Source organism: Mustela erminea, chromosome X, assembly GCF_009829155.1.
Source record: "Mustela erminea isolate mMusErm1 chromosome X, mMusErm1.Pri, whole genome shotgun sequence".
Classification (NCBI taxonomy): domain Eukaryota; kingdom Metazoa; phylum Chordata; class Mammalia; order Carnivora; family Mustelidae; genus Mustela; species Mustela erminea.
In genome coordinates, this window is record NC_045635.1 from 62,955,280 (window position 1) to 63,027,368 (window position 72,089).

A 72,089-nucleotide genomic window follows, 5' to 3' on the forward strand; every position below is an offset into this window, starting at 1 on the left:
CGCAATTCATTCTTAGAAATGGAACTGCAGTGTACTACGACATAATCATTTCTTTAAAATTTTCATGTACTATTTAATGTAGCCTCGTATAACCCACTACTAATTTATATTTCTATGAGACATGTCAGTACATGCATTTTTTCCTTCTGCATTCTCCTACCACGGATATTATAATACTTTTATATTCTAGGGTCATAAGCTGACAACCAGAGTTTTACTGTTATTGACAGTTTCAGCTGCTTTAGACATTGTATGATGTTTATTCGAACCTTAATTTTTTTCAAGCAAAGTAGAAAATTCAATTACTCTAAATTTCTCTACCTTATGGTAAGCACTTGTATTACTTTCCTATTGCTTCTGTAACAAATTATCACAAGCTTGCTAGTATTATTATTTTATAATTCTGGAGGTCAGAAGTCCAAAATTAGCCTCACTGGACAAAAGTCAAAGTCTCAACAAGGCTAATTCTATCTCAAGTCTCTGGGGGGGAATATCCATTTCCTTGCATTTTTCAGTTTCTAGAGGCTGTTTGTATATCTTGGCTCATGAACTTTTCCTCACATCACTTCAGTCTCTTGCTTCCTTTGTCACAACCCCTACCACTAATTCTGATCCTCCTGCCACCCTCCTATAAAGACTATTGTGATTACATTGGGTCCATCTGGATAATCCAGGATAATCTCTAATCTCCCTATCTCGGCATCCTTAATCCAATCATATCTGAAAAGTCCCTTTTGCCATGTAAAGTAACTAATTCATTAGTTTCAGAGATCATGACATGGACATATTTGAGAGACTATTATTTTGTCTACCACATCACCATGCATAATTTTTAAAAATATGTTTCCAATTTTTGTACATAAAGATAATATTGACCAAATTATTTCAGAGCTCTCATTTTATAGTTAACAATATGTATCGAATATCATTTGTTATTCTTTAATAGTCTTCTACTCCATCATTCCCAAATATTTTATACTGTTCCATTGAAAGAGGGACCCTAATTCTACTAACAATTAAAACTAAAGTATATGCTGTGAGAATTTAAGTTGACTTCAACTTTTACCTATTAAAATAAATGCTATGTTCTGGTCAAGATGTGGAATTACACCTCTCTTTTCCCTTTGTTTCCCAAGTCCCATTGAAATGACACTAAAGATTTATAAAAGAAGTAAATTATAAGGGCACTGAATCATAAAAGGCAGCACAGATTCAGGTAAATCTCTCTTTTTTAAAAGATTTTATTTATTCATTTGACAGAGAGACAGATCACAAGTAGGCAGAGAGACAGGCAGAGAGAAAGAGGGAAGCAGGCTTCCTGCTGAGGAGAGAGCCGGATGCAGGACTTGATCCCAGGACCCTAAGATCATGACCTGAGCCGAAGGCAGAGGCTTTAACCCATTGAGCCACCCAGGTGCCCCATATTTGGGTAAATATCTTAAAGACATATGTATAGGAGAAGATTTCCATGGAGCAGGAGGTATTCTTTTCAGAGGAGACTCAAAGAGCCTCAAAGCTCAAAAAGACATTGTGTCTGTGCTTGAAGGACTGCAGTGGAACAGCTGCACCAGACTACATGTAACTTCGTCCTTTCTCTCCAAGCTGAAGAAACTGGCAGCAGAGATAGCCTGAGAGTGTCTTAGAAGGTAATGCCTACTAAAAATCAGCACACAGACATGAGTTATAAAGCACATGTGAAAACTCACCACTGGGACGCCTGGGTGGCTCAGTCATTAAGCATCTGCCTTCAGCTCAGGTCATGATCTCAGGATCCTGGGATTGAGTCCCACATCAGGCTTCCTGCTCAGCGGGGAGCTTGCTTCTTCCTCTGCCTGCTGCTCCCCCTGCTTGTGCTCTCGCTCTCTCTCTCTGGCAAATAAATAAAATTCTAAAAAAAAACTTAAAGGAAAAAGAAAACTCACCACCATTAGATACTGAGTAGACCCAATAGATGGCAGAATTAAGGGAAAAAATGGGCAAATATTTAGAATTTTAAAATAAAACTGATTAAAATGTTTAAAGAGATGAAAAAGGGACTGGAATCCATAAAAAAAGAAGAGCATCCTTATTTTGAAAAAAGTAACAAGTTTCTTTTTGAAAAAGTAAAAGTTTCTTTTTGAAAAAGAAACAATTAGAAATTCTAGAAACAAAAAAGTTACACATTGGGATAAAACCTTAATAGATAAGTTATATAGTTGTACAGACTCACAGCTGAACAGAAAATTAGAACATAGATAAGGTGGCCACATTTGATTCATCTCTGTTCCCCAGAGTCTACTATAACAAGGCCAGCATATAGCAGGTGTTCATCAATTGCTTGTTAAACCAAACTGGGCAGGGACGCCTGGTGGCTCAGTCAGTTAAGCCTCTGCCTTCGGGTCAGGTCATGATCTCAGTGTCCTGGGATCAAGCCCCGCATCGGGCTCCCAGCTTGATGCAGAGTCTGCTTCTCCCTTTCACTCTGTCCCCCTTCCCCCTGCCACACTTGTGTGCTCTTTCTCTCTCTCTCTCTCTTTCTCTCTCTCTCTCATAAATAAAATCTTTAAAAATATAAATACAAATAAACTAAACTGGGCAAGTGGCCTTTTAATAAGCCTGAGTTCCAAGGGCTCCTTCAGTGTAGATGAGTCTCAAAGGCCAGGACAGCTTTCGGTTTGGGCTGAACTGGGTCTGACTCCTTGTGGGTAGGTTTGTCAGTGAGGGCCATACAAACAAGAGGCTTGAGTGCTGCCATTGATCTCAAGGGCCAGTTTGTTCCTTGTCATAGCTGGTCTTTTACTTCTGTTCATTCAACATGTATGACTACTGTCCTTCCCTGTTAGGAACTATGAATATATCTATGCCATACTTGTGTGAGGAGACATGATATAAAGGGTTAGCAGTTGTGCCAAAGCTCCCTCTCCTTACTTCTTCCATCCTAGGCCTTGCAGTCCTCCCATCCCCTAATCCAGAGAAAGGAGAGCAGTCCTGTGTGCAAGTAGTTCTCCATAGCTGGATCTCCCTCACTGTCTGGAATAATGAACATCTTCTAGAACAGCAGTCCTCTTTGCCAAAACCAAACCACACTGAGGCCATCTCAAAGCATCCTGTTGCCACCACTCTCAGTGGCAGAGAAGTTTATCTGAGCTGTGGTCCAAGCAGGTTAAGCCTTGAGAACAGAGGGCAGCTTCAGAAACAATGACCACTCTTGTGTTTTCCCTTTCACCATGCTACTTCTCTTAAAGTATTTTGAGAAAAGTGGAGGTTCAGAGGACAGAGATCCTACCCTGGCCAGCCCATGCCAAACCAAGTGCTCTAAGGAGAAAGGCAGTTTGAAATTAAGCCACTCAGAAAGAAATTTTTTTAAAAAACAACACAATTTACAATCTCACCACAAAAGAATATAAGATAGCTAAGAGGGGAAAGATCTGTACTCTGAAAACTATAAAACACTGATGAAATGAATTAAAGATGAACAAACGAATGGAAAGATATTCTATGCTCACAGGTTGGAAGAATTAACATTGTTATAATGTCCACATTACCCAAAGCAATCTACAGATTCAATGCAATCCTATCAAAATACCAACAGCATTTTCACATAATATATGCTTTCATTATGTGAAATAATATATATTTTGTCAAATATATATTATTTCATGTAATAATCCTAAAATTTGTATGGGACCACAGAATATATACTATTTCACATAATAATTCTAAAATTTGTAGGGGGCCACAGAAGACCCTAAATAGCCAAAGTAATGCCAAGAAAGAAAAAAGTGGAGGTATCACAATTCTAAATTACAAGGTATACAAAGCTGTAGTAATCAAAACAGTATGGTACTAACACAAAAACAGGCTATATAGGTCAATAGAATAAAGGACAGAATAGAGAACCCAGAAATAAACCCATGATTATATGGTCGATTAATCTATGACAAAGGAGGCAAGAATATCAAATGGGGAGAAGACAGTCTCTTCAATGAATGATGCTAGGAACACTGGATAGCTACATGTAAAAGAATGAAACTGGACCACTTTCTAACACCATACAGAAAAATAATCTCAAAATGAATTTAAGACCTAAACATGAGACCTGAAACCATAAAAATCCTAGAAGAGAGCACAGGCAGTAATTTCTCTGACATTGGCCATAGAAACATTTTTCTAGATATATCTCCTAAGGCAAGGGAAACAAAAGCATAAATAAATTATTGGGACTACATCAAAATAAAAAAAAAAAGTTTACAGTGAAGGAAACCATCAACTAAACAAAAGCAACCTACTGAATGGGAGAAGATACTTGCAATGATTTATCCAATAAGGGGTTACTATCCAAAATATATGAAGAACTTATTAGCTCAACACAAACAGTCCAATTAAAAAGTGGGCAGAAGGGTGCCTGGGTGGCTCAGTGGGTTAAAGTCTCTGCTCAGGACATGATCCCAGGGTCCTGAGATCCATCCCCACATAGGGCTTTCTGCTCCGCAGGGAGCCTGCTTCCCCCTCCCCGCTCCCACGCCTGCCTCTTTGCCTACTTAAGCTCTCCGTTTGTCAAATAAATAAATAAATCTTTAAGAAAAAGTGGGCAGAGAAACTGAATAGGCAATTTTCCATAGAAGACAGATGACCAACAGACACTTGAAAAGATGTTCAATATCACTCATCATCAGGGAGATGTGAATCAAAATCACGATTACTTATCACCTTACAACAGTAAGAATGGCTAAAATCAAAGCGACAAGAAATAACAAGTGTCAGCGAGGATGCGGAGAAAAAGGAACCCTTGTGCACTGTTGGTAGAAATGTAAATTAGCATAACTGCTGTGGAAAACAATATGTAGTTTTGTCCAAAAAACCCCAGAAATAATGTATGATCTAATGATTTCACTACTGGGTATCTACCCAAAGAAAACAACACTAATTTGAAAAGACATATGCACTCCTATATTTATTGCAGCATTGTTTACAACAGCCAAGATATGGAAACAACCTAAGTGCACATCATTAGATGAAGGTGTAAAAAATATATGTATAATGAAATATTACACCACCATTAAAAGGAAGATATTGTGCCATTTAAGACAACATGGATGGACCTAGAGGGTATTATGCTAACTGAAATAAGTCATACTGAAAAAGGCAGATACTACTCACAAGTGGAATCTCAAAAAAATGAATAGACAAAAAGCAGAATCACATCTATAAATACAGAAAAGAAACTGATGGTTGCTAGAGGGGAAAGAGTGAGGGGTTGGACAAATTGGATGAAGAAGTTACAAGCCTGCAGTTATGGAATGAGTAAGTCATGGGAGTAAAAGGCACAACCTAAGGAATACAGTCAATATTGCAATAGGGATGTAACATGACTGATGGTAGCTGCACTTGTGGAGAACATAGTATAATGTATAAACTTGTCAAATCACTAAGTTGTATACCTGAAACTAGTGTAACATTACCATATCAAATACTCAAATAAAAATAAGAAATAAAATAAGAAATAAGGCTGCTCAGACATTAGGATTGAGTTCCCAACTCCCTCCCTAACCCAGCCTTTTTTTTTTTTAAGACTTTATTTATTTGAGAAATAGAGAGCAGAGAAAGGGAGCACAAGCACAGGGAGCAGCAAGGGAGAGGGAGAAGAAGGCTTCTTCCAGGATCATGACCTGAGGTGAAGGCAGACATTTAACCAACTGAGCCACCCAGGCACCCCTAACCCTGCCCTTTTATCAGAGAAGTAATCCTCACCGGGACTCCCTCCGTGGTATGTAAAGCAGGGGATTCCTAATAGTCACTGAAACCTGTTTAAAGAGATCACACAGAAGCCCCTAGAAAAGTGTCTTGTGGGTGGGTGTTTGCAAAGAATATGTTATTAGTGCAGCTAAACATTATAATTTATAACTACCTGGGGCTAACATTCACCTGAAATAATTGTTTAAAAAACCCAAATACTAGTATTTCTAAGAAATCTGTTTTCATTTGAACTCCACTACCAAGGTGTTGACAAGTAGTCTTAAAAGCAGTGTAAAGAATCGACATATCACTAGACTAAGGTACAACTGGCCTGGGTTATAGTTCTGACATCATCAAATAGTAAGTGTGTGACCCTGGGCTTCTCTATCAATTTCTTGAAAATAGTTTTAAGTAACTTGCCCAAGGTCACACACAGCCAGGAAGTGAGAGAGCCAGCATTGTCCAGATTCAGAGTTCATAATCATTCTGATATACCACCCCCTCCTTATCATATGCTTAGTGTATTCGTATGAGGCCTAGAACAGAAATGTCCGAGAGAGCTAAGGCCCACTCTGATAATTCTTTTCCAGCTTTCTTTACAACTAACTTCAAACCCTGTCTGCAGAGAATTCCTTACGACATTGCCAGGTACTCACTGAGGGGGAAAAGAAACTAGAGTGAGAAATCTCACTGTCTGGAAATCCCCACTAGAAAGGAAGGAGGAGACTGTGGGGTCCTTGTCTGAACTTAAAGGGTACTTACGGGCTGGTCTAGATTGCTGGTATCAGAGGGTCTAGGGGCAGCAATCCTACAGCTGAGAGAATTACCTTGACGTCCACATGCCAGTCCAGCTCAGCTTTTCCTTGAATTATAATGTTCATTTTGATGGCTTCAGTGTATATATGGAAACTGATGGAAAGAAGGCATGAAAAGTCTTCCCTAACCACCCATCTTCTCCAGAAGAGGACACTCCTGGGCCTCAGCCACTGAAGGTGAATATGTTCTCGTCATTTTTTTTTCCAGGAAGGATCAAAGGATAATCTGAATGATATAGTATATATAGGATTATGAGCCCATATCTAACCAACACCAATTCTGCAAGCCCTAACTTGGCCAAAAGTTCAATACTTGTGATATTGATGGCCCAAAGAGTCTGCAAATGAACTCAAGACTATACCACTTTCCAAATTAATTCACACAGATAAAAAGGATACTTGGTTCAGTGTTTAAAGGCTTAACAGTGATTATACATTGAATTAATTCATGCAGCATCATTTATAAGTCTTGTTTACCAGACACCCACTTCCATCACCATTTATCCTAGGGGATGCTAATTCTAATTTTGTCTGTGTAAAAAAGAGAGTACCCAGACCTCTAATGGCCTTCAGAGGAATGGCTATAGCCAAAGAGAGACTACAACCTTTCCCTCACCATAGGCATGTGCTCCATTCAAGTCTCAGCTTTGTCACTCCTGGAAAACTACAAGTGGCGTCTTTGACCCAGGGGCTTTTTCCCACTTCTGTTTTTGCTTCCCGGGCTCCCCTTGGCAAAACATGAGCTCTGTCAGGTCATTGTTCTTTCAGGATTACAAAACACATTTCCAACATTTCTAGGGGCCCAGAAATGCTGATGTTTGAGTTTCTCTGGGTGGGAGATAAGAAGCAGATAAGGCTGGAAGCTTGCAGGAAGAGGGCAAATTGGGGAAGACTCATAGGACAGAGTAGGGACATTAAAAGAAAATGCACTTTCTACACCTAGACAGCTCTGATGGAGCCTGAGTGATAGAACAAGTTAAGAGCCTGGAAAATTTCAGCCTCACTTTCATCCTCCTCCAGATGGCTGTTGTCTTGCCCCTTCCATCATGTCATGCAGCCCTTCCTTATATTTCTTGAGAATCAATAAATTTGAGTGAAGACATAGCACAAGGTGGAGGGGGCCTATGGTGTAATGTACTGGAAAGAGTGTGAACCATAGCCAAAGGCAGCCCTAGACTCCAGTCCCAGCATTCATCAACTGCCTATGTGACCTTGGGCATATTATTTAAACCTGTTTCATACACTGTCAAATGAGGCTATAAAAATGCTTCTTGGAGAACTGGTGGAGAGATTAGAGGTGAAGAACCCAGCACAGTACCTAGTACAAATTTAGTGCCAAAGAAGTTGGCAGCTTTACGCTATTGTAGGTCTGGATGCTATACCTTCCTCTTGGCAGGTGTCTCTGTATAGGTACTCCCAGATCCCTGGATCCTGACGTTCTCAAGGATCCAGAAACTGCACCATCCAAAAAACCAGAGCAAGGAAAACTTGATTATGTTAATCCACCTCCGCCTCTCTCCTATCCTACAAGCATGTACAGATTAAGGGTTCAAGGAGACTAAAGAAAGAGAGGCTCTCAGCACGTAGGCAGGATCCTACTCAGATACTCTCCTACCTCACAACTCCACCCCCATCCCATTTTCCAGAACCCCTTTAGCTCTAGCTCTCTAGCTACGCATTTTCTCATTACTGAAAATCCTGCCCTTAGTGTTCAGTTTTTCCCGGAATGCTATGATAGGGGAGATCACTGAGACAAGGTGGGGGTTGTATCTCCCGGGCAACCGCGGAGTGCGCATGCGCAGTGGCTTTCTCAAGCAGGCAGTTGTAATTTGACTTCTGCAGGCAGCGGGATTTGGGACCAAAACTGTTCACCTCCCTTCTTCTCGTCCCCTCCCCCGGCAAAACGGTTGTGTCATTCTCTTCCCGAGGCTGACGAAAATGTGAGGAGAGTCTTCTTTCCTATGTTAGGAGGTGGCAGTTTGGGGGTAGCCCTTAGTGATTAAATGGATTAAAGGACAGAAAACTTATGGTTACTAGGGGGTGAGGAAACATAAAACCTATGTCACTGATAGGCACTCTCCCCCCTGTATCATCGGTGACTTTCCATATAACATCCACTCCTGAGCCAGGCCTCCTTTATAGAGATTGCTATTTGCAGGCTTTCTAGGGAAAGCTTAGGGAGAGCCCTGAGCAGGGTTAGAAGCTGCGTGAAGGATCAGGATGAAGATAGCCAAAGTGCTCACCTTAACAGCTTAGGTGCAGAAATAGACTGCACTGGCAAAGGATGCTCAGCAGAGCTCCAGGTGGATTGTTCGATTTGACCCAATATCCAAGACCAGCTGCCTTCAGGAGAACCACTGTTGATTCCTAAGACCCACTCTCGAGAATATGTGTCTTCCTTATCTCTGCCACAGGCTTCCCTCTCCCACTTCCCCCTTTAACTGAACATTGTCTTTGTGAATCCCACAAAAGGTGTTTTACATACTGATCCTGACTTCACAAACAATATCTCCCTCCCCCACTCCAACCTTAGGTCCTGGAATAGAAGTAACTAAAAGACAACTTGTCCTCAGCCCTCCATACCACCTCATTATCCCCTATCACCACCTCGTCCAATCCCCCACTAATCCTTTGCGTGATACCTCCTCCCCCTCCCCTACCCCTTCTTGTGCCCCATTGCCTTCTCCACTGTCCCCTCCCAGCACCTACCATTTAGCTGGAAGTTACTCCTGTGGCCTCTCCTAGCACTCTAAGCTTATCCTTATTATACATATTGTCACAGCAATAAAACAATTACTGGTTTACTTCCATGGCCCCTCCCCCTTAAGGCCAGGAGGTTCAGCAGGGTCTTCTTCATCTTTATATTCTAAGCACAGAGCATGGCAGGTGCTTAATAAATATTTGTTGAATAAAAGATTGCTTAAGCATAGGGTCTAATTCATTATAATTTTATTTTTCACTACATTTTGGAACAGCAAAGCAAATACAGGTAAATGCCAGCTTTTTTTTTTTTCCTTACACAAGAAAAGACACAAAGAAGGCATCCACAGATAAGTGATTTTGTGTTTGTTTTTTTTTGTGTGTTGTTACTATTGTTACTTAACTTTTGCACCACACCATTTTACTAAGTATTTCAAACAGTTAAAGAACAACTTTATATTCTCCACATCATAGAAAGATGTAAATATTACCAATACATTTTACACAACTATCTGAGCTTTTACATTAAAATAAGACAGGAATGGTAAATGAGCAATTTTATTTATAAACATTGATCATGAACCTAATTCAAGGGTACATTATAAGGAAGGAAGGAAGTACCATTAGGAATAGGACACAATAGCAAGCACAATGTGTACTTTCCACCCCAGCCCCGACTGACTTCTGATTTGGGGCCCCAGTGCCCATTTTCCCAGGGCCTCTTTAACTGATGCCACACAACTAAAGTGATACATTTCCCCAGATTTCACATGGAGCCAAAAAAGAACATGGCAGTTGCCTCAGATCTGGCTCTGGCTTCCTCATCTTCAACAGCCTCCCTATATTGCTCTGGCCAGTCCTGTGGTTGCTTTCTGTAGAGCCTGGCCATATACTCCAAGGCTTTCATTTTGGTGGTTTCAAGGTGAGCACGAGGACCCCACAGAAGCTCATATTCAACTGGATTAGAGTAGGACAGTGGCCTGCATTCCAAGTAGCGCTGTCTCATAAGCTTGCAGGTGATGGCATGCTTTCTTCCTACATCCACACCAAATCTTCGAAGCATGTTCCAGATGTTGGCCTCTTTGACACGGTTGCCCATCAGGAAAATCAAACCCAAAATTGGCATCACATATTCTTGAGGGGGTCTCCCCAGGCTGTCTAACATCATTTGCTCTTCTTCTGATTCCGGTTGCTGGACAAGGAGGTATATGTGCTCACTGGTATCAACCTCAATCAGAGAGAACCCATAGAACAGATCAAGGATTAGAGTAGCTCGACTGAGGATATTTGGGAACACTTCCTCAAATTCTTTGCCAGTGTGAGCCAGTAGCTCATCCTGATGTATAGGCAGCAACTCCTCAGTGACATTAATGGCCAACTGGACCAAATCATTGGCCTTATCATTCATAGTGTCCTCTGACCAGAATTCCAAGCCAGCAGCCTGTCTTCTTTCTTTGGCTTTGTCAGCTTCTAGGGCCTTGTTATATTCTTCAGGCCAGCTCCAGGGCTCTTCATCATGGGCCTCTGCCACAAACTTCAGGGCTTCCATCTTTGTGATTTCCCTGTGGGCTCTAGAGCCCCACAAGAACTCAAATTCAAGGGGATTAGTGCCATACACTGGCCAGTACTCCAAGAACCGCATGCGCACAAAGTCAGTAATGAGCAGGTTCCTTGTGTTCCCAAAAAGGTTGTTGATCCTCTGGGGATCACCCAACAAATCAACCTTTAACAGCAGGTCCCAAATGGATGCTTCTCTTGCCCGGTTACCATTCAGGAGGATGTGGCCTAGGACCAAGGCCAGGAGACCTGCCTTTGGCACATCCAGGGATTCTGCTATCCGATCAGTGGTCTGGAAACCCCGTTTGCTGATTAGGTTGTAAATGTCAGCCTGGGGATCAAGAACCCTCAGGTTCAACCCAAAGACCTGATCCAGGTGAGCTGAGGCTCGTCTGAGGATCTCAGGGAACTGATCTGAGTATTCTCTGAGGAACTCCAGCATCTCTGCCTGCTGGATAGAACCTTCGGTTTGGCTTTTCATTCGCATGAAATTCACCAAAGCAATCGACCTGTCTTCCAGAGGGTCGTGGACCCTGAGCGCCCCCAAACGTTGGGACTGCTCTTCGATTAGGACCTCGAGGTCGTTCGGGTCCTGCGCAGCCTGGGAAGCGCTGGCACCCTGAGGGCTGATTGGCGTATGAGAGCCCTGGAGAGCCTGGGGAACTAGCATGGAGGTCGGGGCCCCGGAGGCGTTACTAGCCTGCATCTCACCCTGGCAGTCGCTGTAATCTGCAGCGGTCTCTGCGCTGCCGCGGCGCGCATTCTGGCTTACCAGAGACATGGTTCCAGGAGCCAGGAGCAGGAACGGGGAAGTCAGCAATCTGTCAGAGAGAGGATGGTAGGAATGCTGGAGCCTCGGCCCAAGTCCTAAGCGGGAGACCCAGGATCGGGAGTGAGAGCTGGTGAGAGGAGTGATCTTTCCATACAAACAGCAAGGAGCGATGACCGCGACCTTCTCAGTGCTTAGCTTTGCCGCAGCCTACGCAGGCGCAGTCTGCTTCTGCGGCATGGTGGCCACGCCCCGCTTCCAGCCCCTCCCTCCCCCTCCTGCAGCGCACTACCTCTGCCAGCAAGGCTAGGCTGAAATGGTTACTGTTGAATTCAAACTTGTTAGGGCAGAGAATTCAAGAAAGGGGGTGAGGCACCTGGGTGGTTCAGTGGGTTAAGCCTCTATCTTCAGCTTAGGTCATGATCCTAAAGTCTTGGGATCGAGCCCCGGGTCGGGCTCTCTGCTCAGCAGGGAGCCTGCTTCCCTTCCTCTCTCTCTCTGCCTACTTGTGATCTCTGTCAAATAAGTAAATAAAATATTTAAAAAATACATATTTTAAAAAAAGGAAAGGGGGCAAAAAACGGAGGTAAAGCAAAATGAACAAGGGATGGGAGATGTTCAGTGACCTTTAATTGGTAGTTTTTGTGTGAAGTATAAAGTACCACGTTAAGAGACGGTAGAAGAGTCAAAGAGGAAGAGGAGGATGCTAACAATGAGAATTATTTTATGGATCCATTAATTTATCCACACACTCAACATACATTTCTTAAGTATATACTTCATGCCGGGCACAGTGCTGCGGGCACATCAGAGGACAAACATATGATTATCTTTTTCTGTGTGGAGTTTACATTCTGGGGTAGGTTCAAACGATGATAATAGTGGTGATGATAAAACGATGATAAAAATGGTGATAATAATGAGAGCTAACCATTATGAAACATTTACTATGTACCAGGCAGTTTCTGGTACTTCCACTTGCCCCATATTAAAACACCTAATGCTAGCTATGAGGTAGCTACTCTTAATGGTCCTCATTTTACAGATGAGAAAACTGAGTCAGAGAAATGAATTTACTGTTCAAAATCAGGCAGCAACAAAAGGAAGAGAACAGAATTTGAACCCAAGTCTGTCAATTTCAAGCATAAATACTTTCTCTGACACCATCTGCCATTCAAAGTTTGTTTAACCCTATTCATTTAAAATGACTCATATAAAGTAGATGGAAATAGTTGCTCTAATGTAGGGTCAATTAACATATGGTATAAACACAGAAGGAGCAAGCAAGTAATTACAGCTTAGTTTGAGATATCTTGGAATGGGGCACATGCCTCAAGGAGGAATTGAGCTCTAAGTGATGGCTAGGATAGAAAGGATCCATAAGGGAATTCTAGGCTGAAGGATCACCATCAGAAAAGACCCAGAGTTGTGAAAGTACAAATAAATTTTCATTACAGATGGTTAGCCAAAGTAGCTAGAGCCAAAGTCTCCTAGGATGGGTGGGAAATGAGGATGCAGATGGTGAGTCAGGAATAATTGGATTTCCTGCTTTCTAATTTAGCAGTGTAACAGAATTGGTTGGGGCCCCACAGGGTGGGAATGGCGGCACCAGAACAGGGCCTGGTTATTTAGAGGTTAGTCATGGGTTTGAGGAAGCATAATCCAAGCACTTTGACCAGGAAGAGTGTCAGCTGCTTTATTTTCAGGGAGTGCTATCAAAATAATTGGGCTAAATCCTAGCTCTCAACCATCAAGTTATGTGGTTAAATGTTGGGAAAGGAGAAAAAAATTACATAAGGTTGCCATCTGCAGCCACAATTGAAATCCTTCCTTAAATTCTTGATGGTAATAAATACTGTTACATTTAGTTACCCTGTGCTCAGGAATTTCTTCAGAAAACACTACTTTCACATGTGGAGGCCACTTACCTCGGACGTTTTCTACATGTCAGATGCTTTCTTACGGTAGCAGAGCAGGCAGTTCAAGACCATGGATTTTGCCAAACTGGGCTATATAAAACAATGTTTAGACAAATGAATATGTATGTTTTACAAGATAGAAGTGTGTGGTTTGTGTACTGATTATATCTTAGGAGAATATTGTGGAAAGCAGCACCAATTTGGAGCTGCAAAAAAAAGTGTAACTGAGATCAGATCTGATAGGAACCCCCAATCTGGTCTTTCCATTCCCCCAGGAGAGCACCAGGTTCTTTGTCTAGACAGGTGCTGCCAAGGTATAGATTCAGAGAGGATTTTTATTCTCCAGTCACAAAAGAAAACATATATGTTTTCCTGAAACCCAACTCACATTTTGTTATGGGTTAAAACTTTTTTTAAAAGATTTTATTTATTTATTTGACAGACAGAGTTCACAAGTAGGCAATTTGACAGACAGAGATCACAAGTAGGCAAAGAGGCAGGCAGAGAGAGAGAAGCAGGCTCCCCGCTGAGCAGAGATCCCGAGCAGAGATCCCGATGCGGGGCTCGATTCCAAGACCCTGAGCCCATGACTTGAGCCGAAGGAAGAGGTTTTAACCCACTGAGCCACCCAGGCACACCTGAGTTAAAACTTCTAATAACCTTCCATCTATTAATAAAAAAACCACATTGAATGGTAGCATTTTACCTCTGAAATAATATCTTAATCCAATTTCACAGATTTCCAGTCCTTCACAAATTGGTCCCTATTTGAATTTCCATCTTCATTTTTTTCTCCCAGCGCTTCCATTCATGAAATCTACTCCCAAATCACATTAAGCTATATTCTTGGTCTCAGACATTTATATTCTACTGGTCTCTGATGTAATTCTAGTTTTTGCTAAATGAAAAATTAAGGAGTTGTGACTGTGAATGTGACATATGGTATATTTTACATTATAAGCATGAATGAAAAAGATGGAACCATATTCGCTATTCTGGACTTCTAGCAATATATTCTGACCTCCTTTCTGCAATTTAAAAACATGAATATCTTAAATTCCACATGTGAGTGAAATCATAGGGTATTTGTCTTTTTTTCTGACTTACATTGTTTAGTATTTTACTTTCTAACTTCATGCATATTATTGCAAATGGCAAGATTTCATTCTTTTTATGATTTAATTTTATGTGTATTTTATATGTATACATATACATATACATATATATACACATACACACACACATATATACATATACATACACACACACGACATCTTTATCCATTCATCTGTCGATAGAAGCTTGGAATGCTTCAATAATTTGGCTATTGTAAATAATGTTGCAATAAACACAGGTGGTCATATATCCTTTTGAATTAGTTTTTTTTTTTTTTTTTTTTTTTTTTTGCATTCATTGGGTAAATACCCAGTAGTGTAATTGCTGGATCATAGGGTAGTTCTATTTTTAACTTTTTGAGGAAACTCCAAACTGTTTTCTTTTTCTTTTTTTTCTTTTCTTCAAAATTTTTTATTGCAGTATCTTTCTTCTTTAGCACCTTTGGTTTTTGTTTTGTTTTGTAATTTTATTTTTTTTCAGTGTTCCAAGATTCATTGTTTATGCACCACACCCAGTGCTCCATGCAATACGTGCCCTCCTTAATACCCCCCACTGGGCTCACCTAACTCTCCACCCTCCTCCCCTCCCAAACCCTCAGTTTGTTTCTCAGAGTCCACAGTCTCTCATGGATCCTCTCCCCGTCCGATTTCCCCCAACTCACTTCTGCTTTCCTTCTGTTTTCTACAGTGGATGTACCAGTTTGTATTCCCACCAACAGTGCACAAGTTCCTTTTTCTCCACATCCTCGGCAACATTTGTTGTTTCTTGTGTTTATTTTTATTTTAATTCCAGTTAGTTAACCATAGAGTGTTATATCAGAATCAGATATGCAATGAAGTGATTCCACAATTCCATACATCACCTGGTGCTCATTACAAGTGCACTCCTTAAACCCCATTACCTATTTAATCCATTCCCCCACCCTTCACCCTCTGGTAAGCATCAGTTTGTTCTCTATAAAAGAGTCTGTTTCTTCATTTGTCTGTCTCTTGTTTTTCCACTTTCATCATCTGTTTTGTTTCTCAAGTTCCACATATGAGCGAAATCATATGGTATTTCTTTTTCTCTGACTGACTTATTTTCCTTAGTATAATACTCTCTAGCTCCATTCACATCCTTGCAAATGGCAGTATTTCATTCCTTTTTATAGCTGAATAATATTCAGTTATTGTAATTTGGTTACTGTAAATTTGGCTATTGTAAATAATGTTGCTATTTGGTTATTGTAAATAGCAATTTGGTTATTGTAAATAATGCTGCTATATGTATCCCTTTGAATTAGTGTTCTTGTATTCTTCAGATACATACCTAATAATGCTATTGCTATATCACGGCGTAGTTCTACTTTTAGCTCTTTAAGGAACCTCCATACAGTTTTCCACAGTGCCTGCGCCAGTTTGCATTCCCACTAACAGTGCGTGAGTGCTCCTTTTTCTCCATATCTTTGCCAACACCTGTTGTTTCTTGAGATTTTAATTTTAGCCATTCTGACAGGTGTGATATGATATCTCACTGTAGTTTTGATTTGCATTTCCCTGATGGTGAGTGATGATGAACATCTTTTCATGTGTCTGTTGACCATCTGTATGTCTGGAGAAAAGTATGTTCATGTCTTTTGCTCATTTTTAATTGGATTATTTATTTTTGGGGTGTTCAGTTATACAAGTTCTTTATAGATTTAGGATACTAACCCTTTATCAGATATGTCATTTGCAAATATCTTCTCCTATTCAGTAGTTGTCTTTTAGTTTTATTGATTGTTTTTCCTTTGTCGTAGGGAAGCTTTTTGTTTTGCTGCAGTCCCAATAGCTTATTTCTGTTTTTATTTCTCCTGCCTCAAGAGACATATTGAGAAAATTGTTGCTATGTCCAATGTTAGAGAAATACTGCCTGTGCTGTCTTCTACAATTTTTATGGCTTCAGGTCTCACCTTTAGGTCTTTAATCCCTTTTGAATTTATTTTTGTGTATGGTATAAGAAAGTGATCCAGTTTCTTATTTTTTTCATGTAGCTATTTAGTTTTACAACACCATTTATTGAAGAGACTGTGTTTTTCCCATTGCATATTCTTGCCTCTTTTGTCAAAGATTAAGTGGCCATATAATCATGGGTTTGTTTCAGGGTTTTGTATTCTGTTCTACTGTTCTGTGTGTCTATTTTTGTGCAAGTACCATATTGTCTTGATTATCTTGGTAGGATAACTTGAAATCTGGAATTGTGATACCTCCAGATTTGTTTTTCTTTTTCAAGATTGTTTTGGCTATTCTTGATCTTTTGTGGTTTCATACAAATTTTAGGATACTTTGTTCTAGTTTTGGAAAAATGATGCTGGTATTTTGGTAGGGATTGAATTAAATCTGTAAATTGATTTGGGTAGTATGGGTATTTTAACAGTATTTTCCTTCTAACCCATGAACAGGAAATATCTTTCGGGGGAGGCATAGAATATCTCTCCATTTGTTTGTGTCATCTCAGTTCCTCTCATCAATGTTTTGTAGTTTTCAGAGTACAGCTATTTCAGCACCTTAAGTTTATTCCTAGGTATTTTATTATTTTTGCTGTAACTATAAATGGAATTGCTTTTTTATTTCTCTCTCTGTTTTTTCATTATTAGTGTATAGAAACGAGTGGATTTCTGTGCTTTGATTTTATGTCTTGTGACTTTACTGAATTCATTTATTACTTTTTCAGTATTTGGTGGGGTCTGTAGGACTTCTATATAGAGAATCATGTCATGTGCCAATAGTAAAAGTTTCAGTTCTTCTTTACCAATGTGAATGCATTTATTCCTTCTACTTGTCTGATTGCTGTGGCTAGGACTTCTGGTATTATGTTGAATAAAAGTGGTGAAGAGTGGACATCCTTGTCTTGTCCCTTACCTTAGAAAAAACGCTCTGTTTTTTCCCTACTGAGTATGATGTTTCCTGTGTGTTTGTCATATATGACCTTTAGTATGTTGATGTATATTCCCTGTAAACCTACTTTGGTGAGGCTTTTTTTAAATCATGAATGAATGCTGTATTTTGTCAAATTCTTTTTCTGGACCTATTGAGAAGAGCATATGATTTTTATACTTTGTTTTGTTAATGTGGTGTATCATGTTGATTGATTTGTAAATATTGACTCATCCTTAATCCTGGGAATAAACTCCACCTGATCATGGTGAATGATCTTTTAATGTATTGTTGTATATGGTTTGATAATATTTTATTGATGATTATTGCATCAGGGTTACTGACCTGTCACTTTCTTTTTATGTGATGTCATTTTCTGGCCTTCATAGAAGGGTAATGCTGAACTAGCAAAATGTATTTGGAAGCATCTCTCCTTCTAATTTTTAGAATAGTTTAATGATAATAGGTATTATCTCTTCTTTAAATGTCCAGTAAAATGCACTTGTGAATCCATGTGGTCCCAGACTTTCATTTTTTGGTAGTTTTTTTCATTACTAACTCAATTTTCATTTCTTGTGATATGTCTGTTCATATTTTCTATTTCTTCTTAGTGCAGTTTTGAAAGATTGTATGTTTCTAGGAATTTATCTACTTCTTATAAGTTATCCAGTTTATTGGCATATAATTACTCATAGTATTCTCTTATATTCCTTTGTACTTCTGTGATGTCGTTTGTTACTTCTCCTCCCTTATTTTTTATTTTATTTATTTTGATCCTTTCTCTTTTTTGTCTTGATATATTTGAATAAGTGTTTGTCTATTTTTTTTTCCTTTTCAAAGAACCAGCTCATGGTTTAATTTTTTTAAGTCTTAATATCATTTATTTCTGCTCTGATCTTTATTATTTTCTTTCTTCTACTAACCTCCAGCTTTGTTTGCCCTTCTTTTTCTGGTAAAGGTAGATTGTTTATTTGAGGTTTTTCTTTTTTTGTTTTTATGGTAGCCCTGTTTCATTATGCAATTCCCTCTTACAACTGCTTTTGCTGTGTACCAGAGATTTTGGACCATTGTGTTTTATTTTCGTCTCCATGTATTTTTTAAATTCTAATTTTTATTTTAAATTTTTTAATTTAATTTAATTTAAATTTTTAAATTAAAATTTTTTAAACTAAAAATTAAATTTTTAAGTTTTAAAATTAATTTAAAAATTAAATTTTTAGTCTCCATGTGTTTGTGGGGTTTATTTTCCCTGTGATTTTTTTCTACTTTTATACCATTGTGGTTGACAAAGCTCCATGGTATTATTTCAGTTTTCTTAAATTTTTTGAAGCTTCTTTTATGACCTATTATGTGATCTATTCTGGAGAATGGGTGTGCTTGGGTGGCTCATTTGGTTAGGCATCTGACTCTTGGTTTTGGCTCAGGTCCTAATCTCACAGTGATGAGATCAAGCCCCATATCAGGCTCTGCACTCAGTGCAGTCTTCCTCTCCCTAACCCTCCCACCTGTATTCCAGCCCCTGCTTATGTTCTTTTTCTCTCTCTCAAATAAATAAATAAATAAATAATTTAAAAAGTATTCTAGAGAATGTTTCATGTGCACTTGTAAAGACTGTATGTTCTGTAATTTTTGGATGGAATATTCTGTATATATCCATTATGTGCATCTAGTATAAGATATCATTCAAAGACATAGATTCCGTATTGATTTTGTCTGGCTGACTTACCTGTTGATGTAAGTGTAGTGTTAAAATCCTATACTGTCATTGTGTTACCATTAATTTCTCTCTTTATGTCCATTAACATTTGTTTTATGTATTTAGGTGCTCCAATGTTGGGTGCCTAGATATTTACAAATGTTATATCCTGTTATTGTATTGATACTTTTATCACTATGAAATGTCCTTCTTTGTCTCTAGTTAGTCTTTTTTTAAAGCTGAATTTTTTTATATAAGTATTGCTACCCTGACTTTTTTTTTTCACTTCTATTTCATGGTTAATTTTTCCATCCCATCACTTTCAGTCTGTATGTAGGTCTTAGGTGAGTCTTTTGTAGTCAATGTATAGATGGGTCTTGTTCTTTTATCCATCCCACCACTCTGTATCTTTTGATTGGAACATTGAGGACATTTACATTTAAAATAATTATTACTAGGTATGTACTTATTGCCATTAAAAATTTGTTTTCAGGTTGTTTTTCTAGTTCTTCTTATTTCCTTTTTTCTTCTCTTGTTTATCTGTGTTTGATGAGTATCTACGGTGTTTTGTCTGCCATTCTTTCTCTTTTTCATATGTATCCATTATAGGTTTTAGGCTTGTGGTTATCATGAGTTTTTTGTATAATATCCTAAATAAATAGCAATCTTTAGTAATTTGATAGCCATTTAAGTTCAAACACAAAAATCTTCCTTTTTATTTTTCCCTTTCTATAACTTTCATACTCCATTCTGCAAGAATATGTTGTCATATTTTACATCTTTTCATTCATATTTTTCTTATGTCTAATTATGACATTTCTTTTCCACTTAAAGAAGTCATGTTAACATTTCTTGTAAAGATGGTTCAGTGGTGATAAACTTCTTTATCTTGTGTTTATCTTGGAAACTTGTTATCCCTCCTTCAAATCTGAATTATAACCTTGCTAGGTAGAGTATTCTTGGTTCCAGCATTTTTTCCTTTCAGCACTTTGAATATATCATGCCAATCCATCTGGTTTGCAAAGTTTCTGCTGAAAAATCAGCTGACAAGCCTTATAGAGTTTTCCTTTTCGATATCTTTTTGTATCTTTCTTGCTTCTTTTAAGATTCTTTATTTTTTATTCTATGTAGAAAACACAAAGGATTCTACCAAAAATTAATAGAACTAATACATGAATTCAGAAAGTTGCAGGATATAAAATCAATATGCAGAAATCTGTTGTATTTCTATACACCAATAATGAAGTAGCAGAAAAAGAAATCAAGGCATTGATCCCATTTGCAACTGTACCAAAAACAATAAGATACCTAGTAATACACTTACCTGAAGAGGAGAAAGATCAGTATGCTGAAAACTATAGAACATTTATGAAAGAAAATGAAAAGGACACAAGGAAATGGAAAAGCCTTTAGCTCAGGTCATGATCCCAGTGTCCTGGGATGAGCCCTGCACTGGGCTTCCTGCTCAGTGGGGAAGCCTGCTTCTCCCTCTCCCTCTGTTTGCCATTCCCCTACTTGTGCTCACTCCCTCTCTCTCTGTCAAATAATTGAATAAAATTTTTAAAAAATAAAATAAACTGCAGTTTTTTTCCTGTAACTTAGGGAAGGCAAGCCTGGCAGTCTCTCTGTGCTATCCCTCCTTACTACAGTTTACAGCATTGGGATGGTGTTCTTGTTATCATGTTTCCTTCTCTCCTGCTGCTTTTTATGTGGTTACTTTATCATTTGTTGTCCAGAGGCTGTTCAATCAGCCTTCCGTTTTTCAGAATATATTCCATATGTAGGTGTAGATTTGATGTGTATATGGAGGAGGTGAGTTCAGGGTCTTCTTACATTGTCATCTTAAATCTCTCTTGTATCAGTTTGTGCTTAAACATAAATGTGCTTTTAGCTCGAAAATATATTCAATTATTGAAAGATATTTATACTGACATATTTTAATTATAACTAACCAAGGAATTTAAATTCTTTTTTATTTTGTCATTTTTATATTAAGTGTTTAAAATGAAATCTATCATGACTGTTTTAACTTAATTAAAATTTGGAAATTTGTGGGCAAACCTAGATATTTTTATTGTTTTTTTTAATTTTATAAGATGAAGATTAATAAGATTATTAACTTTCTTACTGAAAATTAATTTTTGGAAATTCAATGGTACTTTAGTCATAAAAGACATAAAGGATTTTATTATTCTGAGTTTGAAGTTTAATTTGGGAAAAATAAAATGAAGAAAAACTTCATGGAATGAATAAGTAATAAGAATAAAATGTACAGTGTAGGGAATATAGTCAATGGCATTGTAATAGCATTGTATGTTAACATTTGTAACTATGCTTTGTAAGCATTTTCTTAAATAGGTATTCATAACCATTATTTTGTATGTTTTTTATATTTCTCTGCAATTATTATACCTAGTATGATTAAGCAATTATATTAATTATTAACTATAACTATAATTGAAGTAACCAACTTTTTCTTTATTTAGATAAAAGAGAAAACCAGGGAGCCAAAACCCCAAAACTATTTATTTTTTCCATGAGCACTATTTCATATCATTTTAACAACTCTGAGGAAGCAAAAACAAACATACACATATAATGATCCAGAAACATTTGCAAATTTTGTCCTACTGATTTTAAGAAATAAGATTATATTAAAATTCTGTTTCATAACCAATGTTTTCTATATTTATTTTTTAGGAACAATACAGGCATTCAAAGATTACTTATTATTTAACTTAGGGATACAGTCTTAAAGTTAGTTAAAATTTGAAAACTACAATTTAGTTAATACATTAAATATAATTTGAAGCATTTTAGGAATTTCATAAAATTAATTCCTTGTAAAGCTATCCTTTATATCAAAAGTCTAGAGTGAATATCATTCTCAATGGGGAAAAACTGACAGCTTTTCCCCTAGGGTCGGAACACAGCAGAGATGTCCACTATCACCACTGCTGCTCCACATAGTACTGGAAGTCCTAGTCTAAGCAATCAGACAACAAAAAGAAATTAAAATTGCTAGACTTAAACAGGAATTCAGCAAAGTGGCAAGATATTAAAATCAATGCTCAGGGGGCACCTGGGTGGCTCAGTGGGTTAAAGACTCTGCCCTTGGCTCAGGTCATGATCCCAGGGTCCTGGGATTGAGCCCCGCATCGAGCTCTCTGCTCAGCAGGGAGCCTGCTTCTTCCTCTCTCTCTGCCTCTCTCTCTGCCTGCCTCTCTGCCTACTTGTGATCTCTGTCTGTCAAATAAATAAATAAAATCTTTAAAAAAATAAAAATCTCTTTAAAAAAATCAATGCTCAGAAATTAGTTGCATTACCATTGAGACAGAAGAAAGAGAAATTAAGGAGTCAACCCCATTTACAATTGCATCCAAACCCCAAAAACCATAAGATAGCTAGAAATAAACCTAACCAAAGAGGCAGAGGATCTGCACTCAGAAAACTATAGAGCACTCATGAAAGAAATTGAGGAAGACACAAGGAAATGGGAAAATGTTCCATGCTCATGGAGTGGAAGAAAAAATATTGTTAAAATGTCTATACTACCCATAGCATACACGTGAAAAAGTGCTCAACATCACTCAGCATCAGGGAAATACAAATCAAGACCACAGTAAGATACTACTTCCCACAAGTAAGAATGGCTAAAATTAACAAGTCAGGAAATGATAGATGTTGGCAAGGATGCGGAGAAAGAGGAACCCTCCTACACTGTTGGTGGGAATGCAAGCTGGTGCAACCACTCTGGAAGACAGTATGGACGCTCCTCAAGAAGTTGAAAATAGAGCTACCCTACAACCCAGCAACTGCACTATTGGATATTTACACCAAAGATGTAAATGTAGTGATCTGAAGGGTCACCTGCACCCCAATGTTTATAGCAACAATGTCCACAATAAGCAAACTGTGGAGAGAGCCCAGATGTCCATTGACAAATGAAATGGATAAAGAAGATGTGATGTATATATACATATCACATATATGAGTATTACCTAATCATCAGAAAGAATGAATACTTACCATTTACATTGACGTGGATGGAATTGGAGGGTATTACGCTGAGTGAAATAAGTCAATCAAAGGAAGACAATTATTATGTTGTTTTACTCATATGTGGAATATATATCAGAGTATTACTCAGCCATCAAAAAACCAAAATCTGGGGCGCCTGGGTGGCTCAGTGGGTTAAGCCGCTGCCTTCGGCTCGGGTCATGATCTCAGGGTCCTGGGATCGGGTCCCGCATTGGGCTCTCTGCTCAGCGGGGAGCCTGCTTCTCTCTCTCTCTCTCTGCCTGCCTCTCCATCTACTTGTGATTTCTCTCTGTCAAATGAATAAATAAAATCTTTAAAAAAAAAAATCTTGCAATTTGCAATGATGTGGCTAGAACTGGAAGGTATTATACTAAGTGAAATAAGTCAGAGAAAGACAATAATCACATGATCTTACTGGTATGTGGAATTTAAGAAACAAGGCAGAGGATCATAGGGGAAGAGAGGAAAAAACGAAACAAGACAAAACCAGAGAGAGAGAGACAAACCATAAGAGACTCTTAATCAGAGGAAACAATCTGAGGGTTGCTGGGCAGGGAGGGGAGGATGGGGTAACTATGGACATTAAGGAGAGCATGTGATGTAATGAGCACTGGGTATTATATAAGACTGATGAATCACAGACCTGTACCTCTGAAATCAATAATAAATTAGATGTTAATTAATTGAATTTAAATTTTAAAAAAGTTAAAAAAATACAATTCAAAAAATAAATGCTATGTTTTCAAAAAATCTTTGTGATTTGAAACATCTTAAGAATTTCACAAAATTAATTCCTTGTAAAGATATTTTTAAAAACATAACATTCATTATATCTATATTTGTTACATTAGTGAATATAATATTCATTATATAATAGCCATCTGTAGATGAATATTATTTTACACATATAATTTTGTATTTAAACAAGTTATGAAAAAAGTAGAAAATTATTTTGCTCATAAACTAATGTAAGGAATTTAGGAAATTTTAATAAAGAGGAATTTAGCCTTGGTCCTTATCAAACTAAAATATTGTGCTAACATTAATCTGGCATTGTAAATTAATTTTTAAAAAATCTGAATTATGACAGAACTCTCCTTTTATCTTGAAATGAAAAGCTTTCCTATTAACTCATTGCTACAGTAAGAAAAGTTATTATGGAAATAAGCTTTTCAGTGTCCCTCCATAAATGCCATATTTTAATAATTTGCTTTCTATTTTAATAACTGTTTATCAGACTAGATAACCTTAAAATGTACACGGAAGAAGTGAATGATTTTTTGATCAGTTAATCTTTACTATTTCTCAAGAGAAAGAAAAGGAAAGGAAATGGAAAGGAAAAGAAATGAGAGGAATTGACTCCTGACAAATATGAATTTATCACTACAAAAGCTAATTATATTCTCTCTTCAAGGAGAGAGAAAAAAATTTAGATGTAGAAAATGTATTTTTTCACATGCATACACAAAAAAAGAGTGACACACAACTGATTTTGAAATCTTATCACCCTTGACAATTTTATTAAGCTTATGATTAAAAGTCTACCACTTATTGAGGTTCTTGGGTGGCTCAGTCAGTTAAGCATCTGCCTTTGACTCAGGTCATGATCCCAGGGTCCTGGTATTGAGCCCCACATTGGATTCTTTGCTCAGTGGGGAGACCACTTCTCCCTCTTCATCTGCCCCTTTCTCCCCATTCATGTTCTCTTTCTGTGTGTCTCAAATAAATAAAATAAAATCTTTTTAAAAATCTAGTACTTATCCCAGATTATAGAAACAAAGAAGATTTCTCCCATGTTAAACAAAGTTATCTCTCCTTTTAAGAAATAAGACAATTTTGTGTATGTAGGGGGGTTAGGATGGTGGAGTAGTAGGGGGACCCTAAGCTTACCTCATCCTTCAAACACAGCTAGATAAATATCAGATCATTCTGAACACCAAGAAATCAATGTACAGACTGAGAGAGTAAACTGAACATCTAGAGGGAGAAAAAAAGGCCACATTGTGGAAGGTAGGAGCTGTGGGAGTTGATTTGGGGGAGAAAATAATCACAGGTGTTGCAAAGGAGAGAGAGTCCTGATCATGGAGAGAGGAGAGAGAGAGAGAAAGAAAGAGAGAGAGAGGAAGCAAAGTTCAGGGGATTGCAAAGAAAAACACTTCCCGAAAACCATTCACTGAGAAAAGGAGAGGGGCTGATTATTACAAGTTATTACAAGCAGTGGAACTCAAAGTCTGAAGTTTTAGAAACCCACATCATTGCCTGGGTCATGCCTGGTGGGCTTAGCAGTGCTTCTGTGGAGAAGGAGGGCAGAGGTCTGGAAGCAGACAACATGGTCTGAAGATCCCATGGGTCACACTGGGAGAGACAGTTCCCCACCTTGCACTGCATTTGGGAAAGGTGATACAGCCTCTCAGGGGACAAAAGAGAATGTGGGCACCATTGAGCAGCCCCTTTAATAGGCCTCATTAATTAGCATACCAGCAGAGGCACCTGCAGAAGGCAACTAACATGGAAATGAGCTTTTGTCTGTGCTTCCACATAAACTCCAAGACCCTGCATGGTCATACAACTGCTTTCTGGGACAAATTGGCACCAACCACAGTGTGGCAAGACCCTCCCCCAGAAGATCAGCATGGATCCACACCATGCCAGTTCTCTAAAATTTGGAGTTTTGAAACATAGTCATGCACCTGAGATAAAATTCAGGAGCACTGTGCCACTAGGCAGGCAGACAGCTCAGATACAGTGTGAAGGCAGGGTTCTGACAGAAGCTTAGGACATAAGAGGTGAGATTTTTCACTCTTCTGTGAAGGTTTACTGAAGAATGGCAGACATGAACTCCCCACTGTGGGCACAGGAGAGCAGGGTGATGCCATTTCTTCTTTACCCATCAGCACGGACAGACTTCAGTGACCAACACAGCACCCCCAGGTGGCTGGAGCTCCAACACGGCCCCACCCCACTCTGCCCAGCAGGTGTATCTTTCCTAGGGCAGGTCTGCCTGAGAACCAGTGCAGCAGCACTCCCCATGGCCCAAAGAAGCCGCACAACCTCCCTACATGGACCAAGTCTACTGATCATGGAGGGCTACAAATCTTCAGCTCTAGGGGAAATAGGATCTAGTTTTTTCTAACAAGCAGACCAAAACACACCTAGTTAAAACTCACCACGCAAGGACAAGATCCAAACTGCAGGCAAGGAACAACTCTGCAGAGGACTGACCTGAGGGAAAGAGCAAGCAAAACACAACAGTAGAGTACCCAAAAAATTCCTAAAGCACCAGGCCCTGGACAGTATATGACCTCTTTATTACAGCCATTATTCTCAGAAGCAGGAAACATAACAGGTTTTCCTAACATAGAAAAGACAAAAATCTAGGCAAAATGTCAAGATGGAGGGATTCATCCTAAAAGAAATAAGAAGAAAAAGTTACAGCCAGGGATCTAATCAAAACAGATCTAAGTAATATTCTGAACCAGAATTAAAAACAACAATGATAAGGATACTAGTTGGGCTTGAGAAAAGCTTAGAAGACACAGGGAGTTCCATCCTACAGTGAAAAAAGAAAGACTAGTCAGGGTGAAACAAAAAATGCTATAACCAAGATGCAAAACTGATTGGATGCAATGACAGGGATGGATGAAGCAGAGGAATGAGTCAGTGACATATAAATTATGGAAAATAATGAAGCTGAAAAGAAGAGGGTAAGAAGAATATATTGGATAACAAATATAGACTTAGAAAACTCAGTGCCTCGGGCTCTCTGCTCAGCAGGGAGCCTGCTTCCTCCTCTCTCTCTGCCTGCCTCTCTGCCTACTTGTGATCTCTGTCAAATAAATGAATAAAATCTTAAAAATAAATAAATAAATAAATAAATAAATAAATAAATAAATAAATAGAAAACTCGGTGCCTTATAAAGGGCAATAACATTCATTAGGAGTCCCAAAAGAAAAGAGGGAAGGGGGGCAGTTTTCTTTGAAGAAATTATAGCTGAAAACTTCTCTGATCTGGGGAAGGAAATAGACATTGAAGTCCAAAAGGCACATAAATCTCCCATCAAAATCAACAAAAAATAGGCTAACACCAAAATGTATCATAGTAAAATTTGCAAAACACACACATAAGGAAATAATCCTGAAAGCAACAATGCGGGGAAAAGCCCTAACCTACAAGGGAAGACAAATAAGGTTTGCAGCAGATCTATCCAGAGAAACTTCAGAGGCCAGAACAGAGTGACATGATTTATTCAATGTGCTAAATGAAAAAATATGCAGCCAGGGATATTTTATTTACTAAGGCTGTCATTCGGAATACAAGGAGAGATGGAGAGAGTCCCCAATAAACAAAAACTAAAGGAGTTCCTGAACACTAAACAAATGTTACAAGAAATATTAAAGGGGACTGCTTGAGGGGAAAGAAACATCAAAAGCAACAAAGGCTAGAAAGGGGAACAGAGAAAATCTCCAGAAACATTCATTTTACAAGTAATACTTTGGCACTAAATGCATTAAATGTATTAAATGGCACTAAATCTATTAATAATAACTGAATATAAATGGACTAAACACTACAATCAAAAGACTAAGGGTATCAGAATGAATTAAAAAAACAAGACCCATTGAAATAACCTAAGCTGAAACCAAGGGTCAGATGCTCAACAGACTGAGCCACACAGGTGCCCCCAGACAGACTTGATTTTAAACCAAAGAGTGTAGAAAGAGATGCAGAAGGGCACTATATCACAATTAAGGGGTCTATCCAACAAGAGGATCTAACAATTGTAAATATTTATGCCCCCAACTTGGGAACACCCAAATATATAAATCCCAGTTAATAACAAACACAAAGTTCATTGACAAAGATACAATAAAAGTATTGGACTTTAACAACCCACTTACAGCAATGGACAGATCATCTAACTAGAAAATCAACAAGGAAACAATGGCTTTGAATGACACACTGGACCAGATGGTCTTAACAGATATATTCAGAATATTTCTTCCTAAAGCAGAATACATTCTTTTCAAGTATATATGGAAAATTCTCCAGAATAGATACAAACTGGGTCACAAATCAGGCCTCAACAACTACAAAAAGACTGTGCGTATTTCCTGACCACAATGCCATGGAAGTTGAACACAAGATAACATTTGGAAAGACCACAAATATGGGCCTCTGGGCAGCTCAGTGTGTTAAGCCTCTGTCTTTGGCTCAGGTCATGATTTCAGAGTCGTGGGATTGAGCCCCGCATCAGGCTCTCTGCTCAGCAGGGAGCCTGCTACTCCCTCTCTCTCTGCCTGCCTCTCTGCCTACTTGTGATCTCTCTCTGTCAAATAAATAAAACCTTTTTTTTAAAAAGACCATAAATATATGGAGGTTAAAGAACATCCTAGTAAGGAACATAATGGGTTAACTAGGAAAGTAAAGAAGAAATTTAAAAAAATACATGGAAGCAAATGAAAATGAAAACATGACACTCTCAAACTTTTGGGATGCCGCAAAAGTGGTTCTAAGAAAGAACTAAATAGCAGCACAAGCCTACATCAAGAAGCAAGAAAAGTCTCAAATACATAACCTAACCTTACACCTAAAGGAGCTAGAGAAGGAAAACAAATGAAACCTAAATCTAGCATAGGGGAAATAATAAAAATTAGAGCAGAAATAGATGACATAGAAACAAGCAACAACAACAACAAAACAAAAACCAAAACAAAACAAAGAATCAGTTGAACAGATTAGTGAAAGTAAGGGCTGGTTCTTTGAAAGAATTAACCAAATTGATAACCCCCTGGCTGGACTTATTAAAAAGAGAAGAAAAAGGACTCAAGTAAATAAAATCACGAATGACAGAGGAGAAATCACAAACAACACTACACAAATACAAACAATAATAGAATATTATGGAAAATCATGGGCCAACAAACTGGGCAATCTGGAAGAAATGGATAAATTCCTAGAAACATAAACCACCAAAAATGGAACAGGAAGAAATTGAAAATTTGAACAGGACCCTAACTAGCAAAAGAATTGAATCAGTAATCAAAGATCTCCCAATGGAAAAACATGCAGGGCCAGACAGCTTTCCAGGGGAATTCTACCAGGCATTTAAAAAAGAATTAATGCCTATCTTTTTCAAACGTGTCCAAAAAAATACAAATAGAAGTTAGACTTCCAAACTCATTCTATGAAGCCAGCATTACCTTGATTCCAAAAGAAGAAAAAGATCACACTAAAAAAAAAAAAATTACAGGTGATATTCCCAATGAACAGTGATGTAAACATTCTCAACAAGAAACTAGCAAATTGAATCCAACAGTACATTAAAAGATTTATTCACCATGATCATGTGGGATCTATTCCTGGGTTTCAGGGAATATGCCTCTCAATAGAGGCAGAAAGTGCAGTAAAAAATAGAGCATCCATTCTTGATAAAAAACCCTCAACAAAGTAGGGATAGATGGAACATATTTCAACATCACAAAAGCCATATATGAAATACCCACACATAGTATCATCTTCTATGGGGAAAAACCGAGGGATTTTCCGCTAAGGTCAGAAACAAGACAGGGATGTCCACTCCCACCATTGTAATTTATTAACACAGTACTGGAAATTCAAGTCCCATTATTCAGACAACAAAAAGAAGTAAAAGAATTCAAATTGACATGGAAGAAGACAAATATTCAGTATTTGCAGATGACATTATACTCTGTAGAAAAGCAAAAGAGTCCATGAAAAAATTACTAAAATAAATGTACAAATTCAGCAAAGTTACAAGATGTAAAATCAACATACAAAAATCTGTTACATTTCCCTACACCAATAATGAAGCAGCAGAAATTGAAATCAAGGAATTGATCCCGTTTACAATTGCACCAAAAACCATAAGATATCTAGGAATAAACCTAACCAAAGAGGTAAAAGATCTGTACTCTGAAAACTATAGAACACTTATAAAAGAAATCAAGGAGTTCAGGAAGAAATGGAAAAACACTCCATGTTCATGGATTAGAAGAACAAATATTGTTAAATTTTCCATACTACCCAAAGCAATCTACAGATTTAATAGAATCTCTATCAAAATACTGCCAGCATTTTGCACAAAGCTAGGACAGACAATCCTAAAATTTGTATGGAATCACAAAAGACCCCAAATAGTGAAAACAGTTTTGAAGAAGAAAAAACTGAAGGTATCACAATTCCAAACTTCAGGTTATATTATAAAGACACTATTAATCAAGACACTTAATCAAGACACTATTGTACTGGCACAAAAATAGACACATAGATAAATAGAACAGACTAGAAAACCCAAAAATGAACCCACAACTATATGGTCAGCTAATCTTTAACAAAACAGGGAAGAATATCCAGTGGGGAAAATCTCTTCAACAATGGGCGTTTTGAAAACTGAACAGCAATATGCAAAGGAATATAACTGGACCACACTTGCTTATGTCATACACAAAACTCAAAATGGATGAAAGAACTACATGTGAGACAGGAATCCATCAAAAGACTAGAGAACACAAGCAGCAAACTCTTTGACCTTGGCTGTAGCAAATTCTTTTTTTTTTTAATTTTTATTTCTTTTCAGCATAACCGTATTCATTGTTTTTGCACCACACCCAGTGCTCCATGCAATATGTGCCCTCCATAATACCCACCACCTTGTTCCCCCAACCTCGCACCCCCCACCCCTTCAAAACCCTCAGATTGTTTTTCAGAGTCCATAGTCTCTCATGGTTCACCTCCCCTTCCAATTTCCCCCAACTCCCTTCTCCTCTCCATCTCCCCTTGTCCTCTATGCTATTTCTTATGCTCCACAAATAAGTGAAACCATATGATAATTGACTCTTTCTGCTTGACTGATTTCACTCAGCATAATCTCTTCCAGTCCCGTCCATGTTGCTACAAAAGTTGGGTATTCATCCTTTCTGATGGAGGCATAATACTCCATAGCGTATATGGACCACATCTTCCTTATCCATTTGTCCGTTGAAGGGCATCTTGGTTCTTTCCACAGTTTGGCGACCGTGGCCATTGCTGCTATGAACAGTGGGGTACAGATGGCCCTTCTTTTCACTACATCTGTATCTTTGGGGTAAATACCCAGTAGTGCAATTTCAGGGTCATAGGGAAGCTCTATTTTTAATTTCTTGAGGAATCTCCACACTGTTTTACAAAGTGGCTGTACCAACTTGCATTCCCACCAACAATGGAAGGGGGTTCCCCTTTCTCCACATCCCCTCCAACACATGTTGTTTCCTGTCTTGCTAATTTTGGCCATTCTAACTGGTGTAAGGTGGTATCTCAATGTGGTTTTAATTTGAATCTCCCTGATGGCTAATGATGATGAACATTTTTTCATGTGTCTGATAGCCATTGGTATGTCTTCATTGGAGAAGTGTCTGTTAAACTTAACATGTTGTCCCACTCTGCTTTTTTTGCTACTTGTTAAACTTCTTTTCCTTCCCTAAACCTCGACTATCCCCCCAACCCCCTCTCATACAGCAAGCTCATTACTGTCTCATTTGTCATTTAGAAAATATTTACAATTAAAAGGAAATTTCATTGTCTTCCCTCCACCAAGATGATCAACTTACTGGTATCTTTACCTATACCTTTTGCCTTCCTTTCTTTTATAGTGGATGAAATGTCCCTGTTTCTATTGAAAGCTGGTGCCTGTACTTGTCCTAGGGACATGGCTCCTTCTTCTTCTTTTTTAAATATTATTTTTCAATATCTGTGTAATAGGTTACACTATGGATAATATAAAATTGATTTAATTCTCTAATGATAAATTGTTTCCAAACTTTATCATTATAAACAGCACAGAAATAGATATTCTTACATATATTCCTGTGTAGTGGTACTTTTACATGATATGTTTCCAAATGTAGGACTCATGGTTTGAAAAACATGTGTATTTTCAATTTTAATAGACATTTGCATATCACTTTCCCAACCAGTTGGTTTTGGCTATTCTAAGGCCTGTACCTTCCCATTTGAATTTTAGAATAAGCTTGTCTATGTCTATAAAAAACTTGCTAAAATTTTTATAGGAATCACATTAATGTGTAGATCAATTTGAGCAAAATTGGCATGTGTAGTATAGTGAGTCTTACAATCCATCAAGATGATATGTCACTACATTTGTCTTTTTTGATTTCTGTCATCAACATTGTGTAGTCAGTAACAAAGTCTTGTACTTTAGGATGAGTAGATATACACCTAAATGTTTTGTGGGTTTTTTAAATAGTGATTTTATATACTATTATATTATTAATTTCAATAGCTACATGTTTATTGGTAGTATATAGAAATGCAGTAGATTTTTATATGTTTGGGTTATGACATTGCTGAACTCAATAATTAGCTTTAGCAAATTATTTTGATAGATTCTTTGAGATTTTCTTTGTAGGAAACCCTGATATTTGCAAATAAAGACTTATATTTTCATTCTAATATGTATTTTTATTATTTCTTTTTCTGCATTATAATGAGTAAGAGTGGCAAGGGTGGACATCATTTTCTTGTTCCCAGTCGTAGGAGAAAGTAGTCAGTCTTTCCCCATTATGTATGTTAACTGTAGACATTTTGCAGGTGTTCTTTAGGAAATTGATGAAATTCTCCACTATTCCTAGTCTTCTTGGAGTTGTTATCATAAAACTGTGTTGGATTTCATCAAATACTTTTCCTGGGGGCGCATGGGGGGCTCAGTAGCTTAAAAACCTCTGCCTTCGGCTCAGGTCATCCTGGGATCAAGCCCCGCATTGGGCTCTCTGCTCCGCAGGAAGCCTGCTTCCTCCTCTCTCTCTCTCTCTCTCTCTCTGCCTGCCTCTCTGCCTACTTGTGATCTCTGTCAGATAAATAAATAAAATCTTAAAAAAATACTTTACCTGTATCAGTTATTCTGATCATATGACATTTATCCTTTAGTCAGTTGATGTGGTGGATTACACTGATTTTCAAATGTTGGATTAGTTTTATATACCTGGAAAAGTCTCACTTGATCACAGTTTAAAATCATTTTTATACTTTGCTAAATTTTATAACCTAGTATTTTTGCTGAATATTTTTCCACCTAAATTTGGGAAAGATATTCGTTTACAGTTTTATTGTCTTCGGTTTTGGCATCAAGGCCTCAAAAAAAGAAAAATGATCTGGGAACAGTTCTCTCCTATTCTATTTTCTAAAAGAGATGCAAATTTTGTGTTAATTCTTCTTTGAAAGTTCACTGAAATTCTCCAATGAAGCTATCTAGACATGAAGTTTTCTTTTGCAGAATTCTTTAATTACAAATACAATTAAATTAACAGCTGTAAGATTATTACACTTACTTATTCTATCTCAGTTGAGATATAGGTTTTTTTTGGTTTTTTGAGGTATTTGTACATTTTTATAAGTTGTCAGATTTATTAGTGTAAATTTGTTCATAGTTTTCTCCTACATTTTAACAGTTGCAGAATCTTTAGTGATATCCTTAGTTTCATTTCTGATATTGGTGGTTTGTGTCTTCTCTTTTTAATCTTTGCCAACCTTGATAGATGTTTCTCAGTTTTGTTGATTTATTTTAAAGAAACAGCTTTATTGATTTTTCAATTGTTTTTAATTTAATAGATTTCTGTTTTTATTATTGCTAACTTCCACTTGTTTTAGATTCATTTTACTTTTTTAAAGGTTTTATTTATTTATGTGAGAGAGAGAGTGAGAGAGCGAGTGAGAGAGACAAGAAGGGGGGAGCTACAGAGGAGAGGGAGAATCAGGCTCCCAGCTGAGTAGGGAGCAAGGCACCCCTCATTTTACTTTTCTAATTTCTTGAGGCAGAAATTTTGATAATTGACTTGAGATCTTTTCTATTTTCTGATGAAAACATGCAGTGCTACAAATTCTTAAGTACTACTTTAGCTGCATCCCACAAAATTTTAAAGTGCACGCACGCACACACACACACACATACACACTTCATTTTTATTCATAGATTCTTTCAAGGTGTGCATTTTTTTTCTTTTTTAAATTACCAAGGGTTGGAAGATTTTCTTTTTTTTCCTATTATTGTTTTGTGCAAAGATGTGAAGAAAAGGGAACCCACTTGCACTGTTGGTGGGAATGCATACTGGTGCAGCCACTCTGGAAAACAGCATAAAGTTCCTCAAAAAGTTAAAAATAGAATTACCAGCAATTGCACTAGTAGGTATTTGCCGAAAGAATACAGAAGTACTGATTCAAAGGGATACATGGATCCCAATGTCTACAGCAGCATTATCTACAATAGCCAAATTTTGACAAATGTCCAAATATCCATCAAGTGATGAGTGGATAAAGATTTGAGATGGGGGGGCGCCTGGGTGGCTCAGTGGGTTAAGCCGCTGCCTTCGGCTCAGGTCATGATCTCAGGGTCTGGGGATCGAGTACCACATCGGACTCTCTGCTCAGCAGGCAGCCTGCTTCCTCCTCTCTCTCTCTGCCTGCCTCTCCATCTACTTGTGATTTCTCTCTGTCAAATAAATAAATAAAATCTTTAAAAAAAAAAAAAAAAAAGATTTGAGATGGGGTGCCTGGGTGACTCACTTGGTTAAATGACTGCCTTCGGCTCAGGTCATGATCCTGGAATCCCAGGATCAAGTCCTGGATCGGGCTCCCTGCTCAGCGGGGAGGATGCTTCTTCCTCTGACCCCCCCATGCTCTCTCTCATTCACTCTCTTTCAAATAAATAAATAAAATCTTTTAAAAATAAAATAAAAAGATTTGAGATACATAGATACATATATATTACTGAGTCGTTAAAATTATATTTTATATATGTGTGTGTATATACATACATATATATTACTGAGTCATAAAAAGAGTGAAATCTTGCCATTTGCAAGAATATGGATGGAGCTAGAGAGTATTAAGCCAAGTGAAATAAGTCAATCAGAGAAAGAGAAATACCATATGATTTCATTCATATGTGGAATTTAAGAAACAAAACAAATGATCATAAAGGGGAAAAGGAGAGAGAGAGGCAAACCAAGAAACAGAGTCTTAACCATAGAGTACAAACCAATGGTTACCAGAGGGGAGGTGGGGTTATGGGTTAAATAAGTGATGGGGATTAAGGAGTTCACTTGTTGTGATGAGCACTGAGTGCTGTATGTAAGTGTTGAATCCCTAAATTCTACACCTGAAACTATTATTATACTGTATGTTAACTAACTGGAATTTAAATTTAACACTTTTTAAAAATGTATTATTGTTTTCTTGCTTTATCCCATTATTGGAAAAAGTACAGTATAATTTTAAATCTTTTAAATTTGTTTAAGTTTGTTTTACTACTAAAATAATGTCTGTTCTGGTGAATCTTCATGAACCTTAAAAAGAATGTGTATTCTACTGTTGTTGGCTGGAGTGCTCTGTAATTGCCAATTAAATCTTGTTGGCTGATGGTATTGTCGAATTCTATAGCTTTGCTTATTTTGTTCAGTTATTCCATCAATTTTTGAGAGAACAGTGTCAAAGTGTTCAATTATAATTATGGATTTTTCTATTTCTGTATATAGTTCTCTTGGTTTTTACTTCACATAATTTGCTACTGTTGTTTGCTGCATCAGTATTTAGGATTCCTATGTCCTCTCAGTTGACTGACCCTTGTACCACTGCCCTTGGTAATTTTGCCCTGATATCTACTTTATCTCATATTGATATTGGCACTCTGCTTTTGATCAGTGTTTGCATGGTATACTCTTTTTAACAAGTGTATATTTCAGTCTGCCTATATAATTATATTGAAAGTGAATTTCTTATAGACTGCATATATTTGAGTCATGTATTTTTATCCACTGTGCCAGTCTATATACTTTAATTGGCCTATTTAGACTATTTTATTTTTTGTGAGGGGTTAAACAACAAAAATTAATTTTCTCACAGTTATGGAAACCAAAAGTCCTAGATCAACATGTTGGCAGAGTTGATTTCTTCTGAGACCTCTTTCCTTGGATTTCAGATGTCCATTTTCTATGTCCTCACATGGCTACTTTCCTTTGTGCACATACCTCTGGTGTTTATCTACGTGATCAGATTTTTTCTTTTTATAAGAACACCAGCTATATTGGATTAGCACCCACTCTGAAGTCCTCATATAAAACTAATTATGACTTTGAAAGTCGGATCTCCAAATAATGTCACATCCTCTTTTTTAATATTGAGGAAAAATTGATATATAACATTGTGAAAGTTCAAGGTGTGCATTATAACTCAACATCTGTACTCATTACAAAATAATCACCTCCAAAAGTCTATTTACCATCCATCACCGTATACTTGGCCCCCTCACCCATTTTTCCCACCCCCCCAATCCCCTTCATTGGTAGCCACCAATCTCTTCTCTGTGTTTATGTATTTGTTTTTGTTTTGTTTATCTGTTTAGTTTTGTTAGTTTATTGATTCCACATATGAGTGAAATCATATTGTTTTCCCTTTCTCCTTTGTGACTAGTTTCACCTAACATAATACCCTCAAGTTCCATCCATGTTGTCAGAAATGGCAAGATTTCATTCTTTTTTATGGCCAAGTAGTAGTATTTCAGTGTGTGTGTGTGTGTGTGTGTGTGTGTGTGTGTGTGTGTGTGTGTTGTATACATACCATATTTTATTTATCCACTTATCTATTGATGGAGATTTAGGTTGTTTTCATATCTTTGCCATTATAAATGATGCTGCTATGAACAACACAAGGGTACATATACCTTTTCAAATTAGAGTCTTTCTATGTTTCAGATAAATATTCAGAAGTGGAATAACTGAATCATATGGTGGTTCTATTCTTAACTTTCTGAAAAATCACATACCGTTTTCCACTGTGGCTATACCAATTTACATTTCTACCAACAATGTATGAAGATTAATTTTTTCTCCACACCATCTCCAAAACTTTTTATTTTTGTCTTCTTGATGATAATCAATCTAACCAGTGTGAGGTGATATCTCATTGTGGTTTTGATTTGTATTTCCCTAATAATAAATAATGTTGACTATCTTTTCATCTGCCTATTGACTATCTGTATATTTTCTTTGCTTATTGCTTATTGCTTATTCAAATGCTTATTCAAATAATCTTCCCAGGACTTAATCAAGTTGTTTGTTGTTGGTTTTTGGTGTTGAGTTGTATAAGTTTCTAATATATATATTTTTAATACTAATTCCTTCTTGGATATGTGATTTGCAAAAATCTCCCATTTAGTAGATTTTTTTTTCTTTTGATGAAGAAGTTTCCTTTACTGTGCAAAAAATTTTGGTTTGATATAATCCCATTTGTTTGTTTTTGTTTTTCTTTCCCTTGCCCTTGGAGTTAAGAGCTACAAAAACATTACTAAGGCTAAAGTTAAGGAGATTGTCACCTATGTTTTTTCTAGGAACTTTATGGTTTCAGGTCTTACATTCAAGTCTTTAATCCATTTTAAGTTAATTTTTGTGTAACGTGTAAGATAGTAGTCTAGTTTCATTCTTTTGTATGTAGCTGTACAGTTTTTCCAACACTGTTTATTTATTTGAGTATAGTTGAGACACAATGTTACATTAATTTCAGGTGTACAACATAGTCACTCAACTTCTGTATACATCATTCCATGCTCAGCAAAAGTGTAGCTACTGTCACTATACAGTACTATTACAATATCTATATTTTCTATTCTGTGCCTATTTCCATGACTTATTCCATAAGTGGAAGCCTGTATTCCCCACACCCCTTTACCAGTTTTTCCCATCTCCCCACTCCCTTGCCTTCTGGCAACCATCAGTTTTTCTTCTGTATTTGTAGGTCAAATTCTCCTTTTTTGCTTGATTATTCATTTGTTGTGTTTTAGATTTCACATATAAATGAAATCATATGGTATTTGTCTTTCTCAATCTGACTTATTTCACTTAGTATAGTACTCTCTAGGTGCATTACTGTTGTCACAAATAGCAAGATCTCATCCTTCTTTATGGCTGTATAACGTGACTAAATATATAATAACATTTTCCTTATCCATTCATCCATCAGTGGACACTTAATTGTTTCCATATTTTGGCTATTGTAAATAATGCCGCAATAAACATGAAGGTGCAAATATCTTTTCAAATTAGTATTTCCTTTACTTTAGGATCATATGATATTGGATCATATGACATTTCCACTTGCAATTTTTCTGAAGAATCTTCATACCATTTTTCACAGTGGCTGCACCATTTATATTCCTACCAACATTGCACAAGGGTTTCTTTTTCTCCACATCTTCGCCAACACTTGGTATTTCTTGTCTTTTTTATTCTAACCATTCTGAAAAATGTGATGTAATATTTCGTTGTGGTTTTGATTAACATTTCCCTGACAATTAGTGATTCTGAGCATCTTCTCATGTCTGTTGGTCATGTGTTAAGTCTCCTTTTGCAAAAATGTCTAGTTTCTTTGCCAATTTTGTAATTGGTTTACTTTTTCTTTGCTGTTGAGATACATAGTTTTCATATAATTTGTATATTTACCCCTTATTTGATATATAATTTGCAAATATTTTTCCCATTCTGTGTGATGAGTTTTTGTTTTGTTGATAGCTTCCTTGACTGTGCAAAAGCTTTTTATTTTGGGTAGTTTCAATTATTTTTCTGCTTGCATTTTTCTTGCATGAGGAGACATATCTAAAAAATTTTGCTACAACAAATGTCAAAGAAATTACTCAAAGTCAACACACACAAAACAGATAATCATATAAAAAATGGGCAGAAGACATGAACAGACACCTCTCCAAAGAAGACATACAAATGGCTATCAGACACATGAAAAAATGTTCATCATCATTAGCCATCAGGGAGATTCAAATCAAAACCATATTGAGATACCACCTTACACAAGTCAGAATGGCCAAAATTAACAAGACAGGAAACAACATGTGTTGGAGAGGATGTGGAGAAAGGGGAACCCTCTTAAACTGTTGGTGGGGATGCAAGTTGGTGCAGCCTCTTTGGAGAATAGTGTGGAGATTCCTCAAGAAATTAAAAATAGAACTTCCCTATAACCCTGCAATTGCACTCCTGGGTATTTACCCCAAGGATACAGATGTAGTGAAAAGAAGGACCATCTGTACCCCAATGTTTATAGTGAAAGACCCTGGAGCTGCACCCAAGAATCAAACAGCATGCCTCCACTGGATGCAAATTGCAAGAGGTTTATTGGTTACACAGGCGCCTGCAGACGCATCAGCCTTTGTGGGCTGAGCGCGCTGGGCTAGGTTGGGGAGCAGATTATATAGGGCAAGGGTTGGGGTGGCGGGAAGCGAGCTTACAGAAGCAGATGCTTGGTTACAGGGATCTGATTGGTTAACTTAAATCAAGCATTGTCAGGCACTGGGTTTAAGGCAAGGACACAAGGGTTTGTTCTGGTGGGCCTTGGCTCAGCACTCTGGAAAGTCCCAGGTACACTATTCCTCATTTGTCTTTTCTCTTGACAGACCGGGTGATCACAGACAATAGACATCCTGGTATGTGTTGCCATCCGGCTATGGGGACAATCAAGCCTTCAGCAAGGGGAGAGGGGGTGCTGTGGGGACATCAGGTTACTTAAACAAGCCTTTAGCAAGGGGAGAGGGGTCTTTCAATAGCAGCAATGGCTACAGTCGCCAAACTGTGTAAAGAACCAAGATGCCCTTCAAAGGACAAATGGATAAGGAAGATGTGGTCCATATACACTATGGAGTATTATGCCTCCATCAGAAAGGATGAATACCCAACTTTTGTAGCAACATGGATGGGACTGGAAGAGATTATGCTGAGTGAAATAAGTCAAGCAGAGAGAGTCAATTATCATATGGTTTCACTTATTTCTGGAGCATAAGAAATAGCATGGAGGACATGGGGAGTTAGAGAGGAGAAGGGAGTTGGGGGAAATTGGAAGGGGAAGTGAACCATGAGAGACTATGGACTCTGAAAAACAATCTGAGGGGTTTGAAGTGGTGGGGGGGGTGGGAGGTTGGGGGAACCAGGTAGTGGGTATTAGAGAGGACATGGATTGCATGGAGCACTGGGTGTCATGCAAAAATAATGAATACTGTTATGCTGAAAATAAATAAAAAATAGATTTAAAAAATTAAAAAAAAGAAATTACTGTCTGTTTTCTTCCAGAAGTTTCATATATTTTAAATCTTTGATGTCAAATTCTGCATCTTTTCATTTTATGCATCCCATAATTAATTATTGTAATTTTAGTTAATTTTACTACTTTTGTTTTTAACCTGCTTACTTGCTTCATAAGTGATTGATCCACTACCTTTACTAAAGTCATACCTCAGAAACATTGTGAGTTCAGTTAATACTTGGTTGCAAGTTTGCAATAAAATAAATGTTGCAATAAAATGAGTAAAACAATTCTTTCAAGTGCATATAAAAGTTATGTTTACACTGTACTGTAGTCTATTAAGTGTTCAATATCACTATGTCTAAAAAAACAATGGGCATACGTTAATTGAAAATACTTTACTCCTAAAAATATTGTCATTTGAGCTTTTGACAAATCATAATCTTTTTGCTGGTGGAGGATGTTGTGTCAGTGTTGATGGGTGCTGACTGATCAGAGTCATGGTTGCTGAAGGCTGGAGTATCTGTGACAATTTCTTTAAATAAGACAACAGGGAAGATTACCACATCTGTTGGTCCTTCCTTTCACAAAGGATTTCTCTGTAGCACATGATGTTCTTTGATAGCATTTGACCCACTGTAGAACTTCTTTCAAAATTAGAGTCAATCCTTTCAAACCTACTGTCGATTTATATACTGTTTATTTGATTTTCTAAATCTTTGTTATCATTGCAATAGTCTTTTTTTTTTGTTCCAACATCCTTCTTCACTATGATTCTTTTTTTTTAAATTTTTTATTTTTTATAAACATATAATATATTTTTATCCCTAGGGGTACAGGTCTGTGAATCGCCAGGTTTACACACTTCACAGCACTCACCAAAGCACAAACCCTCCCCAATGTCCATAACCCCCCCCTCCCAACCCCCCTCCTCCCAGCAACCCTCAGTTTGTTTTGTGAGATTAAGAGTCACTTATGGTTTGTCTCCCTCCCAATCCCATCTTGTTTCATTTATTCTTCTCCTATGCCCTTAACCCCCCATGTTGCATCTCCACTTCCTCATATCAGGGAGAGCATATGATAGTTGTCTTTCTCCGCTTGACTTATTTCGCTAAGCATGATACCCTCTAGTTCCATCCACATTGTCGCAAATGGCAAGCTTTCATTTCTTTTGATGGCTGCATAGTATTCCATCGTGTATATATAACACATCTTCTTTATCCATTCATATGTTGATGGATATCTAGATTCTTTCCATAGTTTGGCTATTGTAGACATTGCTGCTATAAACATTTGGGTGCACGCGTCCCTTCAGATCACTACGTTTGTATCTTTAGGGTAAATACCCAGTAGTGAAATTGCTGGGTCAAGGGGTAGTTCTATTTTCAACATTTTGAGGAACCTCCATGCTGTTTTCCAGAATGGTTGCACCAGCTTGCATTCCCACCAACAGTGTAGGAGGTTTCCCCTTTCTCTGCTTCCTCGCCAACATCTGTCATTTCCTGACTTGTTAATTTTAGCCATTCTGACTGGTGTGAGGTGATATCTCATGGTGGTTTTGATTTGTATTTCCCTGATGCCGAGTGATATGGAGCACTTTTTCATGTGTCTGTTGGTCATCTGGATGTCTTCTTTGCAGAAATGTCTGTTCATGTCTTCTGCCCATTTCTTGATTGGATTATTTGTTCTTTGGGTGTTGAGTTTGCTAAGTTCTTTATAGATTTTGGACACTAGCCCTTTATCTGATATGTCGTTTGCAAATATCTTCTCCCATTCTGTCAGTTGTCTTTTGGTTTTGTTAACTGTTTCCTTTGCTGTGCAAAAGCTTTTGATCTTGATGAAATCCCATTAGTTCATTTTTTGCCCTTGCTTCCCTTGCCTTTGGCAATGTTCCTAGGAAGATGTTGCTGCGGCTGAGGTTGAAGAGGTTGCTGCCTGTGTTCTCCTCAAGGATTCTGATGGATTCCTTTCGCACATTGAGGTCCTTCATCCATTTTGAGTCTATTTTTGTGTGTGGTGTAAGGAAATGGTCCAATTTCATTTTTCTGCATGTGGCTGTCCAATTTTCCCAGCACTATTTATTTAAGAGGCTGTCTTTTTTCCATTGGACATTCTTTCCTGTCATTGCAACAATCTTTTAAGAATCTTCATTAGGGGGGCGCCTGGGTGGCTGAGTGGGTTAAGCCTCTGCCTTCCGCTCAGGTCATGATCTCAGGGTTCTGGGATAGAGTCCCACATTGGGCTCTCTGCTCGGCGGTGAGCCTGCTTCCTCCTCTCTCTCTCTCTCTCTCTGCTTGCCTCTCTGCCTACTTGTGATCTCTCTTTGTCAAATAAATAAAATCTTTAAAAAAAAAAGAATCTTCATTTTAGGTATCAATTTTATCTTGAGGAATCACTTTGTGTTTAATCCATATAGCAACACCTTATCCATTAATGATTTATTATGCAATAGCAGCAATTCAGTCACAACCTAAGTCTCCACCTCTATTTCTAGCTCTCTTGCTATTTCCACCACAACTTATTTCCTCCACTGAAGTCTTGAAACCCACAAAGGCATTCATGAATGTTAGAACCAACTACTTTCAGACTTCTGTTAATATTAATATTTTGACCTCTTCCATGATGTTCTTAATGGATCTAGTATGGTAAATCCTTTCTAGAAAGATTTCTATTTACTCTGCCTAAATCCAAAAGAAAAAATTACTATCTATGGCCTTTATAACTTTAAAAAGGTATTTTCTTAAATAATGAGATTTGAATTTTAAAATTATTTCTTGTTATGTGGATTGAAGAACAGATTTTGGGTTAGTGGGAATGAGAAAAACATTAATCTCATTGTATAAATTGATCAGAGCACTTGGGTGACCAGGTGGATTGTTAGAAAGGAATAATACCTTTATTTTTAAAATTTTTGAATTTTCATTTTCATTTTTAAATTTGAGTATATAATATACAGTGTTACATTAGTTTCAGGTGTAAAACATAATGATTAAATGATTCCATACATTACTCAGTGCTCATCATGATGTGTACTCTTAATCCCATTCACCTATTTCACTCATCCTAACACTCACCTCCTTTCTACCAACCACTAATTTGTTCCATATATTTAAGAGTCTGGTCTTTTACTTGCCTCTTTTTTTCTTTGTTCTTTTGTTTTACTTCTTAAATTCCACACAGGAGTGCATTCATATAGTATTTGTTTTCCTCTAATATATTTCACTTAGTATAAAACTCTCTAGCTCTATCCATGTCCTTGCAAATGGCAAGATTTCATTATTTTTGATGGCTGAGTAATATTTCATTATACACATATAGACCACTTCTTTATCCATTCATCAGTTGATGGACATTTAGGTTCTTTCCACAAATTGCTATTGTTGATAATCCTACTATAAACATTGGGGTGCATATACACCTTTGAATCAGTAATTTTGTGTCCTTTGGGTAAATACCTAGTAGTACAATTGCTTGGCTGTAGGGTAGTTCTACTTTTATCTTTTTGAGGAACCTCCGTACAGTTTTCCAGAATGACTGCACCTGTCTGCATTCCCCCCAACAGTGTGAGAGGGTTCCCCTTTCTCTGCATCCTTGGTAATATTTGTTGTTTCCTGTGTTGTTAGTTTTAGCCATTCTTAATGGTGTGAAATGATTTCTCATTGCAGTTTTGATTTGTCTTTTCCTGATAATGAGTGATGTTGAAGTTCTTTTCATGTTGTCTGTTAGCCATCTGGTTGTCTTCTTTGGAAAAATGTCTATTGATGTCTTCTACCTACTTTATAACTGGATTATTTGTTTTTTCAGTGTTGAGTTTTACAAGTTCTTTATATATTTTGGATACTAACCCTTTGTCAGATATGTTATTTGCAAAATACTTTCTCCCATTTTATAGGTTGTCTTTTAGTTTAGTTCATTGTTTCCTTTGCTGTTCAGAGGTTTCTTATTTTGATCAAGTCCTAGTAGTTTATTTTTACTATTGTTTACCTAGCCTCAAAAGACATATCTAGTAAGAAGTTGCTACAGTTGATCTCAAAGAAGTTACTACCTGTGCTTTCTCTGGGATCTTGATGATTTCCTGCCTCACATTTAGGTGTTTAATCCATTTTGAATTTATCTTTGTGTGTAGTGTAAGAAAGTGGTCCAGTTCTTTCTTCTGCAAGTTGCTATCCAGTTTTCAAAGCACCCTTTGTTGAAGAGACATTTTTCCATTAAATAATCTTTGCTACTTCCTCAAAGACCAATTGACCATATAGTTGTGGGTTCATTTCAGAGTTTCCTATTCTGTTCCATTGATCTATGTGTCTGTTTTTTGTGCCAGTACCATATTGTCTTGATCACTACAACTTTGCAATATAACTTGGAGTGTGGAATTGTGATGCCTCCCACTTTGCTTTTCTTTTTCAAGATTCCTTTGGCTATTCTTTGTCTTTCATGGTCCCACACAAATTTTAGGATTGTTTTTATCATGAACCATTGTTGTACTTTGTCAAATGCTATTTGTCCATCTATTGAGAGGATCATATAGTTCTTGTCTTTTCATTACTGTGTTGTATCACATTGATTGTTCTGTGAATATTGAATCACCTTTGCAACCCAGGGATGAATCCTAAGTGATTGGGGTGAATGATTCTTTTAATATACTGTTAGATTTGGTTTGCCAGTATTTAATTGAGAATTTTTGCATCCATGTTCATTAAGGATATTGCTCTTTTTAGTGGAGTCTTTATCTAGTTTTGGTATCAGAATAATGCTGGTCTCACAAAATGGAGTTGGAAGTTTTCCTTCCATTTCTATTTTTTGGAATACTTTGAGAAGAATAGGTATTAACTCTTCTTTAACTGTTTGTTAGAATTCCCCTAGGAGGCCATCTCGCCTAAGACATTTGATTTTGGGGGAGATTTTTGATCACTGATTCAATTCCTTTGTTGGTTATTGGTCTCTTCAAGTTTCCTATTTCTTCCTGTTTCAGTTTGGTATTTTATGTTTTGGGACTATATCCACTTTTTTCAGGTTATCCAATTTTTTGGCGTATAATTTCCCATAATATTCTCTTATAATTGTTTTTATTTCTGTGGTGTTTATTTCTCCACTCTTATTTGTGATTTTCTTTATTTAGGTCCTATGTTTTTTCTTTTTTTCAATTTTAATAATTTTCTCAAAGACCATCTGCTGGTTTCATTGATCTGTTCTATATTTCTATATCATTTATTTCAGCTCTAATCCTTATTATTGCTCTACTTCTGCTGGCTGTAGGCTTCATTTGTTGTTCTTTTCCTAGCTTCTTTAGGTGTGAGTTTAGGTTGTGTATTTGAGACTTTTCTTGCTCTTGAAATAGGCCTATCTTATTGTATACTTCCCTTTTAGAACCACTTTGCTATATTTCAAAGGTTTTGGACTATCATGTTTTCATTTTCATTGGTTTTCATGTATTTTTTATTTGTTCTTTTATTTTCTGTTTCACTCCTTCATTCCTTAGTAGGATGTTTTTTTACCCTTCATGTATTTGTGATTTTTCCAAGTTTTCTTTTGTGGTTGAATTAAAATTTCATAGCACTGAGGTCTGAAAATATGCATGGTATAATCTCGGTTTTTTTGTACTTGTTGAGGCCTGATTCATGACCCAGTATGTGAGAATTATGGAGAATGTCTCATGTACACTTGAAAAGAATGTGTATTCTTCTGCTTCAGAATGAAATTTTCTAAATATATCTGTTAAGTCCATCTGGTCCAGTGTGTCTTCAAAGTCATTGTTTCCTTATTGATTTTTTTGCTTAGATGACCTGTCCATTGCTATAAGTGTGGTGTTTAAGTTCCCTGCTATTATTGTATTCTTATCAATGAGTTCCTTTATGTTTGTTACTTTTTTTATATCTGGGTACTCCCATTGTTGGTGTCAGAAGTATTTACAATTGTTAGATCTTGTTGGATAGTACCTTTAATTCTGATATTCTATATCTTCTTCATCATTTGTTACACTTTTTGGTTTGAAATCTAGTTTGTGTGGGAGACATGTGGGGGATAGGCTGAAGGATGATGTATATTAAGGAAGGCACTTGTTATGGTGAGCACTGGGTGTGATATGGAAGTGATGAAACACTTAATTCTACTCTAGAAACCAATATTGAACTGTGTGTTGACTAGCTGGAATTTAAAGAAAAATTTGGGAAAAAATAAAATCTAGAGTGTGTGATATAAATATTGCTACTTTGGCTTTTTGTTTGATGTCCATTTGCATGATATATCTTTCTCTATTCCTTCACTTTCAATCATGGGTGTCTTTAGTATAAAATGAGTCTCTTATAGGCAGCATATGGATAGGTTGTATTTAAAAAAACAAGATATGAACTAAGAAAAGTTTTCAATTTATTCACTATTAAGTGTGATGTTAGCTGTGGATATTTTAAATATATGGCCTTATTAGGTTAAAACATTTTCCCTCTAAACCTAACTTGTTGAGAGTTATGAATCATCATGAATGGATGTTGTACATTTTCAAATTTTTTTTCTGTATCTATTGAAAAGATCATATGGGTTTTTTCCCCTTTGTTTTGTCAATGTGTTGTGTCACATTGCTAGAGTCATTATATGGTGAAGGAAACAATCAGGAAAACAAAAAGGCAACCTACTGAAGTTGAGAAGGTATTTGCAAATGATGTATCCAATAAAGGATTATATCCAAAATATATAGAGAACATAAAATTCAACTCCAAAAACACAAATACTCTGATTAAAACATGGACAGAGAACATGAATAAACATTTCCCCCAAGAAAACATATAGGTAGCCAACAGATATATGAGAAGATGCACAACATCACTAATCATCAGAGAAATGTAAATCAAAACCACAATGAGATATCAGTGCACATCTTTCAGAAAGTCTAAAATCAAGAAGAAGAAAAGAAATAACTGTTGGTAAGGATTTGAATAAGAAAAGAACCCTTGTACACTGTTGGTGGAAGTGGAAGCTGGTGCAGCCATTGTAGAAAACATTATGGAGCTTCCATAAAGAATGAAAAATAGAATTAGCGTACAATCCATGAATTTTACTAAAAGACCTCACAAAAATAATGAGCCCTGCAAGAAATATTAAAGGGGACTCTGTGAATGGAAAGCAAAGACCAAAAATGACAATGATATTCTGATCCTACTTCTTAGAAAAGCTTTAGTTGAATCCCAGAAATTTTGAACAATTGTTTTAACTTTCATTTGTTTCCATGTATTTCTTGATTTCTTCTTGATAGCCAACCAGATTTCTTGGTTGACCCATTCATTGTTTAGTATCTTATTACTTAATCTCCATGTGTTTGTGTCCTTTCCAGATTTTTTCTTGAGTTTGACTTCTGGTTACATACTGCTGTGGTTAGAAAAGATGCATGATAAGATTTAAATTTAAAAAACCTATTAGGACTTATTTTGTATCCTAACATGTGATCTATTCTGGAGAATATTACATGTGCACTTGAAAAAAGATGTATTCCACTGTTGGGGGATGGAATGTCCTGAATACATCTCTTATCCATCTGGTCCAATGTGTCCATAGGAGCCACTGTTTCTTTGTTAATTTTCTGTCTGGATGATCAATCCATTTTTAAAATATTTTTTTATTATGTTAGTCACCATACAGTACATCATTTGTTTTTGATGTAGTGTCCAACGATTCATGGTTTGCATATAACACACAGTGCTCCATCCAATACCTGTCCTTCTTAATACCTACCCATCACTGGGCTAACCAATCCTCCCATCCCCCCTCCCCTCTAAAACCCTCAACTTGATTCCTGGACTTCATAGTCCCTCATGGTCCATTTCCCCCTCTGATTCCCCTTCCTTCATTTTTCCTTCCTTTTCTTAACATCCTCCATGCTATTCCTTATGTTCCACAAATAAGTGAAACCATATAATAATTCTTTCTCTGACTTATTTCACCTAGCATAATCTTCTCCATCCATGTCAATATAAATGGTAGATATTCATCCTTTCTGATGGCTGAGTAATATTCCATTGTATATATGGACCATATCTTCTTCATCCATTCGTCTGTTGAAGGGTATCCTGGCTCCTTCCACAGTTTGGCTATTGTGGACACTGCTGCTATGAACACTGGGGTGCATGTGCCCCTTACTTTCACTACATCTGTATCTTTGGGGTAAATGCCCAGTAGTGCTAATGCTGGGTCATAGGGTAATTCTATTTTTCACTTTTTGAGGAAACTCCACACTGTTCTCCAAAGTGGCTGTACCAGCTTGCATTCCCACCAACAGTGTAAGAGGGTTCCCCTTTCTCCACATCCTCTCCAACACTTCTTGTTTCCTGTCCTGTTAATTTTGGCCATTCTAACTGGTATAAGGTGGTATCTCATTGTGGTTTTGATTTGAAAAATTCATAGGAAGGATGGTCTTTGGCTTCCAACTGTCTGAATTTTTTCCAAATTTTTTTCCTGAGATTGAGTTCGTTTCCAAACATTATGGACTGAGAATATGCATGGAATAATCTCAGTATTTTGGTATTGGTTGAGACCTGATTGTGACCCAGTATGTGGTCTATTCTGAAGAAAGTTCGTTTGTGTTTGAGAAGAATGAGTATTCTGTTGTTTAAGGTGGAATGTTCTGTATATATGTATGAGGCCCATTTGTATATATCTATGAGGTCCATCTGGTCTAGTGTGTCGATCAAAGTTCTTGTTTCTTTGTTGATTTTCTGCTTAAATGATCTATTGATTGCTGAAAGTGGAGTTTGAAGTCTCCTACTATTAGTGTATTATTATCAATATGTCTGTCTATTTTCATTAACAATTGGCTTATGTAGTTGGCTGTTCCCATGTTGAGGGTGTAGATATTTACAATTGCTAAATTCTCTTGTTGGATAGACCCTTTCATATAGTGTCCTCCCATGTCTCTAACTACAGTCTTTAGCTTAAAATCTAATATGTCTGATATGTGGATTGTTACTCCTGATTTCTTTTGAGGTCTGTTGACATGAAATATAGTTAGTTTTCCATCCCTTCACTTTCAGTCTGGATTTATCTTTAGGTTCAAAATTAGTCTCTTTTCTTTTTATCCAGTCAACAACTTGGTGCTGTTTCATGGGAGCTGTTTTTTTTTTTAATTTTTTATTTTTTATAAACATATGTTTTTATCCCCAGGGGTACAGGTCTGTGAATCACCAGGTTTACACACTTCACAGCACTCACCAAAGCACATACCCTGGGGCCATCAAAAGAAATGAAATCATGGGAGCTTTTAAGCTGTTCATGTTGAGATTGGTTATTGACAGGTGTGATATTATTGTCATCTTGGGGTCTTTCTCTTTTTATAGAATCCACCTTAATATTTTTTGCAGGGCTGGCTTGGTGGTCACATGTTTTTTCAGTTTCTGCCTGTCTTGGAAGCTCCTTGTCTATCCATCAATTCTGAATGACAACCTTGCTAGATAAAGTACCCTTGGCTGCATGTTCTTCTCATTTAGTACCCTGAATATATCTTACCAGCCTTTTCTGGCTTGCCAGGTTTCTGTGGACAGGTCTGATGTTATTTTGATGTTCCTCACTCTGTAGATAAGAAATCTCTTACTCCTCACTGCTTTCAAGATTTTTTCCTTGGATCTAAGATTTTCAAATTGTGCTATTATATGTTGTGGCTTCGGTCTGTTCTCATTGATCTTGGGAGCGGTCTTCTCTGCCTCTTGGAAATGAATGCTTGTTTCATTTCCCAGATTAGGGAAGTGCTCAGCTACAATTTACTCAACTATATCTTCTAAACCTCTCTCTCTCTCCACCCCCCCCCTTGGGGATCCCAATAATTCTGATATTGGATTGTTTCATTCTATCGCTAATTTCTCTCAGTTTGATTCCTTGGGTTTTAATTTGTTTTTCCCATGCTGCCTCAATTTCCTTGTTTTCTATCTTCTTATTCTCTATCTCACTAATTCATTCTTCTGCCTCATTGTCCCTGGCAGTCAGTGTATCCACCTTAAACTACATTTCATTCATAACATTTTTAAGTTCAGCCTGATTAGATCTCATTTCTGTCCTCAGAGATTTTATATTGTCATTGATATGTTCTTCAAGCCTAGGTATCACCTTGATAATTGTTACTCTAAAGTCAATTTCTGACATATTTGTTACATCCATATCCATTAGTTCTGTGGCAGAGGCCACAATCTCTGTATCTTTCCTTTTCTAGGGGTTCCTCACCTTAGCCATTCTGTCGAGGGGTGGTTCAGGGAATGTACAGAGTCCGAATTATTGAGCACAACCCAAGCAAGATGCACCTGTCTTATGAAGACCTTAGGGTTTTCAGCCTCTTATTCATCCAGCCTGTCTTCTGGGGGAAGGGTCTTCTGTGCTGTTACTCAGGCAACCCTGTTTGGTCATAGTTGCCCTGCCTCCTGTTGGGAGGGTTGGGGTCAGTGAAAACCCATTCGGGGAGTGGTGGTGGTGGTGGTGGCATTTGTTCTTTGGTGGCTTTCCCTTGCAGCTTTCCACATCTCTTCTGAGAGTCAGAGGAAAAGTGACTGTGTCCATATCTCTGTCTCAGAACAGAGAGATAACAGTCTGCTCTTCACTGAGCTCTCCAGGCCACACTACTTCTGTTTCTGTGTGTGCTGCTAAAAACAGCAGTGTCCTGGGCTGTGTGCCCCACAGCAGCACTCCCAGCCCTTGCTTCCATGCCAGGGCACATCTCTGCCCTTTGTGCTTCTAAAACCACAAGCCACCCCCAGTTTGCATGCATGCCCCCAAAGCTCCAGGTTTCAGTCTGGGGGCTGCCCTAAAGTTCTTTCCCCAGGCTATGAACTACCTATCTGTGAGTGTTTGCCTGCTCCCCACCCTGGGAGACTTTTGCGGTCCTGTGTTATTTCACCTTCCCAGCTCAAGTGCTTATAGAAACTCCCTACCCCTTCCATTTATTTTCTGATATCTGCCTGTGGAATCATGGCTCCCTGTGTTATATCTTGAGACCAACCACCAAAGATATTCTGTTTGTAGAGATTCAGATATATCTTCTTAGGTCTCAGGCTGATTTCATGGGTATTCAGAACGGTGAGGTAGATATCCAGCTCAATTCAGGGGACTGGTTGAAATAGGTCCCCTACTCCTCTGCCATCTTTTACCTTCTCCTGGATCATCTATCCATTGATGTAAGTGGAGTGTTATGGTCCCTGAGTATTATTTTATTATTTTCAATTTCTTCCTGTATGTGTGTTAATAGTTGATTTATGCATTTCGGTATTCCCATGTTGGGTGCAAAGATATTTAAAATTGTTGTATGTTCTTGTTTGATTTTTCCCTTTAACATTATGTATCATTTTTGTCTCTTGCTACACTCTTTGTTTTAATATCTATTTTGTTTGATACATGCATTGCTATTCCAGCTTTCTTTTCACTTCCAGTTCCATGATAATGGTTTTTCAATCCCTTCACTTTTAATCTGCAAGTGTCTTTTAGTCTGAAGTGTGTCTCTTGTATGCAACATGTAGATGGAGCTTTCTTTTTTATTTATTCAGTCAGCCTATATCTTTTGATGGGAGTGTTTAGTCCTTTTACATTCAAATTATTGTTATGTATGTATTTACTTCCACTTTGTTACTTGCTTTATGGTTGTTTCTGTAGTTCTCTTCTGTCCCTTGTGGTTTGATCCTTTCTTTAGTGATATGCTTAGATTTTTTTCTTTTTCTTTTTTTGCATTTTTATTTTAGATTTTTAATTTTTCTTTACCATTAAGTTGATATATAACATCCTATGCATATAGCAGTCTATATTATAGTTGATGGTTACTGAAGTGTAAACCCATTCTAAAAGCACTTTTTTACTCCCCTGACCCACGTTTTGTGTATATGATGTCATATTTTACATCATTTCATTTTGTGAATCTCTTGTCTGATTTATAAAATTATGATTTATTTTCTTGCTTTTGTGCTTTAACCTCATACTGGTTTTATAAGTGATTAATCTACTATTTATTTTTATTGTGTTTGTATTTACCAGTGAAAATTTTTCCTTTCCTTACTTTCCTAATATTCATTATGACCTTTTCTTTCCACTCAAAGAACTTCCTTTTACATTTCTTGTGAGGCTGGCTTAGTGGTGATGAACTCCTTTAACTTTTATTTGTCTGGGAAACTCTTTATTTCTCCTTCTATTCTGAATGATAACCTTGCTAGAGAGAGTATTTTGGTTGCAGATTTTTTTCCTATATTCAACACTTTGAATATATTATGCCCTTCTCTTCTGGCCTGCAAAGTTTCTGCTGAAAAATCAAATGATAGCCTTATAGTGTTTCACTTGTATGTAGCAGCTTTCTTTTCTATGACTGCTTTTCAATTCTTTATCACTACATTTTACCATTTTAACCATTATGTGTCCTGGTGAGGACCTTCTTGGATTTGTTTTGTTAGAGGATCTCTGTACCTCCTTGATCTGGATGTCTCTTTCCTTCTCCAGATTAGTGATTTTTTCAGTTCTTATTTATTTAAATAAATTCTCTTTTTCTTGTTTTCTCCTTCTGGGATCAGTATAAGGAAAATATTATTATGCTTGATGATGTCACTGAGTTCCCTGAAAACTTTCTCATTTTTTATTATTCTCTTTTCATGTTCAGCTTGGTTGCTTTCCATTATTCTGTCTTCTACCTTGATGATTTGTTTTTCTCTTTTCTTGTCTCTTGTTTATTCCATCTGGTGTATATTTATGTTATTGATTTCCTCATCTCTGATTGGTTCTTCTTTATATTTTCTGGTTGAGAAATCTATATATTTCTCTTGGTTGAGATTCTGTCTCAGAATATATAGAAATCTATATATTTCTCTTGGTTGAGATTCTGTCTCAGAATCTCACTGAGATTCTCGTCTCTTTTCTCAAGTCCAGTAAATATACTTTTGACCATTTTCAGATCTGTATCAGGCATATTATCTATGTTTCATTAATCTCTTTTGCCATGATTTTGCTCTTTTTTTCCATTTGGAACATATTTTTCTGTCTTTTCATTTTGTCTAACACTCTATATCGCTTCTCGAATGTAGATCAAGTGTAGTGTCTAACACTCTATGTTTCCATGTATTATGAAAGTCAGCTATATCCCCCACTCTTTAATGTAACAGCGTCATGAAGAAGATACCTGTAATGCCCTGTAGTACAATATTCTCTATTCACCAGAACCAAGCACTTAGGACTGTCTCCTATGTGTGTTTTTTGTGCCCTACTGCTGTGTTTGAGCTATGTTTGCCTTCAGCCCAGTCTGCTTCAATGGCCCCTTTTGTTTGTTGTTGGCATTGTTTATTTCCTGTGCTGTTAAGAGGCCAATCTGTACTCACCTTGGACTTACAGATGAGTCAAAGAAGATGGCTGCACTCAGCCCACTTGCTGGGCTGTGGTTGCATCACACTGTAGTGTGTCTTTCTGCATTGTCTCCTGATAGGCTTTTGTGTGTGTGTGTGTCAGGCTCATAGTCCAGCCATATTCCTGCTCCCAATCCATTTGTTGGTGTTATAGTGACCCCAAACTCAGAGCTCTTTCCTTGTGCTGCACACTATGAGACATCTTTGGTGTGTTGGGCCAGCTGGCAGATCAGATGTCTGTCTGCTGTCCACTACTGGGGCTACATTCAAGCTTGTGTGTGTGGTTATTTTCTCCTCTCCCCTGGAAAGAGTCACTTTGGAGTGGTGTTGGTTACTGTTGCAACTGCTTGCAAAATGAAATGTATGAGGGGCCCCTTTGGAGGGACTTTTGCTGTGTGGGACAGGTTGGTTTGAGTAAACCTACAGGAGAATGTGGAAGCTGGGTACATGGTGTTAGCAAGGTATGTGTCTTTCCTTTGTCCCTTCAGGGACCACTTGCTGGATAAGAACTGGCTGGAGTTACTTTGGAGAGACTTGTGTCAAGTGGGGCTGGATGGATGGGGTGGATTTTAGGAGAACACATGGGTGGGGTGCATGGTGTTAGAAAGCTGTGTGGCTAGTGTTTATAATGGTTTCTGGATATCTAAGTTTGAGGGTGCAGGGTTTGGAAAAGAGAAATGGCACCCACCAGGTCTTTCATTATTAGAGAAACCTCCTAAAGATCCCTGACCCTCCACAAGCAGTAATATCTTGAAAGGAATCTTTTTTCTAGGGAGCGTGACTCAACTGGGGGCTTAAAGTATTCAGATAACTATGTTGTAAACAGATGCACTACCATTCAGACTTTCTTATTACATTTATAGAGCACAGGCAGAGTAGATTTAGCATAATTCTTAAGGGACAAAGGATTTGCAGAATGGTAAATGAGCATTGGCTTCAACTTAAATTCACCAGCTGCATTAGTTTCTAACAAGAGAGTCAGTGGTCCTTTGAAACTTTCAAGCAAGGCATGGACTTCTCTCTAGCTACAAAATTTTTAGATGGCATCTTCTAATAGAAAGTTGCTTGGTATGCAGTGAAAATCAGTTATTTAGTGTAGCCACCATTATTAGTTATCTTAGCTAGATCATCTGAATAACTTGGCTGTGTCTTCCACATCAGCACTTGCTGCTTCACCTTGCACTTTTATGTTATGGAGATGGCCTTTTTTTTAAACCTCATAATCTAGTTACTGCTCTCTTCATATTTTTCATCTGCAGCTTCCTCACTTCTCTAAACCTTCACAGAATTAAAAAGAGTTAGGGCCTTGCTCTGGATTAGGATTTGGCTTAAGGGAATTTTTGGCTGGTTTGATCTTATATTCAGACCACCAAAACTTTCTCCATATTATCAGTAAGGCTATTTGACTTTGTTATCATTTGTGTGTTCACTGGAGTATTATATTGAATTTATTTTAAGAACTTTTTAATTTTTTTGCATTCAAAATTTGTCTGTTTAGTGGAAGAGACCTAGCTTTTACCCCATTTTAGCTATCATTTCTAGCTTTTGATTTTAAAGTGAGAGAGCTTTTCCTTTCCTTGAAGACTTTGGGGCCATTGTAGGATTATTAGTTAGCCCTGTTCTAATATTGTTGTTCTCAGGGAATATGGAAGCCCATGGAGACAAAAAAATATGGAAGAATGGCCCAATGGTAGAGCAGTCAAAACATACACATTTATCAACTAAGTCTGATATGGAAGTTTCATGACATCCCAAAATAATTACAATAATGACATCAAACATTACTTATTACAGAAAACTATATAAAAAAGTAATAAGGATAGAATCTGAAATATTGCAATAATTACCGATACGTGACACAGAGACATTAAGTGAACAAATGCTGCTAGAAAAATGGTGCAGATAAACTTGCTTAATTCAGGGTTGCCACAAAACGTCAATTTGTAGAAAATGCAGTATAAATGTATAAAGTATAGTAAAGACCAATAAAACAAGTTTTATGTATATATAAACTTACTTTATATATTATATATTTATATAATTTATATTATATATATTTATATATATATTAACAAGCCTGTATATATTTACTTGTTCCAGTGAGGTTTTCACTTTTTCATGTTTGTTAGTAATTAGTGCCATTTCTTTTCAACTTAGATAAATCCCTTTAACATTTCTTTTAAGGGTGCATGACGGATGAATTCCTTCAGCTTTTGCTTAACTGGAAAACTATTGATCTCTCTTTCAATGAGAATTCTTCATTGGAAGTTCTTGTTTGTTTTCTTTCTCATTTGAGCACTTTGAATATGTTATGCTTCTCTCTTCTGTGTGCAGAATATCTGCTGAATAATCTGCTCAGAGCCTTATGGGGTTTCCCTTGTACATAAGTTGTTTTTTCTCTTGTTTTTTTAAGATCTTTTATTAATGAAATTTTGACATTTCTATTAAATTGTGTTTTGGTGTGGATCTCTTTGAGTTCATTTTATTTGGGACTTATTGGGATTCCTGGAACTGGATTGATGTCTGTTTCTTTGCCCCAGATTAGGAATGTTTTCAACTATAATTTCTTCAAATAATTTTTCTGACACTTTCACTCTTTTTCTGGGCCCTCTATGATTCGCATATCACTTGATGTTATCCCAAAAGTCCCTTAAAATGTTCACTTTTTTCCCCTGCTCTGTCTTATCCATTGCCATTGCTTTGTCTTCCAGCTCACTGATTTGTTCTTCTGCTTCATCCAGGCTGCTATTGAACCCTTCTTGCATATTTTTCAGTTTAGATATTTTATTCTTCAGCTCTGTAACTCCTGTGGGAACTTTCTTATATTTTCTATATTCTTCCTGAAGAACTCACTGTGCTTAGTCTTTCTTCTCCAAAGTTCAGTAACACTATTATTACTTTGAACACTTTATCAAGTAGACTGCTTTCATTGTCTTTTTTCTGAGGTTTTGTCTTATTCTTTCATTTAGAACATATTTCTCTGTCTCATTTTTCCTCTCTATATTTGTTTGTATTTGGTGATGCAGCTGTCTCTTCCTGTCTTGAAGGAGTGTTTGCTGGAAATCTGGAGTTGTGTTTCTGTCTGTTGTCTGTGCAGTGTCCTGGGAGTAGTAGCCTTCTACCTCCTGTCTTGCTGATTTTTTTTTTCAGTCCCACAGGGACCAGAAATGTAATTCCCCCAACCAGCAGTGCCAGATGTTCAAGGAGTGTACTTTTTGTCAGGTTTGTCTGAACTGACAGTACCATGGTGGATGATGACAGGCTGGGATAAACCTATCCCCTTGGACTGTCAAAGTGTGTGTTGCAGTGAACAAGCACCAAGACTGGGTGAGCCTACCTGCTGGTGTCTGGTGAAGCAATGATTGCAGTGAGAAACACCAACCTGGGACAAGCCCACTTGCCAGGTCTGGCAAGACAGGGACCTCAGTGAATGAGTGCTAAGCCAGGGCAAGACTGCCAGTTAACTTTGGCAAGGTTGGAGCTCTAATGGAGTTGCACTTGCCCAGGATGATCCCACTTGCCAGATCTGATGAGCTGGGGGCACAGTGGACAATAACTAGGCCAAGCCTGGTGAGATAGGTTACAGAGAATGTACAGGTGGGGTAACCACCACTAGCAAGGAAGATTGAGAACACCAAAATTGGTGCCTACCAGCACCAGGCTAGTGAGGAAGAAGGCAGGCAAAAAATGGCACCCGTCAGTCAGTGCCTTTGTCTCTAGTGAGTTCTCCAACATACTCCTGCCCCTCTGGTATACTCCCTAATACTAGTCAATGAATCTCCCATACACATAGCATAAGTGCTTCTCAAAGCACTGCCTGTTTTGGAACTTGGTTTGGTACAAATGAATTTATGTGCAAGCCCTTCAAGAGTGCAGTTTTGGTTTCCTACATCCCTCCAGCTCTCCCAGGTGTTAGCCCCCCTGGTTTTCAAAGATAGCCATTTGTGGGAGGGCTTAAATTTCTAGTTTAGGTCATTTAGGCCGGGGTGCCCTTGATTTGACTAAAAGACCAGAAACAAAAAGGAAAAAAAGGGGAGGGGGGAGAATATAATCTAACAGACACTAGATCCCAAAATTATAAAGGAAGAAAAACTTCATATATATATTTAAATACAATGAAAGGAAGCAAAAAATGAAGAATATATCTATAAAATGTAAATGTAAAAATGAAAATTAAAAACGGACTTACAAAAGAGTCAATAAAATGAACTAGTTGAGAAAGAAAAAAAGAAGAAAGGAAAAAGGAAATTTTAAACTGAAAGACTAAAGAATCATGAAAAAACCTTGAATTCTATATACCATTTTCCCCTAGTGTGGGAGTTTTTAAGTTCTATGTGATTCATAAACTTGGTATTAGCCTGATGCTTCTGCTCACCTTCTGCGGAGGGGTCTGTTGCACTGATTCTCAGATGTCTCAAGTGTTACAATGTGCTTTGATAGGGGCCCAGGCTCAGTGTACTCTGCTTCTGGTTGCTCTATGTGGCTTTTGTTCCCTATAGGCTTTCTGAGCCAATTTAGAGAATAAAATAAAAATAAAAATGGTGGCACCCTGATCTCCAGCCACAGAGCTGGCCCCCACTCTTCAGTGCACCCCCAGGGAGAAGCGCCAAACTCTGAAGATTCTTGTGGTGCAAAGGGCACCACTCCTACCGGAGGAGGGAGGGGTTTTCTCACCACAGCTCCGCTGATTACTTGGTCTCTGCTCCTGGAGAAGTTGCCCAATAGTGCATGCACCCTGACAGCTCCTCCCAGAGGATGAAGGAGGGCACCATTTTTTGCTGGTCTCCCACTTGGAAAGCAGGCCCTAATCGTGCCATGGTTCATGGCTTATGGTATCACCTAGCTGAGAGTCCACATCAGGGCTCTCTAATTACAGCCAGCTTCCCTGCTCCAAGGCCTCGGAACTCCGTCACACTCAGGCATCACTGTTCTTTCTGTGACCCCGGGGTTCTTGAGATCACACTTGAGATCACACTTGAGATCACACCTAGGATTCTGGCCCTTTGCCACCTGAGCAGGTAACCAGGTGATGGAGCCTCCCTCCCCCTGCAGTTTATCTTCCAATATATCCCATCATATTCACTTCTTTGCACGTCCTACCTTGCCAAAAGTGTTCCCTTTTCTATTTCTAGGATTGCAGCAATTCTTTTCTTAGATCTCAGGTTAAATTCACAGCTGTTAAGAACAATTGCATGGATATCTAGCTGATTTCAAGAGATCAGATGAAACACCTTCCCTAAAGGTGTTTTTCTGTTGATATTTACTTTTCAGAAATTTATGACATGTCTTTACATGATTTATTTTGGTTCACCTATTTTTGGTGGTTTAACTCAGGAGTTTCAGTCTTTAGGTTTATATCTTTTGTCATATTTCAGTGTTTGAGACTATTATTTTCATTATTTTTTCTCTATTTTATTTAAATTCTAGAATAGTTAATATGAAGTTTTATATTAGTTTCAGGTATACAATATAGTGGAATTCCACACATCACTCAGTGTTCACCATAAGTGCACTACTTCATCCCCATCACCTATTTCACCAGCTCCCACCCACTGCCCCTCTGGTAACCATCAGTTTGTTCTCAATAGTTAAAATTCTGTTTTTTTGGTTTGTCTCTCCCTTTCTTTTTTTTTTCCCCCTTGCTGACTTGTTTTGTTTCTTAAATTCCACAGGTGAATGAAAATATTTGTCTTTCTGACTGAATTTTCACTTAGCATTATGCTCTTTAGCCCCATCCATATCATTGGAAATGGCAAGATTTCCTTCTTTTATATGACTGAAATATATCTATATCTATATCTATCTATATATATATTCCACACCATCTCTATCTATTCATCAATTGATGAACACATGGACTGTTTCTACATCTTGGCTATTATTAAATAATGATGCTATAAACACAGGGCTGCATAATGCCTTTAAATTAATATTTTTGTATCCTGTGGATAAATACCTAGTAGTGCAATTGCTTGAACATATTTAAATTTTTGAGAAAACTCCAAACTATTTTCCACAGTGGCTGCCCAGTTAGCATTCCCCACAAAAAGACACAAGGGTTCCCTTTTCTTTATTCTCACTAATACACATTGTTTCTTCTGTTTTTTATTTTAGCTATTCTGGGAGGTGTGAGGTGGCATCTCATTGCAGTTTTGATTGCATTTTCCTGATGATGTGTGATGATAAGAATCTTTTCAGGTGTCTGTTGGACATCTGTATGTCTTCTCTGGAGAAATGTCTGTTCATTTCTTCTGTCCATTTTCCAGTTAGATTATTTGGGTTTGGGGGGGGTGTTGATTTGTATATGTTCTTTTCATATTTTGGATATTAACCCTTTATCTGATATGTCACATACAAATATCTTCTCCCATTCTGTAAGTCACCTTTTAGGTTTGTTGGTTTTTTCTTTCACTGTGCAGAACTTTTTATTTTGATGAAGTACCAACAGTTAATTTTTGCTTTTGTTTCCATTACCTTAGGAGACATGCTGAAAAAGATGTTGCCATAACCAATGTCAGAGATTTTACTTTCTGTGTTTTCTTCCAGGATTTTTATGGTTTTGGGTCTCATATCTAGGTATTTAACCCATTTTGAATTTATTTTTGTGTATGGAATAAGAAAGTGGTCCACTTTTATTATTTTGCATGTAGCTGTCCAGTTTTCCCAACACAATTTGTTGAAGAGACTGTTCTTTTTCCAATGGATATTCCTTCCTTCTTTGTCAAAGACTAATTGACCATATAATTGTGGATTCATTTCTGGGTTTTCTATTCTGTTCCATTGATCTATGCATCTATTTTTATGCCAGTACCATACTGTCTCTTGATCACTACAGCTTTGCAATGTAACTTGACATCTGGAATTATGATACTTCCAGCTATGCCTTTTTTTTTTCACAATTTCTTTTGCTATTTGGTGTTTTCTGTGGCCCCATACAAATTTTAGGATTTTTGTTCCGGTTTTGTCAAAACTCCTGGTGGTATTTTGATAGTGATTGCATTATATCTGTAGATTTTTGGGGTAATATAGACATTTTAGCAGTAGTCTTCCTATCCAAGAGTGCGGAATGTCTTTCCATTTCTTTGTGTCATCTTCAATTTCTTTCATCAGTGTTTTATATTTTTCAGGGTATAAATCTTTCACTTATTTGGTTAGGTTTATTCCTATGTATATTGTTTTTGGTGCAATTGTAAATGGTATTGATCTTTTGATTTCTCTTCTGCTGCTTCATTAGTAGTGTATAGAAATGCAACAGTTTTCTGTACATTGATTTTTGTATCCTGCAACTTTACTGAATTCATTTTTCTATCCTAGTAGTTTTTAGGTGGAGTCTTTAGAATTTTCTATGTAGAGTATCATATCATCTGCAAATAATGTAAGTTTTACTTCTTCCTTTTCAATTTGGATGCCTTTTATCTCTTTTTGTTGTCTAATTGCTGTGGCTAGGAATTCCACTTCTCTGCTGAATACAAGTGGTGAGAGTGGACATCCTTGTCTTGTTCTTGACCTCAGGGGGAATGCTCTGTTTTTCCCCTTTGAGTATGATGCTTGCTGTTTTCATATATGCCCTTTTATTATGTCAAAATATGTTCCCCTTGCAACTACTTTGTTGAGGGCTTTTATTATGAATGGATATTGTATTTTGTCAAATGCATTTTCTGTTTCTACTGAAATGACTCTCTGTTTCCTTTTCTCTTATTGATATGATGTGTCATGTTGATTGATTTGTGAATATTGAACCACACTTGCATTCCTGCAGTAAATCCCACTAATCTTGTTGAATGATTTTTTAATGTATTGTTGGATTCTCTTTGCTAATATTTTGTTTTGGATTTTTGTATGTATGTTCATCAAGTACGTTGCCTTTAGTTCTCCTTTTTCATGGTGTCTTTATCTGGTTTTGGTATCAGAGTTAAGCTGGCCCCACAAAATTAATTTGGAAGTTTTCCTTCGTCCTATACTTTGGAATAATTTGAGGAGAACAGGTATTACATTTTCTTTAAAAGTTCAGTAGGATTTTCATGTTAAGCCACCTTGTCCTAGACTTTTGTTTGTTGGGAGATTTTTGATTACTGACAAAATCTCTTTGCTGGTAATTGATTTATTCAAATTTTGTAATTCTTCCTGCTTCAATTTTGGTAGGATACATGTTTGTAGGAATTTATCCATTTATTCTAAGTTGTCCAATTTTTTGGCATATAATTCTTCATAATATTCTCTTAATAATTGTTTGTATCTCTGTGATGTTTGTTGTAATTTCTCCTCTTTCATTTATTTGAGTCCTGTCTCTGTTTTTTTATTAGTCTGGCTAGAGGTGTGCAAATGTTATTTATCTTTTCAAAAACCAGCCCCTGGTTTCATTGATTTGTTCTATTATATTGTTACTTCCATATCATTTATTTCTGCTCTCATTTTATTATTTCCTTCCTTCTGCTCGTTTGGGGGTTTGCTTGTTTTTCCCCCCTATCTCTTTTAGGAGTAAGTTTAGGTTGTTTATTAGAGATTTTTCTTCCTTTTTGAGGTAAGCCTGTATTGCTATAAACTTCCCTCTTACATCCACTTTCTGATGCATCCCAAAAGCTTTGGTCCATTATGTTTTCATTTTCGTTTGTTCCCATGTCCTTTTGGATTTCTTCTTTGATTTCTTACTTAACCTATTGATTATTTAATAGCATGTTCTTTAACCTCTATGTATTTGTGGTCTTTCCTGATTTTTTCTCGTGGTTGATTTCTAGTTTCATAGCACTGTGGTCAGAAAAGATGCATGGTATGATTGTGAGCTCTCTGAATTTGTTGAGAGTTGTTTTGAGGCCTAATATGTGATCAGATCTGGAGAATGTTGCATGTGTACCTGAAAAGAATGTATATTCTTCTGTTTTAGGTTGGGATGTTAAAATATATCCATTAAATCAATATGTCCCAATGTGTCATTTCTTGCCAAATTTTTAGTTGAATGATCTGTCCTTTGATGTATGTGGGGTGGTATATTCCCCTACTATTATTGTATTACCATTGATTAGTTTCTTTACATTTGTTATTAACCACTTCATGTATTTGGGTGCTCCCATAGACAATTACTTTTAAATTTTTTAAGATTTTATTGATTTATTTATTTGACACAGACAAAGAGAGATCACAAGTAGGCAGAGAGTCAGGCAGAGAGAGGGAGGGGGAAGAAGGCTTCCTGCTGAGCAGAAAGCCCAACACAGGGCTCGATTCTAGGACCCCGAGATCATGTCCTGAGCTGAAGGCAGAAGCTTAACCCACTGAGCCACCCTAGCACCCCAGGCAATTATTTTTAAATTTTTAATCTCACTTCTCCGTTTCTATGTGAGATTTTGATGATATAAACGTTAGATCTTTTGTTCAGACCCCTTAGTCTTTATTCATTTTTTCAGTCTATTTTTTGTTTTTCAGCTTGAATAATTTGATTGTCCTATCCTCCAGTATATTGTTTTCATTCTGTAATATCAATTTATTGTCAAGCTAAGCAGTAATATTTTCTTTGTTCATTATATTCACTTCTAGAATGTCCATTTTAACTTTTGTTATGTTTCATTTTTAAACAATAATTTCTAAGTTTTCATTTGTTTCAAGAGAATTTTAATTATTCTTGTGACATTTTTATTGTGGCTGTTTTAAAATTCATGTTCATATCAGTTGGAACTCGACATATTGGTGTAAATGCAAATGTGTGCAGTCACTGTAAAAAACACTTTGGAAGTTTATTAAAAAGTTAATGATAATATAGCATTATCATATGATTCACCAATTCCATTCTTAGGTATAAACCGAAAACATGTGAGGTGATGCATCTATTCAAAAAGTTACTAGAGAATTCCTTTCAGGAGAAATTAAAGAACTAAAATCTAACTAAGTTGAAATTTTTAAAAAAAACTATTAATGAGGTGCATAAAAAAATGGAGGCTCTTACTGTTAGGATAAATGAAGCAGAACAGAGAATTAGTGATATAGAAAACCAAATGATGGAGAATAAAGAAGTTGAGCAAAAGAGAGACAACCGGGGGGAGGAGTCAAGATGGCGGAGAAGTAGCAGGCTGAGATTACATCAGCTAGCCGGAGATCAGCTAGATAGCTTATCTAAAGATTGCAAACACCTGAAAATCCATCGGCAGATCGAAGAGAAGAACAACAGCAATTCTGGAAACAGAAAAACAACCACTTTCTGAAAGGTAGGACCGGCGGAGAAGTGAATCCAAAACAACGGGAAGATAGACCCCGGGGGGAGGGGCCGGCTCCCAGCAAGCAGCGGAGCAAAGGTGCACAAAATCAGGACTTTTAAAAGTCTGTTCCGCTGAGGGACATCGCTCCAGAGGCTAAACCGGGGCGAAGCCCACGTGGGGTCAGCGTGGCCTCAGGTCTCGCAGGGTCACAGAAGGATCGGGGGTGTCTGAGTGTCGCAGAGCTTGCGGGTATTGGAACAGGAAAGCCGGCTACAGAGACAGAGCTGACAGTAAGCTCACAGCTCAGTGTTACCTTGAACCAGTCGCAGGCTCGGTGAGCTCGGAGCGTGGCCGGAGGTCAGGCAGACGGGAGTAACTGGGCGCTGTTCTCTGAGGGCGCACTGAGGAGTGGGGCCCTGGGCTCTCGGCTCCTCCGGGCCGGAGATCAGGAGGCCGCCATTTGTATTCCTGTCCTCCGGAACTCTACGGAAAGCGCTCAGGGAACAAAAGCTCCTGAAAGCAAACCTGAGCGGATTACTCACCCCGGCCCCGGGTAAGGGCGGTGCAATTCCGCCTGGGGCAAAGACACTTGAGAATCACTACAACAGGCCCCTACCCCAGAAGACCAACAAGAAATCCAGCCGAGACCAAGTTCACCTACCAAGGAGTGCGGTTTCAATACCAAGGAGAGCAGCAGAATTCCAGAGGAGGAGAAAGCAAAGCACAGAACTCATGGCTTTTTCCCTGTGATTTTTTTTTAGTCTTGCAGTTAATTTAATTTTTTTCTTTTTCATTTTTTTGTTTTTTTTCTCGCCTTCTGGTAAATTTTTTTTTAACTTTTACCTTTTCCTTTTTTAACGTTTTTTAACTAGTTTGTCCAATATATATTTTTTTTCTTTTTTATATTTTTCTTATTTGTTTTCTTTTTTTTAATTCTTTTCTTTTCTTTTTTTTTTTCCTTTTTTTTAAATTTCTTCCTTTTTGAACCTCTTTTTATCCCCTTTCTCTCCCCTCACGATTTGGGATCTCTTCTAATTTGGTTAAAGCATATTTTCCTGGGGTTGTTGCCACCCTTTTAGTATTTTACTTGCTCCATCATATACTCTTATATGGACAAAATGACAAGACGGAAAAATTCAACACAAAAAAAAGAACAAGAGGCAGTACCGAAGGCTAGGGACCTAATCAATACAGACATTGGTAATATGTCAGATCTAGAGATCAGAATGACAATTCTCAAGGTTCTAGCCGGGCTCGAAAAAGGCATGGAAGATATTAAAGAAACCCTCTTGAGAGATATAAAAGCCCTTTCTGGAGAAATAAAAGAACTAAAATCTAACCAAGTTGAAATCAAAAAAGCTATTAATGAGGTGCAATCAAAAATGGAGACTCTCACTGCTAGGATAAATGAGGCAGAAGAAAGAATTAGTGATATAGAAGACCAAATGACAGAGAATAAAGAAGCTGAGCAAAAGAGGGACAAACAGCTACTGGACCACGAGGGGAGAATTCGAGAGATAAGTGACACCATAAGACGAAACAACATTAGAATAATTGGGATTCCAGAAGAAGAAGAAAGAGAGAGGGGAGCAGAAGGTATACTGGAGAGAATTATGGGGGAGAATTTCCCCAATATGGCAAAGGGAATGAGCGTCAAAATTCAGGAGGTTCAGAGAATGCCCCTCAAAATCAATAAGAATAGGCCCACAGCCCGTCACCTAATAGTAAAATTTACAAGTCTCAGTGACAAAGAGAAAATCCTGAAAGCAGCCCGGGAAAAGAAGTCTGTAACATACAATGGTAAAAATATTAGATTGGCAGCTGACTTATCCACAGAGACCTGGCAGGCCAGAAAGAGCTGGCATGATATTTTCAGAGCACTAAACGAGAAAAACATGCAGCCAAGAATACTATATCCAGCCAGGCTATCATTGAAAATAGAAGGAGAGATTAAAAGCTTCCAGGACAAACAAAAACTGAAAGAATTTGCAAACACCAAACCAGCTCTACAGGAAATATTGAAAGGGGTCCTCTAAGCAAAGAGAGAGCCTACAAGTGGTAGATCAGAAAGGAACAGAGACCATACACAGTAACAGTCACCTTACAGGCAATACAATGGCACTAAATTCATATCTCTCAATAGCTACCCTGAATGTTAAAGGGCTAAATGCCCCTGTCAAAAGACACAGGGTATCAGAATGGATTAAAAAACAAAACCCATCTATATGTTGCCTCCAAGAAACTCATTTTAAGCCCGAAGACACCTCCAGATTTAAAGTGAGGGGGTGGAAAAGAATTTACCATGCTAATGGGCATCAGAAGAAAGCAGGAGTGGCAATCCTTATATCAGATCAATTAGATTTTAAGCCAAAGACTATAGTAAGAGATGAGGAAGGACACTATATCATACTCAAAGGGTCTGTCCAACAAGAAGATTTAACAATTTTAAATATCTATGTCCCTAACGTGGGAGCAGCCAACTATATAAACCAATTAATAACAAAATCAAAGAAACACATCAACAATAATACAATAATAGTAGGGGACTTTAACACTCCCCTCACTGAAATGGACAGATCATCCAAGCAAAAGATCAGCAAGGAAATAAAGGCCTTAAACGACACACTGGACCAGATGGACATCACAGATATATTCAGAACATTTCATCCCAAAGCAACAGAATACACATTCTTCTGTAGTGCACATGGAACATTCTCCAGAATAGATCACATCCTCGGTCCTAAATCAGGACTCAACCGGTATCAAAAGATTGGGATCATTCCCTGCATATTTTCAGACCACAATGCTCTAAAGCTAGAACTCAACCACAAAAGGAAGTTTGGAAAGAACCCAAATACATGGAGACTAAACAGCATCCTTCTAAAGAATGAATGGGTCAACCGGGAAATTAAAGAAGAATTGAAAAAAATCATGGAAACAAATGACAATGAAAATACAACGGTTCAAAATCTGTGGGACACAACAAAGGCAGTCCTGAGAGGAAAATATATAGCGGTACAAGCCTTTCTCAAGAAACAAGAAAGGTCTCACGTACACAACCTAACCCTACACCTAAAGGAGCTGGAGAAAGAACAAGAAAGAAACCCTAAGCCCAGCAGGAGAAGAGAAATCATAAAGATCAGAGCAGAAATCAATGAAATAGAAACCAAAAAAACAATAGAACAAATCAACGAAACTAGGAGCTGGTTCTTTGAAAGAATTAATAAAATTGATAAACCCCTGGCCAGACTTATCAAAAAGAAAAGAGAAAGGACCCAAATAAATAAAATCATGAATGAAAGAGAAGAGATCACAACTAACACCAAAGAAATACAAACTATTATAAGAACATACTATGAGCAACTCTACGCCAACAAATTTGACAATCTGGAAGAAATGGATGCATTCCTAGAAATATATAAACTACCACAACTGAACCAGGAAGAAGTAGAAAGCCTGAACAGACCCATAACCAGTAAGGAGATTGAAACAGTCATTAAAAATCTCCAAACAAACAGAAGCCCAGGGCCAGACGGCTTCCCGGGGGAATTCTACCAAACATTTAAAGAAGAACTAATTCCTATTCTCCTGAAACTGTTCCAAAAAATAGAAATGGAAGGAAAACTTACAAACTCATTTTATGAGGCCAGCATCACCTTGATCCCAAAACCAGACAAGGATCCCATCAAAAAAGAGAGCTATAGACCAATATCCTTGATGAACACAGATGCGAAAATACTCAACAAAATACTAGCCAATAGGATTCAACAGTACATTAAAAGGATTATTCACCACGACCAAGTGGGATTTATTCCAGGGCTGCAAGGTTGGTTCAACATCCGCAAATCAGTCAATGTGATACAACACATCAATAAAAGAAAGAACAAGAACCATATGATACTCTCAATAGATGCTGAAAAAGCATTTGACAAAGTACAGCATCCCTTCCTGATCAAAACTCTTCAAAGTGTAGGGATAGAGGGCACATACCTCAATATCATCAAAGCCATCTATGAAAAACCCTCCGCAAATATCATTCTCAATGGAGAAAAACTGAAAGCTTTTCCACTAAGGTCAGGAACATGGCAGGGATGTCCATGATCACCACTGCTATTCAACATAGTACTAGAGGTCCTAGCCTCAGCAATCAGACAACAGAAGGAAATTAAAGGCATCCAAATCGGCAAAGAAGAAGTCAAATTATCACTCTTCGCAGATGATATGATAATATATGTGGAAAACCCAAAAGACTCCACTCCAAAACTGCTAGAACTTATACAGGAATTCAGTAAAGTGTCAGGATATAAAATCAATGCACAGAAATCAGTTGCATTTCCCTACACCAACAGCAAGACAGAAGAAAGAGAAATTAAGGAGTCAATCCCATTTTCAATTGCACCCAAAACCATAAGATACCTAGGAATAAACCTAGCCAAAGAGGCACAGAATCTATACTCAGTAAACTATAAAGTACTCATGAAAGAAATGGAGGAAGACACAAAGAAATGGAAAAATGTTCCATGCTCCTGGATTGGAAGAATAAATATTGTGAAAATGTCTCTGCTACCTAAAGCAATCTACGCATTTAATGCAATTCCTATCAAAGTACTATCCATCTTTTTCAAAGAAATGGAACAAATAATTCTAAAATTTATATGGAACCAGAAAAGACCTCGAATAGCCCAAGGGATATTGAAAAAGAAAGCCAACGTTGGTGGCATCACAATTCCGGACTTCAAGCTCTATTACAAAGCTGTCATCATCAAGACAGCATGGTACTGGCACAAAAACAGACACATAGCTCAATGGAACAGAATAGAGAGCCCAGAAATAGACCCTCAACTCTATAGTCAACTAATCTTCGACAAAGCACGAAAGAATGTCCAATGGAAAAAAGACAGCCTCTTCAATAAATGGTGCTGGGAAAATTGGACAGCCACATGCAGAAAAATAAAATTGGACCATTTCCTTACAGCACACACAAAAATAGACTCAAAATGGATGAAGGACCTCAATGTGAGAAAGGAATCCATCAAAATCCTTGAGGAGAACACAGGCAGCAACCTCTTCGACCTCAGCCGCAGCAACATCTTCCTAGACACATCACCAAAGGCAAGGGAAGCAAGGGTAAAAAGGAACTCTTGGGACTTCATCAAGATGAAAACTTTTGCACAGCAAAGGAAACAGTCAACAAAATCAAAAGACAACTGACAGAATGGGAGAAGATATTTGCAAATGACATATCAGAGCAAGGGCTAGTATCCAAAATCTATAAAGAACTTACAAAACTCAACACCCAAAGAACAAATAATCCAATCAAGAATTGGGCAGAAGATATGAACAGACATTTCTGCAAAGACATCTAAATGGCCAAGAGACCCATGAAAAAGTGCTCAACATAACTCAGCATCAGGGAAATACTAATCAAAGCCACATTGAGATGCCACCTCACACCAGTCAGAATGGCTAAAATTAACAAGTCAGGAAAATCAGGTATTGGTGAGAATGTGCAGAAAGGGGAACCCTCCTACATTGTTGGTTGGAATGCAAGCTGGTGCAGCCATTCTGAAAAACAGTATGGAGGTTCTTCAAATAGTTGAAAATAGAGCTACACTATGACGCAGCAATCACACTACTGAGTATTTATCCTAAAGTTAGAAATGTAATGATCCAAAGGGGCATATGCACCTGAATGTTTATAGCAGAAATGCTCACAATAGCCAAACTACAGAAAGAGACTAGATATCCATCAACAGATGAATGGATAAAGAAGATGTGGTGTGTGTGTGTGTGTGTATATATATATATATATACACACACACAATGAAATACTATGCTGCCAACAAAAAACCTGAAATCTTACCATTTGCAGTGAAGTGGATGGAACTGGAGGGTATTACGCTAAGCAATAAGTCAATAAGAGAAAGACAATTTTCATATGATCTCTGTGATATGAGGAATTTGAGAGGCAAGGCTGGGGGTTTTGGGGGAAAGGGAGGGACAAATGAGACAAAATGGGACCAGGGAGGGAGACAAACCATAAGAGACTCTTAATCTCAGGAAACAAACTGAGGGTTGCTGAAGGTGGGGGGAAAGAATAGGGTGGCTGTGTGATGGACATTGGGGAGGGTATGTGTTATGGTGAGTGCTGTGAATTGTGTAAGACTGATGATTCACAGACCTGTACCCCTGGGAAAAATAATACATTATATGTTAATTTAAAAAATAAAGTAAAAAAAAGTAGTGGGAGATACAGGCTTCCAGTTATGGAATGAATGAATCATGGCAATAAAAGATACAGCTGAGGGAAAAAATGTTAAGTAAAATGAAAACTTTTTCAGAAATACATCAACAGTGGATCCACAGTACAAAATTGTTAAATGAAGTCGTTGAGACATAAGGAAAATGATGCCAGGTGGAAATATGGATCTACACAATGGAATAGGGATCCTCCAAAATGATAAGTGCATGGGTAAACATATAAGGTAATTTTTATTATTTAAATAAAAATAACTAAATTTTTATTTTAAAGTTTATTAACAATAGTCTCTGATATCACCTGGAGGATATAGAAATGTGGAAAGAACATTATGTTGACCCACAGAACAAGAAAAATGCTAAACAAATGTAAATTAACAACTCTTCTTAACCTATTGGATAAATGAAGTCGAAGGGCAGATAATTGATCTGAAATCTGGAAAGTTGCCTACAGATAAAAACAGGACTGGGGGGTTAAGGGGGTAGGAGAAGAATGAATGAAACAAGATGGGATTGGGAGGGAGACAAACCATAAGTGACTCTTAATCTCACAAAACAAACTGAGGGTTGCTGGGGGGAGGGAGTTTGGGAGAGGGGGGTGGGGTTATGGACATTGGGGAGGGTATGTGCTTTGGTGAGTGCTGTGAAGTGTGTAAACCTGGTGATTCACAGACCTGTACCCCTGGGGATAAAGATACATTATATGTTTATAAAAAAAAAACAGGACTGGATCACTGTATACCCAGAATAAATGTTTTAAAATGCCATATAACCTTCAAGATTAAAGTGGAATTATTTAGTGAACTGCTAAAGGGCAACTATGGATTAGCATGTGAGCATAAATTAACATGGATTAGGATAAGGGCCATAGCAGAAGTGTGTTCTCACCTATTTGCAGGCCTTCTTCCCCTTCCAGAAAACCCAGAGGTAAGACTGAAGAGGAACCTGAGAAAGCTCCCCCATGTTTCTGGCCAGAGGAAGAGAACAACAATAGCAACTGTTAAAATCAACATAGTCCAACATCCTCCCCCACTCCATCTGCACTACAGAACAAAAGATTTCATCTTCAAGGTAGTGCACTAAAAGAAACCCACTGCAGCAGAGTGAGAGAAATGCAATCCCCCACAAAAACTGAGGCCATATTTACCTTCCTAAAATCTTCTGCTTTTGGAGAAATTATAGGAATATTTGTGAAGAGCAAGTCTCAAAACTCAGGTTAAAAATATTTGCCTAACACTGAAGCTTAAAAAGAGTATCAGAGAATGTCCCCTTCACCAACTTCCACCTTACCAGACTAATGAACCTCGAGTAAATATTATAGTGGAGTACAACTGGAAGGATTTCAAGAGACTGACTACGGGGAGCAAAACAAAAGAAAGATCCAAATTCAAGAGGAGAGACAAAAACAAGGTCTCACTAGAGGATTTTTGAAATCTCTTGTGCCCATAGCAACAACAGAATCCAACTCAGATAACCATAGCAACAAATTCCAACTCCTGTAACCATAGCAACAATAGGGACTAAGCAAATTTCAAACCTAGTCCAACTCCTGACTAGAGCAACATAAGAATCCACACTAAAGGCCCAGCAGAAGGAAAAACATGCTAATCCTGGAGTATAAAAAAGTATCTCAGTATCTACCACTCTATACATGTTCATCTTCATTTTTTCAATAAATGGTGTTTATTATCAATAATATTATAGATTTCTAGATATATATTTTTAAAGATTTTTTTATTAACATATAATGTATTATTTGCTTCAGGGGTACAGGTCTGTGATTCATCAGTCTTACACAGTTCACAGCACTCACCATAGCACATATCCTCCCCAATGTCCATCCCCCAGCCACCTATCACTCCCTCTCCCGACCCCAAGCAACCCTCAGTTTGTTTCCTGAGATTAAGAGTCTCTTGTGGTTTTTATCCCTCACAGGCCCCATCCTGTTCATCTTTAAACAAACAAACAAAAAATCTATGTAGCATGACAAAAAACATGAAAA

The 72,089-nt window shown here is 37.4% G+C and overlaps 1 protein-coding gene and 1 long non-coding RNA gene across 2 annotated transcripts; both read right to left on the reverse strand.

Moving 5' to 3' along the window:
- Positions 1-9,457: 9,457 nt before the first annotated feature.
- MAGEE2 (MAGE family member E2) lies at positions 9,458-11,775 on the reverse strand. Its single transcript, XM_032329657.1, has one exon. The coding sequence runs from the start codon at positions 11,566-11,568 to the stop codon at positions 9,997-9,999; it is 1,572 nt and encodes a 523-aa protein (XP_032185548.1). The 5' UTR covers positions 11,569-11,775; the 3' UTR covers positions 9,458-9,996.
- A 3,726-nt stretch (positions 11,776-15,501) lies between these two features.
- On the reverse strand, positions 15,502-43,433 carry LOC116582198. Its single transcript, XR_004282414.1, has 3 exons — positions 43,397-43,433; positions 15,688-15,694; positions 15,502-15,521 (listed from the first exon to the last, which is right to left on the reverse strand). It is a non-coding gene; the product is annotated as an uncharacterized LOC116582198 (long non-coding RNA).
- Positions 43,434-72,089: the final 28,656 nt, after the last annotated feature.

Excerpts from the sequence above, each read along its gene's own strand:
- MAGEE2 (XM_032329657.1), bottom strand. The coding sequence starts at position 11,568 with ATGTCTCTGGTAAGCCAGAATGCGCGCCGCGGCAGCGCAGAGACCGCT.